The following is a 72,089-nucleotide window of genomic DNA, read 5'->3' as shown; positions in this document are numbered from 1 at the left end:
TTTCGGCAGACATTTGATTACTGTTTTAATTTCATCAATGGTGATGGGGGTGTTTAGATATGCTACATCCTCTTCCTTCAACCGTGGAAGATTATAAGAGTCCAAGAATTTATCCATTTCTTCCAGGTTCTCATTTTTAGTGGCGTAGAGTTTTTCAAAGTAGTTTCTGATTACCCTTTGAATCTCTGTCATATCAGTAGTGATCTCTCCTTTTTCATTCCTGATACGAGTTATCAAGTTTCTCTCTCTCTCTTTCTTTGTTAGGTTTGCCAGTGGTCTATCAATCTTGTTTATTTTTTCAAAGAACCAACTTCTGCTTTCGTTGATCTTTCGGATTGTTTTTTGAGTTTCCACTTCGTTGATTTCTGCTCTCAGCTTTGTTATTTCCTTCTGTCTTCCTATTCTTGGGTCCTTTTGTTGAGCATTTTCAAGTTCTATTAGCTGTGTCATTAAGCTACTCAGGTAAGCTCCTTCTTCCTTCCTGATGTGTGCTTGCAAAGCTATAAATTTTCCTCTCAGTACTGCTTTTGCTGTGTCCCATAAGTTCTGAGAGTTTGTGTCTTTATTGTCATTTGTTTCCAGGAACCTTTTTATTTCCTCCTTGATTTCATCTCGGACCCACTGGTTATTGAGCATGAGGCTGTTTAACTTCCAGGTGTTAAAGTGTTTCTTCTGAGTCCCATTGGAGTTCACAAATAATTTCAGAGCCTTGTGGTCAGCGAAGGTAGTCTGCAAAATTTCTATCCTCTTGATCTTATGGAGGTATGTTTTATGTGCCAGCATGTAGTCTATCCTGGAGAATGTCCCATGTACATTGGAGAAGAATGTGTATCCAGGTTTCTGGGGATGGAGTGTCCTATATATATCCACTAGGCCTCTTTCTTCCATTTCTCTCCTCAGGTCTAGTATATTCTTGTTGGGTTTCAGTCTGGTTGACCTGTCCAGTGTTGACAAAGCCGTGTTAAGGTCCCCCACAATTATTGTGTTGTTGTTGATGTTATTTTTCAGATTTGTCAACAGTTGTATTAAATATTTTGCTGGCCCCTCATTCGGTGCATATATGTTTAGGAGAGTGAATTCTTCCTGCTCTACGTACCCCTTGATTAATATAAAATGTCCGTCTTTGTCCCTTACAACCTTCCTGAGTATAAAGTTTGCATTATCTGATATTAGTATGGCCACTCCAGCTTTTTTATGGGTGTTGTTTGCTTGGATAACTTTTCTCCAGCCTTTTATTTTGAGTCTATGTTTGTTCTGACTATTCAGGTGCGTTTCTTGTAGGCAGCAGAAGGTTGGATTGAGTTTTTTGATCCATTTAGCCACTCTGTGTCTCTTAACTGGTGCATTTAGTCCATTGACGTTGAGAGAAAGAATTGTCCTGGGATTTAACACCATCTTTATTTCAAAATTTGGTGTGTCTTTTGGGTAGTCTTGTCTTAGATTAGGTCTTTCAGTTTTTCTCTTAAGACTGGTTTTGTGTCTGTGAAGTTTCTGAGCTGTTTTTTGTCTGTGAAACCATGTATTCTTCCATCAAACCGGAAAGTGAGTTTTGCTGGGTATAGTATTCTGGGTGAAGCATTCATTTCATTCAGTCTTGTCACAATATCCCACCACTGCTTTCTGGCATTGAGTGTTTCTGGTGACAGGTCTGCTGTAAATCTCAGGGAAGCTTGCTTGAACATGATTTCCCCTTTTGATCTTGCTGTTTTCAGAATTCTGTCTCTATCTGTGGGATTTGTCATTGTGACTAGGATGTGTCTTGGGGTGGTTTTTCTGGGGTCTCTTTTGGTTGGTACTCTTCGGGCATGCAGGATTTGATCACATATATTCTTTAGCTCTGGAAGTTTCTCTTTAATGATATTCTTGACCATTGATTCTTCCTGGAAATTTTCTTCCTGGGTCTCTGGGACTCCAATGATTCTTAAGTTGTTTCTGTTGATCTTATCATAGACTTCTATTTTCGTCTGTTCCCATTCTTTGACTAATTTTTCCATTGTCTGCTCATTTGCTTTAAGTTTTTTGTCCAATCTCTCCTGCTGTATGGAATTGTTATGTATCTCATCTTCCACAGCACCAAGTCTATTCTAAAAATATGGAACGCTTCACGAATTTGCGTGTCATCCTTGCGCAGGGGCCATGCTAATCTTCTCTGTATCGTTCCAATTTTTTAGTATATGTGCTGCCGAAGCGAGCACAGCTTAAAATTATTGTACCTCCAATAAAGTTAACATATTAACACAACTCATTAACTCATTAACACAACAGCAGAAGGGTTAGTAAGCTCTTTTTTTTTAAGATAAGAGATTAAAAAAAGGCAATAAAATGGTGTTTGTGGGCAGTTGTTTGCATAGGCACAGCTAAATATGGGAGAAATAGAAAGAAAAAAAATCTTTGGCCTAAAAATAGGAAGATTTTACCCATGAAGTATTCTAACATAAGACTAAATCCAAGAGGCACGGCTGGGCTCAGAACACTCCGCATGCCAGGATTTCTGGGGTGTTTGACTGGTATGTTGGGTGCTCTGAGCTGGACAGCTAGCCATAGGCCCCCTGGGCTGACCACTTCTTCCAGGGGAACAAGATTCCCCCCACATCAGGAGGGTCTTCAGGGCCACGCCTGGTTAATCGGGCCCTGGGGGGAGGGTGTGAGAAATTCCTCCCTAGGCATCTAAAAACTACAGAACCGTGCGTGGGTTCACGCCCCCACGCGTACTTCATGTATTAAGAGTATTTCTTATTCTTATGTTATGTTTTGCATATACAGAATGTTTATTTTGTATTCTGCCCTTTCCCACACCCCTACGAAGCTCCTTTTTACTCCTTAACTCTCTAACCCCCTCCCAAATGTCACTAACCTACATTACTCTTTTTAACTTCAGTAGTGTACAATCCTAATCACAGTCCAAAGCTGTGCATTGTGTATGACAACCCCAAACTGTTTCAAGATACATATAATGGACACGTATTTCTTTAGAATATTTTGTTTCTTCTCCGACAGCTATAATTCTTACTAAATGTTGTCTTATACAGTGACGATTCTAACCACTTTATATCTTCTCTTTTTGAGCTGTTTAACGAGGAATTTTAGTGAAAGAGTCCCTCAGTTTAATGCTTATGATTGAACCCTATCATGGGAATCATAGGAATTGTTCTTATGGCCCCCATATGTGACAATAACACCACGTGGCATTGCTTCTTATTTTCATAGGCACATTAAAATGGGGAAAATACTATACATACATATAAGATCCTATCTAATAGAGATTGGAACACACAAATCTTGTAGTGCAAAAGGACCTTACACCCTGAACATTGACATAACAACCTGGCACAGACCTCAGAAGAAAGGGCATTTTCCATTCTCCCCTGAACCGGGGAAGCCATCCACAAAACATCCAGGCTGGTCTATAACATCACCTGGAAGCAATCCTCTACCACGGAAGACCCTACACTGCTCAGACATCGACCTGCTCAAAAGAGACTTCCCTTAACACTGAGAAGACTTAACAACAACAACGACCTGCTTACAGGACAGGGCTCCCTGCATTGCCCTTTGATTGTGAGGTGAAAGGAGAGGACGCTCCACATCCTGACTTCAATGTAGGATATGCAGATTCCAGGATCTTTAATACAGAAACATGATACCAACAACAGAGACTGTGTGAAAAGTAAAAGTGTGTTGGCACTACAGACAATGTCTTGGATTGGACGATCTAGCTTGCCTGGAGCCTAGAGTTGGTCTTGTGCCGGGAAACTTCAGGGGTCAGGTCTCTTTGTATTTAGGCCAAGGTTATTTCTTTCCATGTCCCTCATATTTTGGTGGGCCTATGCAAACAACAATTGCCACTCTAACACCATTTTTACTGTGCTCCTTTGACTCTAATCCTTAAAAAGAACTCACTTAAAATTTGAGGTTAACATAAGCTAATATGCATGTATATGGAAATGTAAGAAAATATTATGCCTGTAATGTTTAAGGAGTTACGTAAGTTTTATGGCTTTAGATTGCCTTGTGTGATGTTAAGAAATATTATAATGTGTTACAATCTGGGGACTTGAGGGACAAAGTAATTGTACATGGATTCTGTCTTATTTATCTTAATGTTCTTTGGCTGAAATTTCAAAGTTAAGATATCAGCAAGGGGACTTCTGAGAATTATGTTATGGGTGATAGTCCTTCCACTGTAAGTTTACCTTGTCCTCTTTCTTTGCATCTATGTTCTCATAATTAAAAATAAAAATTTATAAAAAAACAAAAAACCCAAAAAAACAAAACAAAAAAAAAGAATAAATCCAGGCTCCAGGCATAGTAGATTGTCCAACCCCAAGGTCTTTCTCAGAGGTCCCAGTAAAAGGTTTTCACAATCACAGTTGTTGTTGTCAGGATTCTGTAGCTAGATATCCTGGTTTTGTTACAGTAACCATGTCAAAAATAGAATAACTTGAAGTATCTTCTGGTTTCATCTCACCATTAAGTGGCAATGCAGAAAACCCTTTCCTGTAAGAAGGTTGTTGCTGTTAGTAAGTCGTCAGAGTCTCATAAGAACCCTCTTTGGAGTAAGTCGATGTCAGGGCAGCAGTAGGTCCTTCCCTGAAAGAAGTTCGATTCCTGGTGATGGTGTAGAAAACCGTGATTGTTTCCATAGATGTTATCCATTATTCAGGGGTGAATGGTCAATGTCCAGTCTTCTGAAGTCTAAGCCAATTACTATGACAAGTGTTCAGGCTGTAAGGCCCCACTGCATTATAAAATTCATGTTTTCCTATCTCTATTAGTTAAGAACTTGTTTGCACATGTGAGATTTTCCCATTTTAATGTGCCTATTCAAAAAGGTAGATCCCAGAAAGTATTACTGGTGCGTATGGGTGGCAGACGTAACCATCCCAACAATCCCCACTACCTGTTTTTAACATGAGCTCTAAACACTAGAGAAACTTACCAACTAGAATTCCCTACTAAACAGATCCCCCAAAATAGGGAGAATTGACACTACATAGGTATGCAATAAACATTAAAGCTATTAAGAAAATACATCTAAAGAAATATGCAAAGGAGATATACATGTACCATTTAAGCCTTTTGAAATAGCCTGGGGGCAGTAAAAGCAGAGCACAGCTTCAATCTGTGCTTGAAAATCTGTGATTTTTGTTTTGTGGAGTCTAAAATGTGGCTCCTAGCAGTCATATATCAGGAAATGTCTTCCAGCTGGGGGCTTCTCAGAATCAGACTCTAGTAGTAAGGAAAAGTCTACAGTGAAGGGAGGTGGGAGAAAAGGGGACTCGGAGAGCAAAACAGTAGCAGTAGAGTATCACCTTCTTTTTAGGGTGAGAATCTATGTTTTCTCTTTTGGAGCCGGTTGGCAGCTGGTTGGAGTGGGGGGACTGTTCTGCTTCATGAAGTGTTAAGAACTGAGAGTACAAATGGTTACATGGAGGGAAATAGCAGATGGGGTGTGAGAAAGTAAAGGGCTAGAAAAGAATTTGTAAGGTGGTAAGCAAAGAGGGGGAAGAAGGGGTTATATATGGCAGGTGAAGCACAATATATAATATAGACACTATATATATTACAGATGGACGTTAGACAGACATTGAGATGGCCAACACATACACTCATGTGTACACAGAGACAGACACTGAGGTTGATCCCTGGGTTATAGTTAAAAGGCTGACCCAGTGAAATGGGACTGAATGCTAACAAAATATAAAGGTGGCAAATCAGGTGTAAAGGTTTTTTATTTTCTAGGCCAATCCTGATTGGTGATTGTAAACCTTCTTGAAGAAAGGCTTCTTGGTTAGATTGTGTACAGAGCATTCTTAATACAATCAATTTTCAAGTCTATAAAAGTAAGTGGTATGGTGATGAGTACTATAAGAGGAATCTATTGCATGAAATATTGTGTAGCTCATCTTGAGCATCCAGTTTTGTTTTCAAAATGTAATCTAAAATTACAAGCTTTATGGTACAATGGTAAACTACCTACAATTGAAAACGGACAGATTACAATAACATTCAATGAATGATATTTCTAATAGGAGTTCATGGCATGCTGTTGCATATTCCATTGGTATCTGTGGACATAAACATTAGATGATATTAATAGCTTAATAAAGTATAAAAATAGATTAGAATTTTTGTCATGACACTATTCTAATGAGCCCTGTCTTCTGAGTCTAATCTAGTATAGCACTGTGATTTGGAACTTAAGTGACCAACCTATATCTCCATGTATCATTGTGGACAAAAAGATCAAGGAGTTAGAAATATAGTAAAATTAAGACATTAAAACTACCATAGTGAGCACTTCAGTGGGAGTTCATGGCTTCCAAACGCATTTTGCAGGGTTTTCTGTGGATGAAAGCATTAGAACAATATTATAGTTATCTATAAAGATTAGGTGATTGCACACCTGTTCAACCAAAGAGCATATCTATTCTTGATTAGAGAGTTTAATCCATTGACATTAAGGAAACTATCGAGAGAAAGGGCTGTTGTGCATTATATTGTGTAAGGTTGTGCTGTTCCAATTAGTTATTTGGTTTGTGTAATTGCTCTTTGAGTAGCTCATTTAGGGTTGGTTTGGTTAGCACAAATATTGCGACTTCTTTTTTGTCTGAGAATGTTTTAACCCACCCTCTCATATAAATGAGAGTTTCTCTGGGTAGTGGATTCTAGGTTCAAAGTTTCTTTCATTCAGCAGTTTAAATATGCCATTACACTCTTTTCTTGCTTGGATTGTTTCAAATGGATGATTTGGTTTCATTCTTGTGTTGTTTCCTATATAGGAAAAAACTTGAGGTTTTTTTTTCCCTTCTGCTTTAAAGAGTCAATCTCTCTCTCTCCCTCTTTTTCTTTTTTTTGCCTTTTGGATTATTAAATGTCTTGGTGTTTTTCTGTTAGGATCTATTTGTTTGGCACTCTTTTGCCTCTTGGATTTGTAGAGAAAATTCTTTCCACAGGTGGGAAAATGCTGTATTATCTCCCTCACTATTTGTTTTTCCCCTTTACCATTTTTTTTCCCCTTTGGGAATTCTTATTATTTGGAGATTATTTCTCATGTTTTTGTTTATTAAGTACCTTACATTTTCTGCCAGTGGTTTGCCTCTCCTTATTTTTTGACTTCTTTATCCCGGCTGGCTTGTCATGTCTTCAAGTTTGTCTCTGTGATTTTCCACCTGTGTAATTCTACTATTATGGCTTGCTAATATGCTTTTTAGTTCCTTCAGTTCCATGTGTATAGATTATTTCATCTTCTGAAAGAGTTCTTCTTTGAGCTGGTTGAATAGCTTATCTATAGATTATTTTTTTGTTTTTCGGGCCACACCCGTTTGATGCTCAGGGGTTACTCCTGGCTAAGCGCTCAGAAATTGCCCCTGGCTTTGGGGGAACATATGGGACGCTAGGGGATTGAATCATGGTCCTGATCCTTGGCTAGTGCTTGCAAGGCAGACACCTTACCTCTAGCGCCATCTCGCGGGCCCCTCTATAGATTTTTTTTATTTCTCAAGTTAGTGACTCCTTGATTTCCATTGCTAAACTATTAAATGTTGATTTTAGGTCCACATGTATAGGGTTATGCGTTTAGGTAGACTTGGGTATTTGCCAGAATTTTCTCCATATCCCGTATAGTATAGTAGATATCTTCTTTAGCTTCTGCACTGAACTTTGCATTTAGCGTTTTGGAGTGCTGGATTTCTTAGGCTGCTGAAAGCATTGCTAGATCCAATCTGCCAGGGAGTTTCTGATATAAATTGAAATGAATTTGTATGTTTTTTTTATCCAAAATCTTTTCTTTTTTTATAAATATTTTTTGTTTTTGGATTACACTTGGTGATGCTCAGGGGTTACTCCTAGCTATGCACTATGAAATCTCCCCTGGCCTGGCGGAACATCTCAGACACCAGGGGATTGAACGTCAATCTGTCGTAGGCCAGCACTGGCAAGACAGATGCCTTACCACTTGCGCCACTATTCCAGCCACCCCCCATTTTTGTAATTTTTATTGTGACCAATGTGAATTCCAAGTCTTTCACATTATTTTTAAGGTACATAGTAACAATAAATCAGGGCTATTTCCTCCACCAGTGTTGTTCTCCCTTCATGCTGTTACCAGCATGCATCTGATACCTCCTCCCTTTGCCCCCTGAACTGCTAGGGCAATTGGTTCTCTTTGTGTACAGCTTGTTGTAGATTGGGGATTGATTCTGTTGTCATTTACTCTGGGTTGGTTTCTAATTCTGATGATTTATTTTATTTCCACTCAAATTTTAAGTGACTGTGGTATGATCCACCTCCCCCCCCCCTTTTTTAAATCTGTATTCTTGAGATTGGAGTCTTCCACAACAATGGAGGTGGAGAAAAATCACACTTTGCAAGGTGTCCATGTTCACATAGTCACTTGTTTTTCTTGATGTACAGACCAGATACCTAGGGATAAAATCATAAACTAGAGGAGTATCACTTCATAAATTTGTTACCAGCATATGTAGAGGAGGACATTATGGTTTCTTTGTGTCTTTGATCGAGAGATGTTGAAATTCAAAGTGGGATTTGTGTCTATAAAATAATTTATGTATCAGACACTCCATAAGCATTGCCAATAACTGTACATTAATTAAATTAGAACAATCATATACAACAATATTTTTGATTTAAATAATATTGAAGGTATGAAGCAGAAGGCATGGAAATGTTCTAGCTCATAAACTTGATTCAAAATTCCAAGCATAGAAGAAAAAATTATATCATGTAGTTCATGGCAAAATAGATATTTTCATTGGATAACGAGTTTCTTTTGTTTGTTTTGCTATAAACTTGGTACTGCTCATGCTTTCTACTTTGTATATGCTCCGGGGAGTATGCTCTCCTGGATATATCCTGTTAGGGTTCAGTGTAACCATATCAGGTGCCAAGATTTGAAGTTACCTTGACTGTGTGCTTTTTTCAGCCTACTCACTGTATTATATTTTTAATATGTTTAGATTATCATGTCATGTTAGGCAAATGAGTCTGAAAAATTCCACTATGTAAGATTTCACTCAAGTGTAATAAGAAGAGTTTTAAAAACAACACAGGGAAAGACCTTACTACATGATAACATGTCATTGAATATCGACTACGAAAGTGATTATTACCTAGTAGTGAAAATGATTACAAAACAGATATTCCCTAGTAGTGAAGATGAAGAGCAGAATTCTGTGTTGGATTACAGGCTGCAGAAGGAAGTAGTGGAATATCCATGGTCCCATTTGGTGGGAGATGCATGTATTCAGGACCATAATTTGACACTTTCAGAAAAATGTCACTTGTGAAATCATATGATGAGTGTTCCACATACCCCAGCAAGGGAGAGAGATTCCCACCTTCCAGTCTTGGTAGGCCTAGAGAGGCAAGTGCGGCAGCTCTTCCAACGCAGGAAATAATCCACACAGAATTGGGAACGAATAGCAGACCAGGAATCCACACAAGAAGCTGTTCAGTCAGAATTCAGTTGCTTCACAAGGTGAAATGGTGAGCCAAGATGTCAGCTTCCTGGGCTTCTTTGGCTGACTTAATTGGGACAACAAAGCCCACCTCCAAAAGAAGGGACTAGGTCAAGTGAAAATAGGCGAATGTCAAAAGTCACTTTAGTTATAGTTCACGGGAAGTGTGGGTGTGAAGCAACATTCTGAATTTAGGTCATTATGCTTCTCAGGGCTCAGACTCACAGCAGGTCATTGCTAAGGAGCTGTGGATGGCAGCTCTAGAAATCCAAACAGGATTGTCACTGCAGGTCATATCTGGTCAGTAGGGGGCGCTGAGAACCCATCTACCCTACTCATACAAGTTCAGAGACCTGGGAGGTTTTGAGTAAGTTCTGGGGTTTCCTGTTTACAAAGAATAATGTCTGATAAAAGCACCCAGGAGAGGATTTCTTTGTTGGTCTGCTAAGTTGTTTGCCAATATTTTATTCTACTGGTGAGTTTACTCAACAAAATAGGTAATGAAAATCATTAAGATATTGTTTCTAGAATTTCTGGTAATCCTAAAAGTAAGGAAAATTATGACAAATTTGACAGATTCATTGGAATAATCGAAAACCTGTAGATATTTAATTCAACAAGTTTCACATGAAACTTTTAAATTTTATTGTATTACTTTTATGTTTGAGACATACCCAGGGTTGCTTAAAAGTTACTCCTGACTGCACTCGGAAATCATTTCTGGAAGGCTCAATGGACCACTTGGGATCCAGGGGGTCAAACCCAGGTTATTCCCTTGTTGGCTGCATGAAAGGCAAATGCACTTTTGCTGTGCTCTCACTCAGGCCCTTACATCAAACTTCTGATATCAAATTCCTGATGTAAAACTTCATATCATGGCTTCTGACATCAGACCCTGTCAGAGCATTCTCTGAGAGTAGCATGTCTTGTCATCCTAGTCTTCCAGTGGGAGATTTTCTACCCCAGAGTCCAAGAACAATGTATGGGCTCATGAAACTTGAGAATTGAGTTCTAAGCACTTGTGAGTTATTCTTGAGCGTTCTATGTGGTTCTTCTTGAGTTGATGAACTCCATTTATAAATTTTTCTCCCTCATGAATATGCAAATAAGGTGAGGTCTACTTAATAAAGTATGGAAACATTTGTATCTGAGGACATCACAAGTGTACTGATCTCTTCACTCAAGTGGCCCTCAGCATGAACTGGACATGGAAAATCCTCTTCCTGCTCTCAGTGGCCACAGGTAAGTGCACAGTCCCTTGACTGAGATGAGAACTAGGTCCAATCAGGAAAGTCCTTTGACTCCTGTCTCTGTCCACAGGTGTGCACTCCCAGGCGCAGCTGGTACAGTCTGGGGCCGAGGTGAGGAAACCTGGGACATCAGTGAAGATTTCCTGCAAGGCATCTGGATATACCTTCACAGATTACTGGATACACTGGGTGCAGCAGCGTCCTGGACAAGGGCTTGAGTGGATAGGATATGTAAGCCCCAGCAGTGGTAGTACAGGATATGCACCAAATTTCCGGGGCAGAGTCTCCCTCACAGCAGACAAGTCCACCAGCACAGCCCACATGGAACTGAGCAATCTGAGGTCTGAGGACACTGCCACTTACTACTGTACGAGACACACAATGTGACAATTCATATCCTGAGCATGTCAGAAACCCAAGGGAGATGCAGCTGTTCTGGGCGAGGAGATGACGGGGAAGCTAATACTGCTGACTTCCTCCTGCAGAGTCAGGGTCTGAGACATAGGCAGGGCTTCTCTAGCTGAAGGATTTTAATGAACTTTCATTTATTTATTTTTGTTTTTTATTAGGCCACACTAGGTGATCTCAGGTTTACTCCCGACTCTTCATTCAGGAATAACTCCTAGCTGACTTGGGAATCTATATAGGTTCTGGGGATTGATCCTGTGCTGGCAATGTTCAAGGCAAGTGTTTTACCCATACTCTGAAATATGCTCATCCTCTTTTCGATAAAAAATGATAGTATATCTCTCAATATTTCAGCAATAGCCAAGATAACAATAGCCTTTACCTAGATCACATGTTTTCTTTCATACTTTCTTGTACTGTGCACTGGAACTTCCTATATTTTAGCAAAGTAACCACTCAGAAGCATGTGCTGTTTTTATAGCAGGTTCATTGTCTTGTAGATATTTCTTTAGAGGAGAGATGGGGGCATTGGTGGTGGGAAGGTTGCACTGGTGAAGAAGGGGTATTCTTTATTTTAAAACTGAAACCGAATAGAAACATGTATGTAATCATAGTGTTTATATAAGGATATTGTTTTTTAGATTATTTATTTAAATAAAATATACCACATAGTTGTCATAACTGATCATAATACATTTGTTTCAGGATGACAGAAGGTGAAGTTATTAAAAATAGAGAAAATAGGGCCCGGAGAGTTTGCACAGTGGCGTTTGCCTTGCAAGTAGCCGATCCAGGACCAAAAGTGTTTGGTTCGAATTCCGTTGTCCCATATGGTCCCCTGTGCCTGCCAGGAGCTATTTCTGAGCATACAGCCAGGAGTAACCCCTGAGCACCTCCGGATGTGGCCCAAAAAACAAAAAACAAAAGAAAAGAGAGAGAAAATAGAAAAAATTAAGCATATAATAAAATATGAAGAAAAGAAAGAAAAATTTATTAACCTGAAGCATTAACCTGACACAGTGGTAGTGCTTTTGTCTTGCATGGAGCCAATCTGAGATGGATCCAGGTTCCATCCCTGAAATCCATATTGTCGCCTAAGCCTTCCAGGAGTGATTTATGAGCAAAGAAATAGGAGTAACACTTGGCGACTTCTGGATGTGGTCCCAACATGAAAAAGTTAGAAAGAAAACCTACAAATATTACACAGTTTTCAAAATTTACCTTGTATTACATAAAAGTAAATAAATTAAGATCAATTTTGAATTTTATTTCCCCTAAAGGCAATGTAAGAACATACAGAAATGACTATGGGATATTAGTGTGCAGCGAGTAATGGAATACAAGTCAAGGCCTCTTTGGTTTAATCTTCTCTTTTGCGCTGTGTTCCAGAAGGGTCACTTCAAAAAGTCAATCTCCTCTGAGCATCCCTATCATGCAATAGATCTGTCCTCATGTTCCAGTGCTCAGCATTGTCCAAGTCTGTATTATTAGTTCTCAAATCTATGCTTAGTGACACCCTTGTGATCATCAATATTTACACATATTTGAATTCAAGTGTGAATCTATACATTTAAAAATATGTATATTAGTAAGAAAGCATTTACTCAGGTATGATATCCATGTATTGATAAGATAAACCCCCAGATTTTCTGTGCGACATGATGCCACATGAATATATACATCCCCATATTCTTAATTCCTACCACTAGACAATGGAGTTGGAGACGATGTGACTTTTTTCAAGGTGGTCATGGCCACATTTCCAGTCTATGTGTTTAGGAATTGGATCAGTGCCTTTGATCTGTGAGACACAGAGGAGATCTGACCCATGCTGAGTTAATTACCCAGATACAGGTACAGAAGTTGGAACATAATGTGGAATGTACACAAGTGTGGTGGCACCAGCCTGGATTAATATGAACTTTGGAAAGATTCTGCCTGATAAAAGTGATTGTCTTTCAGACAATTAGGTTAATTGGTCCCTTTGATAAGATGGAACATTGGAATCTGATTCAGTGGCTTCACTCTGAAGTAATTAATTCCATGATCAGAAACAATTTTAAATGTAAAGTGCTAAAATAATATGAGGACAAAGTAAGAGATAGAGATAAAAAGAAATTGATATATATATATATGTATATATATATATATAACAGAAACATTGTACCCTAGATGTAGTCTGGTGTGGGAGAAATTGGGATGAGATGAAGGAAACTGAGATATTTCATTGTATGGAAGATAAGATGAGAAATTTTTACTGATGAATGGATGTTATGTTTGAACACTATATGACTGAAAATCACCAACAAGTAATTATCTCATAGTATTTCAATTAAAAATTGAAATATAAAATATCTTCCCTAGGAAAAAATAATTTTAAAATAAAGATCATGTGTAGTGTCTATAATATACCATTTATATATAACATACTTTATATGTGTTTTCTTGCTACTAAACACAGATGATAAAACTTGTATTAAATTGTTCATATATTGGAATTGCAGCAAATCGGTGGCAGGCTTCCTTTCATGTCACTATATGTGTTTAGCCCCTGTACAAGGGCATAATCCATCAAAAACATATGAAATTGTATTCTTGGAAATAAATCTAATGGACCAGAACAATAGCACAGTAGTACGGCAATGCCTGGCCAATCTGGGTTTGAACCTGGCATTCCATATGGTCCCACGAGACTGAAGTATTTTTTGAGTGTAAAACCAGGAGTAACTCATAAGTGCTGACAACTGTTGTCTAAAAACAAAAGCAAAAAACAAATAAGAAATAAATCTTCTGTGCCTGATGTACTCAATTACTATCTAACTGACTTTTAATCAATGCCCACAAATATTAGCTACTATAATAATTCCCTAGGACAATACTTATCAGGGCTAGGAGGACTCATCCATAGTAGGAAGCTTGCCAAAAAAGAACAGGGAAGTGCAGAGGTGGCAGATAAGATGTTATCATGAGGGTGATAGTTGAAATTGATTCCACTGAACTGGATGCCTGAAGGTGCTAAATTGATCCCACTGAACTGGGTGCTGGAAGGTACTTCTTCATAACAATAATGTAAACCACAGAGATTAAAAGGAAATGAGGAAGAGAAAGGGCTAGAAATGAAAACACATACCCTTCTCATAAATTGGCAGGATTAACATAATTAAAATGACAATACTCCCCAAAGCATTGTACAGATTTAATGTGATTCCTCTAAAGATACCCATGACATTCTTCAAAGAAATGGATCAAACACTTCTGAAATTTATTTGGAACAATAAACACCCTTGAATAGCTAAAGCACTCGTTGGGAAAAGAAATATGGGAGACATTAATTTACCCAACTTTAAACTATTACAAAGCAGTAGTTATCATAACAGCATGGTATGAAATAAAGACAGACCCCCTCAGATCAGTGGAATAGGCTTGAATACTCAGAAAATGCTCCCCACACATACAGTCACCTAATTTTTGACAAAGGAGCAAGAAATCCTAAACGGACCAATGAAAGCCTCTTCAACACGTGATGTTGGCACAACTGGTTAGCCACTTGCATAAAAGCACACTCAAACCTCCAGCTAACACCATGTATGAAGGTAAAATCCAAGTAGATTAAAGATCTCGATATCAGACCTGGAACAAGGTATATGGAACATCATGCAGGTAAGACACTCCATGACATTGAGACTAAAGGCATCTTAAAGGAGGAAACAGCATTCTCCTAAGAAGTGGAAGCAGAGATATACAGATGGGAATATATTAAGCGGAGAAGCTTCTGTACCTCAATGGAAATAGTGCCCTGGATAGAAGAGCCACCCACTGAGTGGGAGAAACTACTCACTCAATACCCATCAAATAAGGGGCTAATATTCAAAATATACAAGGCACTGACAAAACTTTAAAAAAAAAATCTAATTCCATCAAGAAATGGGCAGAGGAAAGGAAAAGACACTTTGATAAAGAAGAAATACAAACGGCCAAAAGGCACATGAAAAAATGCTCCACGTCTCTATTCATCAGGGTGATGCAAATCAAAACAACTATGAGGTACCATCTCACACCGCAGAGATTGGCGCACATCACAAAGAATAAGGACAGGCATGTTGGCGGGGATGTGGAGTGAAAGGAACTCTTATTTGCTGCTGGTGGGAATGCTTTCTAGTCCAACCTTTATAAAAAGCCATATGGAGTTTCCTCCAATTCCTAGAAATTGAGCTCCCATACGATCCAGCTATACCACTCGTAGAAATATACCCTAAGAACACAAAAATACAATAAAAATCTCTTCTTCACACCTATATTCATTGCAGTGGTATTTACAATAGCCAGACTCTAGAAACAACCAAGATGCCATTCAACAGATGAATGGCTAAAGAACTGTGGTACATATACACAATGGAATATTATGCAGCCGTCATGAGAGGTAAAGTCATGAAATTTTCCTATGCATGGATATCCATGCAATCTATTATGCTGAATGAAATAAGTCAGAGGGAAAGAGATAGATACGGAATAGTCTCATCTATCTATGGGTTTTAAGAATAATAAAAGACATTTTTTGCAATAATTTTCAGAGACAAAGAGAGAAGGGCTGAAAGGTCCAGCTCATGACATGAAGCTCACCACAAAGATTGTTGAGTGCAGTTATAGAAATAACTACACTGAGTACTATCATAAGAATGTGAATGAAAGTGGAAAGCCTGTCTAGAATACAGGGAGTGGGGTTGGGAGGAGGAATATTTGGGACATTGATGGTGGGAATGGTGCATTGGTGAAGGGGGGTGCTCTTTACATGATTGATACCCAAGTACAATCATAATTGTAATAAAGGTGTTTAAATACATATACCAATAAAATGAAATTAGAAAAAAATGGGAGGAGAAGGCAATTTTTTGCCATAGGGGCAGATGGGAGGAACTCAACTTGGTTGGCAGGAAATGTGTATTGGTAAATACATGGATGTTGACATAGTATGACTGATACTCAATCATGAATAACCTGGTAGCTGTGTATCTAATGGTCATTTAGCTAAAGAATTTATTTCATATTTTAATCAGAAAGAAATATTTCCTATTCGTGCTCTCCCAAATTTCAGAATTTGAAATTTTATTTAAAATTTCAGAATATGAACAAATCATAATGTTTCAACTAATGCAATGACCCTCATTAATGCCCATAGCTTCACAAAAAAGAAGAGTCTAGAAGGTTAAGTCACAACGAATTACATAAAAATTCCCTGGGTTACTCAGCTGTGTCTACTCAATGATCAGGACAAAATTCAGCCCACTCATTTTGAAGCCTATGCTTGTCTGGATTCTTCTTGTTGCTGTTGAAGAAGTAATTCATGGAGAAGAGGAGTCACTGAGTATGGGATTGGAGGTGAGTAAAAAAACAGCTTAAAGTTATTGTACCTCCAATAAAGTTAACATATTAACACAACTCATTAAGTCATTAACACAATAGCAGAAGGGTTAGTAAGCTCTTTTTTTAAGATAAGAGATTTGAAAAAGACAATAAACTGGTGTTTGTGGGCAGTTGTTTGCATAGGCACAGCTAAATATGGGGAAATAGAAAGAAAAAATCTTTGGCTTAAAAATAGGAAGATTTTATCCATGAAGTATTCTGGCATAAGACCAAATCCAGGCTCCAGGCATAGTAGATTGTCCAACCCCAAGGTCTTTCTCAGATGTCCCAGTAAAAGCTTTTCACAATCACAGTTGTTGTTGTCAGGATTCTGTAGCTAGATATCCTGGTTTCGTTACAGTAACCATGTCAAAAATAGAATAAGTTGAAGTATCTTCTGGTTTCATCTCACCATTAGGTGGCAATGCAGAAAACCCTTTCCTGTAAGAAGGTTGTTGCTGTTAGTAAGTCGTCAGGGTCTCATAAGAACCCTCTTTGGAGTAAGTCGATATCAGGGCAGCAGTAGGTCCTTCCCTGAAAGAAGTTCGATTCCTGCTGATGGTGTAGAAAACCGTGATTGTTTTCAAGCACCATGAAAGCACCACCGGTAGAGTAAATGAACCTGAACGGAGTCTATACCCCAAGGGTGGAGAAACCCCATAGCGCTAAGGCCAAGTGAATTCCTTTTCGAATGACCCCAATATTTACAGTGCCAGTGCAGGAGGGAAAAAAAAAGGCAAAAAGCACAAAACATTTTTATTTTTATGAATTATTTTTTCTTCATTTATTATTATTATTATTATTATTATTTACCTATCTACTTTTTGTTGATTTCTTTGTTTTGGTGTGGTTATGAAGTCGTTGTCCCCATTTATATTTATATTGTTTTTTCTTTTTCTTCTTTTCTTTTCTTTCTTTAGGTGCTCAGCCATGTTTTTTAACTCAAGACCATGGCTTTTTTTTGTGGTGCCTATCGTTATCACTGGAGTGCTCACTGGATATTTGACTCTTCTTTTTGTACTTTTAGGGTGTTTCACCTTCTTTTTCTCCTTCATCTCTCAAACCGACGATGAGAGCCTCTAGAAGGATTCCCCCCATTTTCGGCATATTAGACTTTTACCCCAGTTTATTACTTTTCTCTTCTTCAAATAAAACCACATAACTTGAAAAAAAATGATCAGACTTAAACAGCAAATCCAAAGCCAATGACAACAGAATCAATACCCAATCTACAACAAGCTAGACACAGAGGGGACCACTTATACTAGCAGTTTGGGGTGGGTGGTAAGGAGGATATGGGATGCATACTTCGAACGGGGGTAGAGGGAGGACAACTTTGGTGGTGGGAATTCCTGGATTTAATGTCAATATGTAACTAAAATATTATTGTGAAAGGTATGTAATACACTTTGGTCAAAATAAAAATTATTATTATATTTTAAAAAAAGAAAACCGTGATTTTTCCATAGATGTTATCCATTGTTCAGGGGTGAATGGTCAATGTCCAGTCTTCTGAAGTCTAAGCCCATTACTATGGCAAGTGTTCAGGCTGTAAGGCCCCACTGCAGTATAAAATTCATGTGTTCCTATCTCTATTAGATAAGAACTTGTTTGCACATGTGAGATTTTCCCATTTTAATGTGCCTATGCAAAAAGGTAGATCCCAGAAAGTATTACTGGTGCATATGCGGGGCAGATGTAACCATCCCAACAATCCCCAGTACCTGTTTTTAACATGAGCTCTAAACCCTAGAGAAACTTACCAGCTAGAATTCCCTACTAAACAGATCCCCCAAAATAGGCACAAAATAGAATTGACACTACATAGATATTCTTTTTTTTTTTTGTGGTTTTTGGGTCACACCCGGCAGTGCTCAGGGGTTATTCCAGGCTCCATGCTCAGAAATTGCTCCTGGCAGGCACGGGGGACCATATGGGATGCCGGGATTCGAACTGATGACCTCCTGCATGAAAGGCAAACGCCTTACCTCCATGCTATCTCTCCGGCCCCAAGATATTCAATAAAGATTAAAGTTATTAAGAAAATACATCTAAAGAAATATGCAAAGGAGATATACATGTACTATTTAAGGCTTTTGAAATAGCCCAGGGCAGTAAAAGCAGAGCACAGCTTCAATCTGTGCTTGAAAATCTGTGATTTTTTTCTTGTGGAGTCCAAAAAGTGGCTCCCAGCAGTCATATATCAGGAAATGTCTTCCAGCTGGGGCTTCTCAGAATCAGACTCTAGTAGTAAGGAAAAGTCTACAGTGAAGGGAAGGGACTCGGAGAGCAAAACAGTAGCAGTAGAGTATCACCTTCTTTTTAGGCTGAGAATCTATGTTTTCTCTTTTGGAGCTGGTTGGCAGCTGGTTGGAGTGGGGGGACTGTTCTGCTTAATGAATTGTTAAGAACTGAGAGTACAAATGGTTACATGGAGGGAAATAGCAGATGGGGGGTTAGAAAGTAAATGGCTAAAAAGAATTTGTAAGGTGGTTAGCAAAGAGGGGGAAGGAGGTGTTATATATGGCAGGGGAAGGACAATATATAATATAGACATTATATATATTACAGATGGTCATTGGACAGACATTGAGATGGCCAACACATACACTCATGTGCACACAGAGACAGACACTGAGGTTGATCCTGGGCTATAGTTAAAAGGCTGACCCAGTGAAATGGGACTGAATGCTAACAAAATATAAAGGTGGCAAATCAGATTTAAAGGTTTTTTATTTTCTAGGCCAATCCTGATTGGTGATTGTAAACCTTATTGAAGAAAGGCTTCATGGGTTAGATTGTGTACAGAGCATTCTTAAAACAATCAATTTTCAAGTCTATAAAACTAAGTGGTATGGTGATGAGTACTATGAGAGGAATCTATAGCATGAAATATTGTGTAGCCCGTCTTGAGCATCCAGTTTTCTTTTCGAAAAGTAATCTAGAATGATATCTGCAATAGGAGTTCATGGCATGCTGTTGCATATTCCATTGGTATCTGTGGACATAAACATTAGATGATATTAACAGCTTAATAAATATAAAAATAGATAAGAATTTTTGTCATGACATTATTTTAATGAGCCATGTCTTCTGAGTCTAATCTACTATAGCACTGCGATTTGGAACTTGGGTGACCAACCTATATCTCCATGTATCACTGTGGACAAAAAGATCAAGGAGTTAGAAATATAGTAAAATTAAGACATTAAAACTTCTTACAGTGAGCACTTTAGTGGGAGTTCATGGCTTCCAAACGCATTTTGCAGGGTTTTCTGTGGATGAAAGCATTAGAACAATATTATAGTTATCTATAAAGATTAGGTGATTGCACACCTGTTCAACCAAAGAGACATATCTATTCTTGATTAGAGAGTTTAATCCATTGACATTAAGGAAACTATTGACAGAAAGGGCTGTTGTGCATTATATTGTGTAACGTTGTGCCGTTCCAATTAGTTATTTGGTTTGTGTAATTGCTCTTAGAGTAGCTCATTTAGGGTTGGTTTGGTTAGCACAAATATTGCGACTTCTTTTTCGTCTGAGAATGTTTTAATCCACCCTCTCATATAAATGATAGTTTCTCTGGGTAGTGGATTCTAGGTTCAAAGTTTCTTTCATTCAGTAGTTTAAATATGCCATAAGATTCTTTTCTTGCCTGGAATGTTTCAAATGGATGATCTGGTTTCATTCTTACCTTGTTTCCTATATAGGAAAAAACTTGAGGTTTTTTTTCTCCCTTCTGCTTTAAAGAGTCAATCTCTCTCTCTCCCTCTTTTATTTTTGCCATTTGGATTATTAAATGTCTTGGTGTTTTTCTGTTAGGATCTATTTTGTTTGGCACTATTTTTTGCCTCTTGGATTTGTAGAGAAACTTCTTTCCCACAGGTGGGAAATATTTTCTTCCCCTTTGGGAATTCTTATAATTTGGAGATTATTTCTCTTGTCTTTGTTCATTAAGTACCTTACATTTTCTGCCAGTGTTTTGCCTCTCCTTATTTTTTGACTTCTTTATCCCGGCTGGCTTGTCATGTCTTCAAGTTTGTCTCTGTGATTTTCCACCTGTGTAATTCTACTATTATGGCTTGCTAATATGCTTTTTAGTTCCTTCAGTTCCATTTGTATAGATTATTTTATCTTCTGAATGTGTTCTTCTTTGAGCTGGTTGAATAGCTCATCTATAGATATATTTTTTTTCGGGCCACACCCGTTTGATGATCAGGGGTTACTCCTGCTAAGCGGTCAGAAATTGCCCCTGGCTTGGGGGACCATATGGGATGCTGGGGGATCGAACCATGGTCATGATCCTAGGCTAGTGTTTGCAAGGCAGACACCTTACCTCTATAGCCATCTCGCAGGCTCCTCTATAGATTTTTTTATTTCTCAAGTTAGTGACTCCTTGATTTCCATTGCTAAACTATTAAATGTTGATTTTAGGTCCACATGTATAAGGGTTAGGCATTTAGGTAGACATGGATATTTGCCAGAATTTCTCTCCATATCCCCTATAGTAGATATCTTCTTTAGCTTCTGCACTGAACTTTATATTTAGGGGTTTGGAGTGCTGGATTTCTTAGGCTGCTGAAAGCATTGCTAGATCCAATCTGCCAGGAAGTTTTTGATATAAATTGAAACGACTTTGTATGGTTTTTTATCCATATTCTTTTCTTTTTTTATAAATATTTTTTGTTTTTGGACTATACCTGGTGATGCTCAGGGGTTACTCTTAGCTATGCACTATGAAATCTCCCCTGGCCTGGCAGAACATCTGAGACACCAGGGGATTGAACGTCAATCTGTCATAGGCCGGCACTGGCAAGACAGATGCCTTACCACTTGTGCCACCATTCCAGCCACTCCCCCATTTTTGTAATTTTTATTGTGAGTAATGTTATTTACAAGTCTTTCACATTATTTTTAAGGTACATAGTGACAATAAATCAGGGCTATTTCCTCCACCAGTTTTGTCCTCCCTCCATTCTGTTACCAGCATGCATCTGATAGCTCCTCCCTTTGCCCCCTGAACTGCTAGGGTAATTGGTTCTCTTTGTGTACAGCTTGTTGTAGATTGGGCATTGATTCTGTTGTCATTGACTCTGGGTTTGGTTTTTAATTCTGATGATTTATTTTATTTCCACTCAAATTTTAAGTGACTATGGTATGATCCACCACCCCCCCCTTTTTTAAATCTGTATTCTTGAGATTGGATCCTTCCACAACAATGGAGGTGGAGAAAAATCACACTTTGCAAGGTGTCCATGTTCACATAGTCACTTGTTTTTCTTGATGTAAAGTACAGATACATAGGGATAAAATCATAAACTAGAGAAGTATCACTTCATAAATTTGTTACCAGCATATGTAGAGGAGGACATCATGGGATCTTTGTGTCTTTGATCGAGAGAAGTTGAAATTCAAAATGGGATGTGTGTCTATAGCATACTTTACGTATCAAACACTCCACAAGTATTGCCAATAGTTGTACATTAATAAAATTAGAACAATCATATACAACTATATTTTTGATTTAAATAATATTGAAGGTATAAAGGGGACGGCATTGAAATGTTCTAGCACATAAACCTGATTCAAAATTCCAAGCATAGAAGAAAAAATTATATCATGTAGTTCATGGCAAAATAGAAATTTTCATTGGATAACGAGTTTGTTTTGTTTGTTTTGCTACAAACTTGGTACTGCTCCTGGCTTTCTCCTTTGCATATGCTAAGGGGAGTATGCTCTCCTGGATATATCCTGTTGGGGCTCAGTGTAACCATATTAGGTGCCAAGATTTGAAGTTACCTTGACTGTGTGCTTTTTAATCAGCTTACTCACTGTATTATATTTTTAATATTTTTAGATTATCATGTCATGTTAGGCAAATGAGTCTGAAAAATTCCACGATGTAATATTTCACTCAAGTGTAATAAGAAGAGTTTTAGAAACAACACAGGGAAAGGCCTTATTACATGATAACATGTCATTGAGTATGGACTACAAAAGTGATTATTACCTAGTAGTGAAAATGATTACAAAACAGATATTCCCTAGTAGTGAAGATGAAGAGCAGAATTCTGTGTTGGATTACAGGCTGCAGAAGGAAGTAGTGGAATATCCATGGTCCCATTTGGTGGGAGATGCATGTATTCAGGACCATATTTGACACTTTCAGAAAAATGTCACTTGTGAAATCATATGATGAGTGTTCCACATACCCCAGCAAGGGAGAGAGATTCCCACTTTCCAGTCTTGGTAGGCCGAGAAAGGCAAGTGCGGCAGCTCTTCCAACGCAGGAAATAATCCACACACAATTGGGAACGAATAGCAGACCAGGAATCCACACAAAAAGCTGTTCAGTCAGAATCCAGTTGCTTCACCAGGTGAAATGGTGAGCCAAGATGTCAGCTTCCAGGGCTTTTTTGGCAAACTTAATTGGGACAACAAAGCCCACCTCCAAAAGCAGGAACTAGGCCAAGTGAAAACAGGCGAATACCAAAAGTCACTTTAGCTATAATTCACGGGAAGTGCTGGTGTGAAGCAACATTCTGAATTTAGGTCATTATGCTTCTCAGGGCTCAGACTCACAGCAGGTCATTGCTAAGGAGCTGTGGATGGCAGCTCTGGAATTCCAAACAGGATTCTCACTGCAGGTCAGATCTGGTCAGTAGAGGGCGCTGAGAACCCATCTACCCACTCATACCAGATCAGACACTGGGAGGGTTTGAGTAAGTTCTGGGGTTTCCTTTTTACAAAGAATAACGTCTGATAAAAGCACCCAGGAGAGGACTTCTTTGTTGGTCTGCTAAGTCGTTTGCCAATATTTTATTCTACTGGTGAGTTTACTCAACAAAATAGGTAATGAAAATCATTAAGATACTCTTTCTAGAATTTCTGGTAATCTCAAAAGTAAGGAAAATTATGACAAATGATAGATTCATTGGAATAATCGAAAACATGTAGATATTTAATTCAACAAGTTTCACATGAAACTTTTAAATTTTATTGTATTATTTTTGTGTTTGAGACATACCCAGGGTTGATTAAAAGTTAGTCCTGACTGCACTCGGAAATCATTTCTGGCAGGCTCAAGAGACCACGTAGGATCTAGAGGGTCAAACCCTGGTTCTTCCCTTTTTGGCTGCATGCAAGGCAAATGAACTAAAGGCACCTTAAAGGAGGAAACAGAATTCTCCAAAGAAGTGGAAGCAGAGATAAACAGATGGGAATATATTAAGCAGAGAAGCTTCTGCACCTCAATGGAAATAGTGCCCAGGATACAAGAGCCACCGACTGAGTGGGAGAAACGACTCACTCAATACCCATCAGATAAGGGGCTAATATCCAAAATATACAAGGCACTGACAGAACTTTACAAAAAAAATCTAATCCCATGAAGAAATGGGCAGAAATGAAAAGACACTTTGATAAAGAAGAAATACAAACAGCCAAATGGCACATGAAAAAATGCTCCACATCTCTTCATCAGGGTGATGCAAATCAAAACAACTATGAGGTGCCATCTCACACCGCAGAGATTGGTGCACATCACAAAGAATAAGAACAGGCAGTGTTGGTGAGGTTGTGGAGAGAAAGGAACTCTTATTTGCTGCTGCTAGGAATGCCGTCTCGTTCAACCTTTACGGAAAGCCATATGGAGATTCCTCCAATTCCTAGAAATTTAGCTCTCATATAATCCAGCTATATCACTCCTAGGAATATACCCTAAGAACACAAAACTACAATAAAAAAAACCCTTCTTCACACCTATATTCATTGCAGTGGTATTTACAATAGCCAGACTCTAGAAACAACCAAGATGCCCTTCAACAGATGAATGGCTAAAGAACTGTGGTACATATACACAATGGAATATTATGCAGCCATCATGAGAGGTAAAGTCATAAAATTTTCCTATACATGGATATCCATGAAATCTATTATGCTGAGTGAAATAATCCAGAGGGAAAGAGATAGATACGGAATAGTTTCATCCATCTATGTGCTTTAAGAAAAATAAAAGACATTTTTGCAATAATTTTCAGAGACAAAGAGAGAAGGGCTGAAAGGTCCAGCTCATGACATGAAGCTCACCACAAAGATAGGTAAGTGCAGTTATAGAAATAACTACACTGAGAAGTATGATAAGAATGTGAATGAAAGTGGAAAGCCTGTATAGAATACAGGTGGGAGTGGGGTTGGGAGGAGGAATATTTGGGACATTGATGGTGGGAATGGTGCATTGGTGAAGGGGGGTGCTCTTTACATGATTGATACCCAAGTACAGTCATAATTGTAATAAAGGTGTTTAAATAAATATACTAATAAAATAAATTGAAAAAAAAATAGGAGGAGAAGGCAAATTTTTGCCATAGGGGCAGATGGGAGGAACTCAGAACTTGGTTGGCAGGAAATGTGTATTGGTAAATACATGGATGTTGACATTGTATGACTGAAACTCAATCATGAACAACTTGGTAGCTGTGTATCTAATGGTCATTTAGCTAAAGAATTTATTTTATATCTTAATCAGAAAGAAATATTTCCTATTAGTGCTGTCCCAAATTTCAGAATTTGAAATTTTACTTAAAATTTCAGAATATAAACAAATCATAATATTTCAACTAATGCAATGACCCTTATTAATGCCCATTGCTTCACAAAAAAGAAGAGTCTAGAAGGTTAAGTCACAACGAATTACACAAAAATTCCCTGGGTTACTCAGCTGTGTCTACTCAATGATCAGGACAAAATTTGGCCCACTCAATTTGAAGCCTATGGTTGTCTGGATTCTTCTTGCTGCTGTTGAAGAAGTAATTCATGGAGAAGAGGAGTCACTGAGTATGGGATTGAAGGTGAGTAAAAGAACAGCTTAAAATTATTGTACCTCCAATAAAGTTAACATATTAACACAACTCATTAACTCATTAACACAATAGCAGAAGGGTTAGTAAGCTCTTTTTTTTTTTTTCAAGATAAGAGATTAAAAAAAGAGAATAAAATGGTGTTTGTGGGCAGTTGTTTGCATAGGCACAGCTAAATATGGGAGAAATAGAAAGAAAAAATCTTTGGCCTAAAATTAGGAAGATTTTACCCATGAAGTATTCTGGCATAAGACCAAATCCAGGCTCCAGGCATAATAGATTGTCCATCCCCAAGGTCTTTCTCAGAGGTCCCAGTAAAAGCTATTCACAATCACAGTTGTTGTTGTCAGGATTCTGTAGCTAGATATCCTGATTTTGTTACAGTAACTATGTCAAAAATAGAATAACTTGAAATATCTTTTGGTTTCATCTCATTATTAGGTGGCAATGCAGAAAACCCTTTCCTGTAAGAAGGTTGTTGCTGTCAGTAAGTTGTCAGGGTCTCATAAGAACCCTCTTTGGAGTAAGTCGATGTCAGGGCAGCAGTAGGTCCTTCCCTGAAAGAAGTTCGATTCCTGTTGATGGTGTAAAAACTGTGATTGTCTCCATAGATGCTATCCATTGTTCAGGGGTGAATGGTCAATATCCAGTCTTCTGAAGCTAAGCCAATTAGTATGGGAAGTGTTCAGGCTGTAAGGCCCCACTGCAGTATAAAATTCATGTGTTCCTGTCTCTATTAGATAAGAAATTGTTTTCACATGTAAGATTTTCCCATTTTAATGAGCCTATGTAAAAAGGTGGATCCCAGAAAGTATTACTGGTGCATATGGGGGGCTGATATAACCATCCCAACAACTGCCAGTACCAGTTTTTAACATGAGTTCTAAACCTTAGAGAAACTTACCAGCTAGAATTCCCTACTAAACAGATCCCCGAAAATCGGGAGAATTGACACTACATAGATATTCAATAAACATTAAAGCTATTAAGAAAATACATCTAAAGAAACATGCAAAGGAGATATACATGTACCATTTAAGCCTTTCGAAATAGCCCAGGGGCAGTAAAAACAGAGCACAGCTTCAATCTGTGCTTGAAAATCTGTGACTTTTGTGTTGTGGAGTCCAAAAAGTGGCTCCCAGCAGTCATATATCAGGAAATGTCTTCCAGCTGGGGCTTCTCAGAATCAGACTCTAGTAGTAAGGAAAAGTCTACAGTGAAGGGAAGGGACTCGGAGAGCAAAACAGTAGCAGTAGAGTATCACCTTCCTTTTAGTCTGAGAATCTATGTTTTCTTTTTTGGAGCTGGTTGGCAGCTGGTCGGAATGGGGGGACTGTTCTGCTTCATGAAGTGTTAATAACTGAGAGTACAAATGGTTACATAGAGGGAAATAGCAGATGGGGTGTGAGAAAGTAAAGGGCTAGAAAAGAATTTGTAAGGTGGTAAGCAAAGAGGGGGAAGGAGGGGTTATATATGGCAGGGGAAGGACAATATATAATATAGACATTATATATATATTACTGATGGACATTAGACAGATATTGAGATGCCAACACATACACTCATGTGCACACAGAGACAGCCACTGAGGTTGATCCCTGGGTTATAGTTAAAAGGCTGACCCAGTGAAATGGGACTGAATGCTAACAAACTATAAAGGTGGCAAATCAGATGTAAAGGTTTTTTTATTTTCTAGGCCAATCCTGATTGGTGATTGTAAACCTCATTGAAGAAAGACTTCATGGGTTAGATTGTGTACAGAGCATTCTTAAAGCAATCAATTTTCAAGTCTATAAAACTAAGTGGTATGGTGATGAGTACCATAAGAGGAATCTATAGCATGAAATATTGTGTAGCTCGTCTTGAGCATCCAGTTTTCTTTTCGAAATATAATCTAAAGTTACAAGCATTATGGTATAATGGTAAACTACCTACAATTGAAAATGGACAGATTACAATAACATTCAATGAATGATATCTGTAATAGGAGTTCATGGCATGCTGTTGCATATTCCATTGGTATCTGTGGACATAAACATTAGATGATATTAACAGCTTAATAAAGTATAAAAATAGATTAGACATTATTCTAATGAGCCCTGGCTTCCGAGTCTAATCTTGTATAGCACTGCGATTTGGAACTTGGGTTACCAACCTATATCTCCATGTATCACTGTGGACAAAAAGATCAAGGAGTTAGAAATATAGTAAAATTAAGACATTAAAACTACTTATAGTGAGCACTTTAGTGGGAGTTCCAAACGCATTTTGCAGGGTTTTCTGTGGATGAAAGCATTAGAACAATATCATAGTTATCTATAAAGATTAGGTGATTGCACACCTGTTCAACCAAAGAGCCAAATCTATTCTTGATTAGAGAGTTTAATCCATTGACATTAAGGAAACTATTGACAGAAAGAGCTGTTGTGTATTATATTGTGTAACGTTGTGCTGCTCCAATTAGTTATTTGGTTTGTGTAATTGCTCTTTGAGTAGCTCATTTAGGGTTGGTTTGGTTAGCACAAACATTGCCACTTCTTTTTTGTCTGAGAATGTTTTTAACCCACCCTCTCATATAAATGAGATTTTCTCTGGATAGTGGATTCTAGGTTCAAAGTTTCTTTCATTCAGTAGTTTAAATATGCCATTACACTCTTTTCTTGCCTGGATTGTTTCAAATGTATTCTTATGTTGTTTCCTATATAGGAAAAAACTTGAGGTTTTCTTTCCCTTCTGCTTTAAAGACTCAATCTCACTCTCCCCCCCCTTTTTTTTTCCCATTTGTATTATTAAATGTCTTGGTGTTTTTCTGTTAGGATCTATTTTGTTTGGCACTCTGTTTGCCTCTTGGATTTGTAGAGAAACTTCTTTCCCACCGGTGGAAAATTGCTGTATTATCTCCCTCACTATTTGTTTTTCCCCTTTACCATTTTCTTCCCCTTTGGGAATTCTTATAATTTGGAGATTATTTCTCATGTCTTTGTTCATTAAGTACCTTACATTTTCTGCCAGTGTTTTGCCTCTCCTTATTTTTTGACTTCTTTATCCTGGCTGGCTAGTCATGTCTTCAAGTTTGTCTCTGTGATTTTCCACCTGTGTAATTCTACTATTATGGCTTGTTAATATGCTTTTTAGTTCCTTCAGTTCCATATGTATAGTTTATTTCATCTTCTGAAAGAGTTCTTCTTTGAGCTGGTTGAATTGCTCACCTATAGATTTTTTTTGTTTGTTTGGTTTTTCGGGCCACAATCGTTTGATGGTCAGGGGTTACTCTGGCTAAGTGCTCAGAAATTGCCCCTGGCTTGTGGGGACCATATGGGATGCTGGGGGATCGAACCATGGTCCTGATCCTTGGATAGTGCTTGCAAGGCCTTAACCTCTAGCGCCACCTCGCGGGCCCCTCATAGATTTTTTTTTTTTTTTTTTTTTTTTTTTTTTAGATATTGGGTCACACCCAGCAGTGCTCAGGGGTTACTCCTGGCTGTCTGCTGAGAAATAGCTCCTGGCAGCACGGGGGCCCATATGGGACACCGGGATTCGAACCAACCACCTTTGGTCCTGGATCGGCTGCTTGCAAGGCAAACGCCGCTGTGCTATCTCTCCGGCCCTAGATTTTTTTTTATTTCTCAAGCTAGTGACTCCTTGATTTCCATTGCTATACTCTTAAATGTTGATTTATGTCCACATGTATAAAGCTTAGGCATTTAGGTAGACTTGGATATTTGCCAGAATTTTTCTCCATATCACCTATAGTAGATATCTTCTTCAGCTTCTGCACTGAACTTTGCCTTTAGGGGTTTGGAGTGCTGGATTTCTTAGGCTGTTGAAAGCATTGCTAGATCCAATTGCCAGGAAGTTACTGATATAAATTGAAATGACTTCGTATGGTTTTTTTTTTATCCATATTCTTTTCTTTTTTTATAAATATTTTTTGTTTTTGGAGTACACCTGGTGATGCACAGGGGTTACTCCTAGCTATGCACTATGAAATCTCCCCTGACCTGGCGGAACATATGAGACACCAGGGGATTGAATGTCAATCTGTCGTAGGCCAGCACTGTCAAGACAGATGCCTTACCACTTGCGCCACCATTCCAGACACCACCCCATTTTTGTAATTTTTTTTTTTCAGACTAAAATATTCTTTATTCGAGAACATATCAGTTAAAATATATACTAGGTCATATATATGAATCTTTTTTTTTTTGCATATTTTTTTTTATTTAAACACCTTGATTACATACATGATTGTGTTTGGGTTTCAGTCATAAAAGGAACACCACCCATCACCAGTGCAACATTCCCATCACCAATATCCCAAGTCTCCCTCCTCCCCACCCAACCCCTGCCTGTACCCTAAACAGGCTCTACATTTCCCTCGTACATTCTCAATATTAGGACAGTTCAAAATGTAGTTATTTCTCTAACTAAACTCATCACTCTTTGTGGTGAGCTTCCTGAGGTGAGCTGGAACTTCCAGCTCTTTTCTCTTTTGTGTCTGAAAATTATTATTACAAGGGTGTCTTTCATTTTTCTTAAAACCCATAGATGAGTGAGACCATTCTGCGTTTTTCTCTCTCTCTCTGACTTATTTCACTCAGCATAATAGATTCCATGTACATCCATGTATAGGAAAATTTCATGACTTCATCTCTCCTGACAGCTGCATAATATTCCATTGTGTATATGTACCACAGTTTCTTTAGCCATTCGTCTGTTGAAGGGCATCTTGGTTGTTTCCAGAGTCTTGCTATGGTAAATAGAGCTGCAATGAATATAGGTGTAAGGAAGGGGTTTTTGTATTGTATTTTTGTGTTCCTAGGGTATATTCCTAGGAGTGGTATAGCTGGATCGTATGGGAGCTCGATTTCCAGTTTTTGGAGGAATCTCCATATCGCTTTCCATAAAGGTTGAACTAGACAGCATTCCCACCAGCAGTGGATAAGAGTTCCTTTCTCTCCACATCCCCGCCAACACTGTTTATTCTCATTCTTTGTGATGTGTGCCATTCTCTGGGGTGTGAGGTGGTATCTCATCGTTGTTTTGATTTGCATCTCCCTGATGATTAGTGATGTGGAACATTTTTTCATGTGTCTTTTGGCCATGTGTATTTCTTCTTTGTCAAAGTGTCTGTTCATTTCTTCTCCCCATTTTTTGATGGGGTTAGATGTTTTTTTCTTGTAGAGTTCTGTCAGTGCCTTGTATATTTTGGAGATTAGCCCCTTATCTGATGGGTATTGGGTGAATAGTTTCTCCCATTCAGTGGGTGGCTCTTGTATCCTGGGCACTATTTCCTTTGAGGTGCAGAAGCTTCTCAGCTTAATATATTCCCATCTGTTAATCTCTGCTTTCACTTGCTTGGAGAGTGCAGTTTCCTCCTTGAAGATGCCTGTAATGTCCTGGAGTGTTTTGCCTATGTGCTGTTCTATATATCTTATGGTTTTGGGGCTGATATCGAGGTCTTTAATCCATTTGGATTTTACCTTTGTACATGATGTTAGCTGGGGGTCTAAGTTTAATTTTTTGCAAGTGGCTATCCAATTGTGCCAACACCACTTGTTGAAGAGGCTTTCCCTGCTCCATTTAGGATTTCCTGCTCCTTTATCAAAAATTAGATGGTTGTATCTCTGGGGAACATTTTCTGAGTATTCAAGCCTATTCCACTGATCTGAGGACCTATCCTTATTCCAATACCATGCTGTTTTGATAACTGTTGCTTTGTAGTACTGTTTAAAGTTGGGAAAAGTAATTCCTCCCATATTCTTTTTCCCAATGATTGCTTTAGCTATTCGAGGGTGTTTATTGTTCCAAATGAATTTCAAAAGTGTCTGATCCACTTCTTTGAAGAATGTCATGGGTATCTTTAGAGGGATGGCATTAAATCTGTATAATGCCTTGGGGAGTATTGACATTTTGATGATGTTAATCCTGCCAATCCATGAGCAGGGTATGCGTTTCCATTTCCGTGTGTCCTCTCTTATTTCTTGGAGCAGAGTTTTATAGTTTTTTTTGTATAGGTCCTTCACATATTTAGTCAAGTTGATTCCAAGATATTTGAGTTTGTGTGGCACTATTGTGAATGGGGTTGTTTTCTTAATGTCCATTTCATCCTTATTACTATTGGTATATAGAAAGGCCATTGATTTTTGTGTGTTAATTTTGTAGCCTGCCACCTTGCTATATGAGTCTATTGTTTCTAGAAGCTTTTTGATAGAGTCTTTAGGGTTTTCTAAGTAGAGTATCATGTCATCTGCAAACAGTGAGAGCTTGACTTCTTCCTTTCCTATCTGGATTCCCTTGATATCCTTTTCTTGCCTAATCGCTATAGCAAGTACTTCCAGTGCTATGTTGAATAGGAGTGGTGAGAGAGGACAGCCTTGTCTTGTGCCAGAATTTAGAGGGAAGGCTTTCAGTTTTTCTCCATTGAGGATAATATTTGCCACTGGCTTGTGGTAGATGGCCTTCACTATATTGAGAAAGGTTCCCTCCATTCCCATCTTGCTGAGAGTTTTGATCAAGAATGGGTGTTGGACCTTATCAAATGCTTTCTCTGCATCTATTGATATGATCATGTGGTTTTTATTTTTCTTGTTATTGATGTTGTGTATTATGTTGATAGATTTACGGATGTTAAACCAGCCTTGCATTCCTGGGATGAAACCTACTTGATCGTAGTGGATGATCTTCTTAACGAGGCATTGAATCCTATTTGCCAGGATTTTGTTGAGGATCTTTGCATCTGCATTCATCAGTGATATTGGTCTGTAATTTTCTTTTTTGGTAGCGTCTCTGTCTGGTTTAGGTATCAAGGTGATGTTGGCTTCATAAAAGCTATTTGGAAGTGTTTCTGTTTGTTCAATTTCATGAAAGAGTCTTGCCAAGATTGGCAGTAGTTCCTCTTGGAAAGTTTGATAGAATTCATTAGTGAATCCATCTGGGCCTGGGCTTTTGTTTTTCGGCAGACATTTGATTACTGTTTTAATTTCATCAATGGTGATGGGGGTGTTTAGATATGCTACATCCTCTTCCTTCAACCGTGGAAGATTATAAGAGTCCAAGAATTTATCCATTTCTTCCAGGTTCTCATTTTTAGTGGCGTAGAGTTTTTCAAAGTAGTTTCTGATTACCCTTTGAATCTCTGTCATATCAGTAGTGATCTCTCCTTTTTCATTCCTGATACGAGTTATCAAGTTTCTCTCTCTCTCTTTCTTTGTTAGGTTTGCCAGTGGTCTATCAATCTTGTTTATTTTTTCAAAGAACCAACTTCTGCTTTCGTTGATCTTTCGGATTGTTTTTTGAGTTTCCACTTCGTTGATTTCTGCTCTCAGCTTTGTTATTTCCTTCTGTCTTCCTATTCTTGGGTCCTTTTGTTGAGCATTTTCTAGTTCTATTAGCTGTGTCATTAAGCTACTCAGGTAAGCTCCTTCTTCCTTCCTGATGTGTGCTTGCAAAGCTATAAATTTTCCTCTCAGTACTGCTTTTGCTGTGTCCCATAAGTTCTGAGAGTTTGTGTCTTTATTGTCATTTGTTTCCAGGAACCTTTTTATTTCCTCCTTGATTTCATCTCGGACCCACTGGTTATTGAGCATGAGGCTGTTTAACTTCCAGGTGTTAAAGTGTTTCTTCTGAGTCCCTTTGGAGTTCACAAATAATTTCAGAGCCTTGTGGTCAGCGAAGGTAGTCTGCAAAATTTCTATCCTCTTGATCTTATGGAGGTATGTTTTATGTGCCAGCATGTAGTCTATCCTGGAGAATGTCCCATGTACATTGGAGAAGAATGTGTATCCAGGTTTCTGGGGATGGAGTGTCCTATATCTATCCACTAGGCCTCTTTCTTCCATTTCTCTCCTCAGGTCTAGTATATTCTTGTTGGGTTTCAGTCTGGTTGACCTGTTCAGTGTTGACAAAGCCGTGTTAAGGTCCCCCACAATTATTGTGTTGTTGTTGATATTATTTTTCAGATTTGTCAACAGTTGTATTAAATATTTTGCTGGCCCCTCATTCGGTGCATATATGTTTTGGAGAGTGAATTCTTCCTGCTCTACGTACCCCTTGATTAATATAAAATGTCCGTCTTTGTCCCTTACAACCTTCTTGAGTATAAAGTTTGCATTATCTGATATTAGTATGGCCACTCCAGCTTTTTTATGGGTGTTGTTTGCTTGGATAATTTTTCTCCAGCCTTTTATTTTGAGTCTATGTTTGTTCTGACTATTCAGGTGCGTTTCTTGTAGGCAGCAGAAGGTTGGATTGAGTTTTTTGATCCATTTAGCCACTCTGTGTCTCTTAACTGGTGCATTTAGTCCATTGACGTTGAGAGAAAGAATTGTCCTGGGATTTAACACCATCTTTATTTCAAAATTTGGTGTGTCTTTTGGGTAGTCTTGTCTTAGATTAGGTCTTTCAGTTTTTCTCTTAAGACTGGTTTTGTGTCTGTGAAGTTTCTGAGCTGTTTTTTGTCTGTGAAACCATGTATTCTTCCATCAAACCGGAAAGTGAGTTTTGCTGGGTATAGTATTCTGGGTGAAGCATTCATTTCATTCAGTCTTGTCACAATATCCCACCACTGCTTTCTGGCATTGAGTGTTTCTGGTGACAGGTCTGCTGTAAATCTCAGGGAAGCTTGCTTGAACATGATTTCCCCTTTTGATCTTGCTGTTTTCAGAATTCTGTCTCTATCTGTGGGATTTGTCATTGTGACTAGGATGTGTCTTGGGGTGGTTTTTCTGGGGTCTCTTTTGGTTGGTACTCTTCGGGCATGCAGGATTTGATCACATATATTCTTTAGCTCTGGAAGTTTCTCTTTAATGATGTTCTTGACCATTGATTCTTCCTGGAAATTTTCTTCCTGGGTCTCTGGGACTCCAATGATTCTTAAGTTGTTTCTGTTGATCTTATCATAGACTTCTATTTTCGTCTGTTCCCATTCTTTGACTAATTTTTCCATTGTCTGCTCATTTGCTTTAAGTTTTTTGTCCAATCTCTCCTGCTGTATGGAATTGTTATGTATCTCATCTTCCACAGCACCAAGTCTATTCTCAGCTTCTGATACCCTGTCCCAGAGCTTATCCATTTTGTCATTCACTTCGTTTACTGACTTTTTCAGTCCTGTTAGTTGACATGTTATTTCAGTTTGGAGTTTTGTCATTTCTGCCTTCATATTTTCTTGGTTCTTATTAGTGTTCTGTTCAACTCGATCCATGGTTTCTTGGAGTCTGTTGAGCACCTTCCATATTGCTAGTCTAAAGTCCTTATCTGAGAGGTTGATTAGTTGTTCAGTCATTATCTGGTCCTCAGAATTGTCATCTTCATTCTCTATGTCTGATGCTGGCCTGCGTTGTTTCCCCATTGTCACACTTGTATTGTGGGTTTTTCTACATGTTGTGGTGGTATTCATTGTCTATATGATGTAGGCAGCACACTCCTCTGGCTCCTCCCTTTCTGGATGGGCTGACTTGCCTCTAAGGGAGGGGAGTCCTCCGTGGATGAAGCCTCACACTGGGTCAAATCTTAGGCCCGAGCATGCAACAGAGAAGACAGTCCAGAGAGAAATGTTTGCTTCTGTGATATAGCGCCGTTCTTAGTGTGATTTTTCCTTCTTGTTGCAATGGAGTTCTTTCCTTAGAAAGAGTGCACGGCCGCGTAGCGAAGCGGAGCGGCCGTGCTCCTCTGAGCCTCTTTTTGCCCCACTCGCAAGAGTTTCACGCAAGATGAAAGTAGACAGACATAGACAGGTCACACTCACAGTCTTTCACAGTTGAGCCCCACTGGGCCGGTGTACTTTCGCGGATTTTCCCCGCCTGGTGTCACACACAGGGAGCCGGCTTTTGCCCAGATAGCATTGTTATCTCTTCCCGAATGTAGTTTCTTTGGAGTTAGCTTCCCAGGGCTCTGAGGAGAGCTTCCAGAGTTCAGGAAAGACAGAGAAGGGTAGGACAGGGCTCCCTTCCGGTGCTCAGTTCCTCAGAAGAAGCACAGCCCGGTGGAGATTCTGCAGGTAGAGCAGTCAGCACTCTGCCTGGAAACCCCCACCTGCAGCCATTTCTCACTCACTCACTGGCTCGCTGGGTAGCTTCCGAATGTAGTTTCTTTGGGGTTCGCTTCCCAGGGCTCTGAGGAGAGCTTCCAGAGTTCAGGAAAGACAGAGAAGGGTAGGACAGGGCTCCCTTCCGGTGCTCAGTTCCTCAGAAGAAGCACAGCCCGGTGGAGATTCTGCAGGTAGAGCAGTCAGCACTCTGCCTGGAAACCCCCACCTGCAGCCATTTCTCACTCACTCACTGGCTCGCTGGGTAGCTCCCGAATCCATTTTTGTAATTTTTATTGTGAGTAATGTGAATTACAAGTCTTTCACATTATTTTTAAGGAACATAGTGACAATATCAGGGTTATTTCCACCACCAGTTTTGTCCTCCCTCCACGCTGTTACCAGCATGCATCTGATACCTCCTCCCTTTGCCCCCTGGACTGCTAGGGTAATTGGTTCTCTTTGTGTACAGCTTGTTGTAGATTGGGCATTGATTCTGTTGTCATTGACTCTGGGTTTGGTTTTTAATTCTGATGATTTATTTTATTTCCACTCAAATTTTAAGTGACTGTGGTGTGATTCACATTCCCCCTAATCCTGTATTCTTGAGATTGGATCTTTCCAAAACAATGGAGGTGGAGAAAAATCATACTTTGTAAGGTGTCTATGTTCACATAGTCACTTGTTTTTCTTGATGTACAGTACAGATACCGAGGGATAAAATCATAAACTAGAGAAGTATCACTTCATAAATTTGTTACCAGCATATGTAGAGGAGGACAGCATGGGATCTTTGTGTCTTGATTGAGAGAAGTTGAAATTCAAATTGGGATGTGTGTCTATAGCATACTTTATGTATCAAACACTCCACAAGCATTGCCAATAGCTGTACATTAATAAAAGTAGAACAATCAAATACAACTATATTTTTGATTTAAATAATATTGAAGTTATGAAGTGGACGGCATGGAAATGTTCTAGCACATAAACCTGATTCAAAATTCCAAGCATAGAAGAAAAAATTATATCATGTATTTCATGGCAAAATAGAAATTTTCATTGGATAACGAGTTTGTTTTGGTTGTTTTGCTACAAACTTGGTACTGCTCATGGCTTTCTCCTTTGCATATGCTCCGGGGAGTATGCTCTCCTGGATATATCCTGTTGGGGCTCAGTGTAACCATATTAGGTGCCAAGATTTGAAGTTTCCTTGACTGTGTGCTTCTTAATCAGCCTACTCACTGTATTATATTTTCAATATTTTTAGATTATCATGTCTTATTAGGCAAATAGTCTGAAAAATTCCACTATGTAATATTTCACTCAAGTGTAATAAGAAGAGTTTTAGAAACAACACATGAAAGGTCTTATTACATGACAACATGTCATTGAATATCGACTACAAAAGTGATTATTACCTAGTAGTGAAAATGATTATAAAACTAATATTCCCTAGTAGTGAAGATGAAGAGCAGAATTCTGTGTTGGATTACAGGCTGCATAAGGAAGTGGTGGAATATCCATGGTCCCATTTGGTGGGAGATGCATGTATTCAGGACCGTAATTTGACATTTTCAGAAAAATGTCACTTGTGAAATCATATGAGTGTTCCACATACCCCAGCAAGGGAGAGAGATTCCCATCTTCCAGTCTTGGTAGGCCAAGAGAGGCAAGTGCGGCAGCTCTTCCAACGCAGGAAATAATCCACACATAATTGGGAACGAATAGCAGACCAGGAAACCACACAAAAAGCTGTTCAGTCAGAATTCAGTTGCTTCACTAGGTGAAATGGTGAGCCAAGATGTCTGCTTCCTGGGCTTTTTTGGCAGACTTAATTGGGACAACAAAGCCCACCTCCAAAAGCAGGGACTAAGCCAAGTGAAAACAGGCGAATACCAAAAGTCACTTTAGGTATAATTCACGGGAAGTGCGGGTGTGAAGCAACATCCTGAATTTAGGTCATTATGCTACTTAGGGTTCAGAATCACAGCAGGACACTGCTAAGGAGCTGTGGATGGCAGCTCTAGAAATCCAAACAGGATTCTCACTGCAGGTCAGATCTGGTCAGTAGGGGGCGCTGAGAACCCATCTACCCCACTCATACAAGTTCAGACACCTGGGAGGGTTTGAGTAAGTTCTGGGGTTTCCTGTTTACAAAGAATAATGTCTGATAAAAGCACCCAGGAGAGGATTTCTTTGTTGGTCTGCTAAGTTGTTTGCCAATATTTTATTCTACTTGTGAGTTTACTCAACAAAATAGGTAATGAAAATCATTAAGATATTGTTTCTAGAATTTCTGGTAATCTCAAAAGTAAGAAAAATTATGACAATTTTTACAGATTCATTGGAATAATCGAAAATATGTAGGTAATTAATTCAACAAGTTTCACATGAAACTTTTAAATTTTATTGTATTATTTTTGTGTTAGAGACATACCCGGGGTTGCTTAAAAGTTACTCCTGACTGCACTCAGAAATCATTTCTGGCAGGCTCAAGGGACCACGTGGGATCCAGGGGGTCAAACCCAGGTTCTTCCCTTGTTGGCTCCATGCAAGGCAAATGCACTTTTGCTGTTCTCTCACTCAAGCCCTTACATCAAACTTCTGACATCAAATTCCTGATGTAAAACTTCATATCATAGCCTCTGACATCAGACCTTGTCAGAGCATTCTCTGAGAGTAGCATGTCTTGTCAACCTAGTCTTCCAGTTTGAGATTTTCTACCAGAGTCCAAGAACAATGTATGGGCTCAGGAAATTTGACAATTGAGTTCTAAGCACTTGAGAGTTATTCCTGAGCGTTTTATGTGATTCTTGTGTTGATGAACTCCATTTATAAATTCTTCTCCCTCATGAATATGCAAATAAGCTGAAGTCTACTTAATAAAGTATGGAAACATTTGTATCTGAGGACATCACAAGTGTACTGGTCTCTTCACTCAAGTGGCCCTCAGCATGAACTGGACATGGAAAATCGTCTTCCTGCTCTCAGTGGCCACAGGTAATGCACAGTCCCTGGACTGAGATGAGAACTAGGTCCAATCAGGAAAGTCCTTTGACTCCTGTCTCTGTCCACAGGTGTTTACTCCCAGGGGCAGCTGGTGCAGTCTGGGGCCGAGGTGAGGAAACCTGGGACATCATTGAAGATTTCCTGCAAGGCATCTGGATACACTTTCACCAGTTATGCGATGCACTGGGTGCAGCAGCGTCCTGGACAAGGGCTTGAGTGGATAGGATATGTAAGCCCCAGCAGTGGTGGTACAGGCTATGCACCAAATTTCCGGGGCAGAGTCTCCCTCACCGCAGACAAGTCCACCAGCACAGCCCACATGGAACTGAGCAATCTGAGGTCTGAGGACACTGCCACTTACTACTGTACGAGACACACAATGTGAAAATCCACATCCTGAGCATGTCAGTAACCCAAGGGAGATGCAGCTGTTCTGGGCGAGGAGATGACGGGGAAGCTAATACTGCTGACTTCCTCCTGCAGAGTCAGGGTCTGAGACATAGGCAGGGATTCTCTAGCTGAAGGATTTTAATGAACTTTCATTTATTCATTTTTGTTTGTTATTAGGCCACACCAGTGATCTCAGGTTTACTCCTGACTCTTCACTCAGGTATAACTCCTATCTGACTTGGGAATCTATATAGGTTCTGGGGATTGATCCTGTGCTGGCAATGTTCAAGGCAAGTGTTTTACCCATACTCTGAAATATGCTCATCCTCTTTTCGATGAAAAACGATAGTATATCTCTCAATATTTCATCAATAGCCAAGATAACAATAGCCTTTACCTAGATCACATGTTTTCAATCATACTTTCTTGTACTGCGCACTGGAACTTCCTATATTTTAGCAAAGTGACCACTCATAAGCATGTGCTGTTTTTTATTGCAGGTTCATTGTTCTGTAGATATTTCTTTAGAGGAGAGATGGGGGCATTGGTGGTGGAAAGGTTGCACTGGTGAAGGAGGGGTATTCTTTTTTTTTTATAACTGAAACTGAATGGCAAACATGTATGTAATCATAGTGTTTAAATAAGGATATTGTTTTTTAGATTAATTTATTTAAAGAAAATGTATCACATTGTTGTCATAACTGATCATAATACGTTTGTTTCAGTATGACAGAAAGTGAAGTTATTAAAAATAGAGAAAATAGAAAAAATAAAACATAATAAAATATGAATAAAGGAAAGAAAAATTTATTTATTTATTTAATATTTTATTTAAACACCTTGATTACATACACGATTGTGTTTGGGGTTCAGTCATGTAAAGAACACCACCCATCACCAGTGCAACATTCCCATAACCAATGTCCCAAATCTCCCTCCTCCCCACCTGACCCTTCCTCATACTCTAGACAGGCTTTCCATTTCCCTCATACTTTTTCATTATTAGGACAGTTCAAAATGTAGATATTTCTCTAACTAAACTCTTCACTCTTTGTGGTGAGCTTGCTGAGGTTAGCTGGAACTTCCAGCTCTTTTCTCTTGTGTCTGAAAGTTATTATTGCAAGAAAGTCTTTCATTTTTCTTAAAAACCATAGATGAGTGAGACCATTCTGCGTTTCTCTCTCTCTCTCTCTCTCTCTCTCTCTCTCTCTCACTGACTTATTTCACTCAGCATAATAGATTTCGTGTTCATCCATGTATAGAAAAATTTCATTATACCATCTCTCCTGACAGCTTCATAATATTCCATTTTGTATATGTATCACAGTTTCTTTAGCCACTCGTGTGTTGAAGGGCATCTTGGTTGTTTCTAGAGTCTTGCTATGGTAAATAGTGCTGCAATGAATATAGGTGTAAGGAAGGGGTTTTTGTATTGTATTTTTGTGTTCCTAGGGTATATTCCTAGGAGTGGTATAGCTGGATCGTATGGGAGCTCGTTTTCCTGTTTTCGGAGGAATCTCCATATCGCTTTCCATAAAGGTTGAACTAGACGGCATTCCCACCAGAAGAAGAGTTCCTTTCTCTGCACATCCCTGCCAACACTGTTTATTCTCATTCTTTGTGATGTTTGCCATTCTCTGTGGTGTGAGGTGGTACCTCATAGTTGTTTTGATTTGCATCTCCCTGATGATTAGTGATGTGGAACATTTTTTCATGTGTCTTTGGCCATTTGTATTTCTTCTTTGTCAAAGTGTCTGTCCATTTCTTCTTCCCATTTTTTGATGGGATTAGATGGTTTTTTTTTTTTTTGTAAATTTCTGTTAGTGCCTTGTATATTTTGGAAATTAGCCCTTATCTGATGGGTATTGGGTGAATAGTTTCTCCCACTCAGTGGGTGGCTCTTGTATCCTGGGCGCTATTTCCTTTGAGGTGCAGAAGCTTCTCAGTTTAATATATTCCAATCTGTTAATCTCTGCTTTCACATGCTTGGAGAGTGCTGTTTCCTCCTTGAATATGCCTGTAGTCTCAATGTCCTGGAGTGTTTTGCCTATGTGTTGTTCTATATATCTTATGGTTTTGGGTCAGATATCGAGGTCTTTAATCCATTTGGATTTTACCTTCGTACATGATGTTAGCTGGGGTCTAAGTTCAATTTTTTGCAAGTGGCTAGCCACTTGTGCGAACACCACTTGTTGAAGAGGCTTTCCCTGCTTCATTTAGGATTTCCTGCTCCTTTATCGAAAATTAGGTGATTGTATGTCTGGGGAACTTTTCTGAGTATTCAAGCCTATTCCACTGATCTAAAGGTTTGTCCTTATTCCAATACCATGCTGTTTTGATAACTATTTCTTTGTAGTAAAGTTTAAAGTTGGGGAAAGTAATTCCTCCCATACTCTTTTTCTCAATGATTGCTTTAGCTATTCTAGGGTGTTTATTGTTCCAAACGAATTTCAAAAGTGCCTGATCCACTTCTTTGAAGAATTTCATGGGTATCTTTAGAGGGATAGCATTAAATCTGTATAATGCCTTGGGGAGTATTACTATTTTGATTATGCTAATCCATCCAATCTATGAGCAGGGTATGTATTTCCATTTCTTTGTGTCCTCTCTTATTTCTTGGAGCGGAGTTTTATAGTTTCCTTTGTATAGGTCCTTCACATTTTTAGTCAAGTTGATTCCAAGATATTGAGTTTGTGTGGCACTATTGTGAATGGGGTTGTTTTCTTAATGTCCATTTCTTCCTTACTACTATTGGTGTATAGAAAGGCCATTGATTTTTGTGTGTTAATTTTGTAGCCTGCCACCTTGCTATATTTGTTTATTGTTTCTAGAAGCTTTTTGGTTGAGACTTTAAGGTTTTCTAAGTAGAGTATCATGCCATCTGCAAACAGTGAAAGCTTGACTCCTTTCTTTCCTATCTGGATTCCCTTGATATCTTTTTCTTGCCTAATTGCTATAACGAGTACTTCCAGTGCTATATTGAATAGGAGTGGTGAGAGAGGACAGCCTTGTCTTGTGCCAGAATGTAGAGGGAAGGCTTTTAGTTTTTCTCCATTGAGGATCATGGTTGCCACTGGCTTGTAGTAGATGGCCTTAACTATATTGAGAAAGGTTCCTTCCATTCCCATCTTGCTGAGCGTTTTGATCAAGTATTGGTGTTGAACCTTATCAAATGTTTTCTTCGCTTCTATTGATATGATCATGTGGTTTTCATTTTTCTTGTTGTTGATGTTGTGTATTATGTTGATAGATTTACGGATGTTAAACCATTCTTACATTCCTGGGATGAAACCTACTTGATCATAGTGGATGATCTTCTTAATGAGGCATTGAATCCTATTTGCCAGGATTTTGTTGAGGATCTTTGCGTCTGTATTCATCAGTGATATTGTCTATAATTTTCTTTTTTTGTAGCATCTCTGTCTGGTTTAGGTATCAAGGTGATGTTGGCTTCATATAAGCTATTTGGAAGTGTTTCCTTTTGTTCAATTTCATGAAAGAGTCTTGCCAGGATTGGTAGTAGTTCCTCTTGGAAAGTTTGAAAGGATTCATTAGTGAATCCATCTGGGCCTGGGCTTTTGTTTTTGGGCAGACATTTGATTACCGTTTTAATTTCATCAATAGTGATGGGGGTGTTTAGATATGCTACATCCTCTTCCTTCAACCGTGGAAGATTATGAGTCCAAGAATTTATCCATTTCTTCCAGGTTCTCACTTTTAGTGGCATAGAGTTTCTCAAAGTAGTTTCTGATTACCCTTTGAATCTCTGTCATATCAGTGGTGATATCTCCTTTTTCATTCCTAATACGAGTTATCAAGTTTCTCTCTCTCGCTTTGTTAGTTTTGCCAGTGGTCTATCAATCTTGTTCATTTTTTCAAAGAACCAACTTCTGCTTTCGTTGATCTTTCGGATTGTTTTTTGGGTTTCCACTTCGTTGATTTCTGCTCTCAGTTTTGTTATTTCTTTCTGTCTCCCTATTTTTGGGTCCTTTAGTTGATCACTTTCTAGTTCTATTAGCTGTTTCATTAAGCTACTCAGGTAAGCCCCTTCTTCCTTCCTGATGTTAGCTTGGAAAGCTATAAATTTTCCTCTCAGTACTGCTTTTGCTGAGTCACATATGTTCTGATAGTTTGTGTCTTTATTGTCATTTGTTTCCAGGAACCTTTTGATTTCCTCCTTGATTTCAACTCAGACCCACTGGTTATTCAGTATGAGGCTGTTTAACTTCCAGTTGTTAAAATTTTACTTCTGTGTCCCTTTGGAATTCACAAATAATTTCAGAGCCTTGTGGTCAGCGAAGGTAGCTGCAAAATTTCTATTTTCTTGATATTATGGAGGTATGTTTTATGTGCCAGCACGTAGTCTATCCTGGGGAATGTCCCATGTACATTGGAGAAGAATGTGTATCCAGGTTTCTGGGCCTCTTTCTTCCATTTCTCTCCTCAGGTCTAGTATATTCTTGTTGGGTTTCAGTCTGGTTGACCTATCCAGTGTTGACAAAGCTGTGTTGAGGTCCCCACAATTATTGTGCTGTTATTGATATTATTTTTAAGATTTGTCAACAATTGTATTAAATATTTTGCTGGCCCCTCATTCGGTGCATATGTGTTTAGGAGGGTTATTTCTTCCTGTTCTACATATATCTTGATTAATATAAAATATCCATCTTTGTCCCTTACAACGTTCCTGAGTATAACGTTTGCATTATCTGATATTAGTATGGGCACTCCAGCTTTTTTGTGGGTATTGTTTGCTTGGATAATTTTACTCCAGCCTTTTGAGTCTATGTATGTTCTGACTATTCCGGTGCGTTTCATGTAGGCGGCAGAAGGTTGGATTGAGTTTTTTGATCCATTTAGCCACTCTTTGTCTCTTAACTGGTGCATTTAATCCATTGACATTGAGAAAAAGAATTGTCCTGAGATTTAATGCCATCTTTATATCGAAATTTGGTGTGTTTTTTTGGTTAGTCTTGTCTTAAATTAGGTCTTTCTGTATTATTAGTTCTAAAATCTATGCTTAGTGACACCCTTGTGATCATCAATATTTACACATATTTAAATTCAAGTGTGAATCTATGCATTTAAAAATATGTATATTAGTAAGAAAGCATTTTCTCAGATATGATATCCATGTATTGATAAGATAAACTCCCAGATTTTCTGTGTAACATGATCTCATATGAATATATACATCCCCATATTCTTAATTCCTACCACTAGACAATGGAGTTGGAGAAGATGTGACTTTTTTCAAAGTGGTCATGGCCACATTTCCAGTCTACGTGTTTAGGAATTGGTCAGTGTCTTTGGTCTGTGAGACACAGAGGAGATATGACCCATGCTCAGTTAATTACCCAGATTCAGGCACAGAAGTTGGAACATAATATAGAATGTACACAAGTGTGGTGGCACCAGCCTGGATCAATATGAACTTTGGAAAGTTTCTGCCTAATAAAAGTGATTGTCTTTCAGACAATTACGTTAATTGTTCCCTTTGATAAGATGGAACATTGGAATCTGATTCAGTGGCTTCACTCTGAAGTAATTAGTTCCATGATCAGAAACAATTTTAAAAGTAAAGTGCTAAAATAATATGAGGACAAGTAAGAGATAGAGATCAAAAGAAATTGGGAGAGATCAAGAGAGAGAGAGAGAGATAACAGAAACATTTGTACCCTAGATGTAGTCTGGTGTGGGAGAAATTTGGGATGAGATGAAGGAAACTGAGATATTTCATTGTATGGAACATAAAATGAGAAATGTTTACTGATGAATGGATGTATGTTTGAACACTATATGACTGAAAATCACCAACACATAATTATCTCATTGTAATTCAATTAAAATTTAAATATAAAATATCTTTCCTAGGAAAAAATAATTTTAAAGTAAAGATCATGTGTAGTGTCTATAATATACCACTTATATATAACATACTTTATATGTGTTTTTATTGCTACTAAACACAGATGATAAACCTTGTATTAACTGTTCAAATATTGGAATTGCAGCAAATCGGTGGCAGGCTTCCTTTCATGTCACTCATATGGGTTTAGCCCCTGTACAAGGGCATAATCCATCAAAAACATATCAAAGTTGTATTCTTGGAAATAAATCTAATGGACCAGAGCAATAGCACAGTAGTACGGCAATGCCTTGCCAATCTGGGTTTGAACCTGGCATTCCATATGGTCCCACGAGACTGATGTATTTTTGAGTGTAAAACCAGGAGTAAATCATAAGTGCTGACAACTGTTGTCCAAAAAGAAAAGCAAAAAACAACTAAGAAATAAATCTTCTGTGCCTGATGTACTCGATTACTATTTAACTGCACTTTTAATCAATGCCCACAAATATTAGCTCCTATAATAATTCCCAAGGACAATACTTATCAGGGCTAGGAGGACTTATCCATAGTAGGAAGCTTGCAAAAAAAATCAGGGAAGAGCAGAGGTGGCAGATAAGATGTTATTATGAGGGTGATAGTTGAAATTGATTCCACTGAACTGGATGCTGAAAGGTGCTACATTGATCCCACTGAACTGGGTTCTGGAAGGTATTTCTTCATAACAATAATGTAAACCACAGAGATTAAAAGGAAATAAGGAAGAGAAAGGGCTAGAAATGGAAACACATACCCTGCTCATGAATTGGCAGAATTAACATAATTAAAATGACAATACGCCCCAAAGCATTGTACAGATTTAATGTGATTCTTCTAAAGATACTCATGACATTCTTCAAAGAAATAGATCAAAGACTTCTGAAATTTATTTGGAACAATAAACACCCTTGAATAGCTAAAGCACTCCTTGGGAAAAGAAATATGGGAGACATTACTTTCCCCAACTTTAAACTGTATTACAGAGCAATAGTTATCAAAACAGCATGACATGAAATAAAGACAGACCCCTCAGATCAGTGGAATAGGCTTGAATACTCAGAAAATGCTCCCCACACATACAGTCACCTAATTTTTGACAAAGTAGCAAGAAATCCTAAATGGAGCAAGGAAAGCCTCTTCAACAGGTGGTGTTGGCACAACTGGTTAGCCACTTGCATAAAAGCAAACTCAGACCCCCAGCTAACACCATGTATGAAGGTAAAATCCAAGTAGATTAAAGATCTCGATATAAGACTTGGAACAAGATATATAGAACATCATGCAGGTAAAACACTCCATGACATTGAGACTAAAGGCATCTTAAAGGAGGAAACAGCATTCTCCAAAGAAGTGGAAGCAGAGATAAACAGATGGTAATATATTAAGCAGAGAAGCTTCTGTACCTCAATGGAAATAGTGCCCAGGATACAAGAGCCACCGACTGAGTGGGAGAAACTACTCACTCAATACCCATCAGATAAGGGGCTAATATCCAAAATATACAAGGCACTGACAGAACTTTACAAAAAAAAACATCTAATCCGATCAAGAATTGGGCAGAATATATGAAAAGACACTTTGATAAAGAAGAAATACAAACGACCAAAAGGCACGTGAAAAAATGTTCAATATCTCTATTCATCAGGGTGATGCAAATCAAAACAACTATGAGGTGCCATCTCACACCACAGAGATTGGTGCACATCACAAAGAATAAGAACAGGCAGTGTTAACGGGGATGTGGAGAGAAAGGAACTCTTATTTGCTGCTGGTGGGAATGCTTTCTAGTCCAACCTTTATGGAAAGCCATATGGAGATTCCTCCAATTCCTAGAAATTGAGCTACCATTCGATTCAGCTATACCACTCCTAGTAATATACCCTAAGAACACAAAAATACAATAAAAATCCCTTCTTCACACCTATATTCATTGCAGTGGTATTTACAATAGCCAGACTCTAGAAACAACCAAGATGCCATTCAACAGATGAATGGCTAAAGAACTGTGGTACATATACACAATGGAATATTATGCAGCCGCCATGAGAGGTAAAGTCATGAAATTTTCCTATACATGGATATCCATGAAATCTATTATGCTGAGTGAAATAATCCAGAGGGAAAGAGATAGATACGGAATAGTTTCATCCATCTATGGGCTTTAAGAAAAATAAAAGACATTTTTGCAATAATTTTCAGAGACAAAGGTCCAGCTCATGACATGAAGCTCACCACAAAGTTTGGTGAGTGCAGTTATAGAAATAATTACACTGAGAAGTATGATAAGAATGTGAACGAAAGTGGAAAGCCTGTCAAGAATACAGGTGGGAGTGGGGTTGGGAGGAGCAATATTTGGGACATTGATGTTGGAATGTTGCATTGGTGAAGGGGGGTGCTCTTTACATGATTGATACCCAAGTACAATCATAATTGTAATAAAGGTGTTTAAATAAATATGTTAATAAAATAAATTGAAAAAAAAATAGGAGGAGAACACAAATTTTTTGCCATAGGGGCAGATGGGAGGAACTCAGAACTTGGTTGGCAGGAAATGTGTATTGGTAAATACATGGATGTTGACATTGTATGACTGAAACTCAATCATGAACAACTTGGTAGCTGTGTATCTAATGGTCATTTAGCTAAAGAATTTATTTTGTATCTTAATCAGAAAGAAATATTTCCTATTAGTGCTCTCCCAAATTTCAGAATTTGAAATTTTACTTAAAATTTCAGAATATAAACAAATCATAATATTTCAACTAATGCAATGACCCTTATTAATGCCCATTGCTTCACAAAAAAGAAGAGTCTAGAAGAAGAAGTCACAACGAATTACATAAATATTCCCTGGGTTACTCAGCTGTGTCTACTCAATGATCAGGACAAAATTTGGCCCACTCAATTTGAAGCCTATGGTTGTCTGGATTCTTCTTGCTGCTGTTGAAGATGTAATTCATGGAGAAGAGGAGTCACTGAGTATGGGATTGAAGGTGAGTAAAAGAACAGCTTAAAATTATTATACCTCCAATAAAGTTAACATATTAACACAACTCATTAACTCATTAACACAATAGCAGAAGGGTTAGTAAGCTCTTTTTTAAGATAAGAGATTTAAAAAAGACAATAAACTGGTGTTTGTGGGCAGTTGTTTGCATAGGCACAGCTAAATATGGGAGAAATAGAAAGAAAAAAAAATCTTTGTCCTAAAAATAGGAAGATTTTACCCATGAAGTATTCTGGCAAAAGACCAAATCCAGGCTCCATGCATAGCAGATTGTCCAACCCCAAGGTCTTTCTCAGAGGTCCCAGTAAAAGCTTTTCACAATCACAGTTGTTGTTGTCAGGATTCTGTAGCTAGATATCCTGGTTTTGTTACAGTAACCATGTCAAAAATAGAATAACTTGAAGTATCTTCTGGTTTCATCTCACCATTAGGTGGCAATGCAGAAAACCCTTTCCTGTAAGAAGGTTGTTGCTGTTAGTAAGTCGTCAGGTTCTCATAAGAACCCTCGTTGGAGTAAGTCGATGTCAGGGTAGCAGTAGGTCCTTCCCTGAAAGAAGTTCGATTCCTGCTGATGGTGTAGAAAACCGTGATTGTTTCCATAGATGTTATCCATTGTTCAGGGGTGAATGGTCAATGTCCAGTCTTCTGAAGTCTAAGCCCATTACTATGGCAAGTGTTCAGGCTGTAAGGTCCCACTGCAGTATAAAATTCATGTGTTCCTATCTCTATTAGTTAAGAACTTGTTTGCACATGTAAGATTTTCCCAATTTAATGGGCCTATGCAAAAAGGTAGATCCCAGAAAGTATTACTGGTGCATATGGGGGGCAGACGTAACCATCCCAACAATCCCCAGTACCTGTTTTTAACATGAGCTCTAAACACTAGAGAAACTTACCAACTAGAAATCCTTACTAAACAGATCCCCCAAAATAGGGAGAATTGACACTACATAGATATTCAATAAACATTAAAGCTATTAAGAAAATACATTTAAAGAAATATGCAAAGGAGATATACATGTACCATTTAAGCCGTTTGAAATAGCCTGGGGGCAGTAAAACCAGAGCACAGCTTCAATCTGTGCTTGAAAATCTGTGATTTTTGTTTCATGGAGTCTAAAATGTAGCTCCCAGCAGTCGTATGTCAGGAAATTTCTTCCAGCTGGGGGCTCCTCAGAATCAGACTCTAGTAGTAAGGAAAAGTCTACAGTGAAGGGAGGTGGGAGAAAAGGGGACTCGGAGAGCAAAACAGTAGCAGTAGAGTATCACCTTCTTTTTAGGCTGAGAATCTATGTTTTCTCTTTTGGAGCTGGTTGGCAGCTGGTTGGAGTGGGGGGACTGTTCTGCTTCATGAAGTGTTAAGAACTGAGAGTACATATGGTTATATAGAGGGAAATAGCAGATGGAGGGGGTGAGAAAATGAAAGGCTAGAAAAGAATTTTAAGGTGGTAAGCAAAGAGGGGGAAGGAGGGGTTATATATGGCAGGGGAAGGACAATATATACTATAGACATTATATATATTACAGACGGATGTTGGACAGACATTGAGATGGCCAACACATACACTCATGTGCACACAGAAACAGACACTGAGGTTGATCCCTGGGCTATAGTTAAAAGGCTGACCCAGTGAAATGGGACTGAATGCTAACAAAATATATAGGCGGAAAATCAGATGTAAAGGTTTTTTATTTTCTAGGCCAATCCTGATTGGTGATTGTAAACCTTATTGAAGAAAGGCTTCATGGGTTAGATTGTGTACAGAGCATTCTTAAAAACAATCAATTTTCAAGTCTATAAAACTAAGTGGTATGGTGATGAGTACTATAAGAGGAATCTATAGCATGAAATATTGTGTAGCTCATCTTTTTTTTTTTTGGTTTTTGGGCCACACCCTGTGACACTCAGGGGTTACTCCTGGCTATGCACTCAGAAGTTGCTCCTGGCTTCTTGGGGGACCATATGGGATGCTGGGGGATCGAACCGAGGTCCGTCCTAGGCTAGCACAGGCAAGGCAGGCACTTACTTCCAGCGCCACCGCCCGGCCCCTGTGTAGCTCATCTTGAGCATCCAGTTTTCTTTCAGAAAAGTAATCTAAAATTACAAGCATTACGGTATAATGGTAAACTACCTACAATTGAAAATGGACAAATTACAATAACATTCAATGAATGATATCTGTAATAGGAGTTCATGGCATTCTGTTGCATATTCCATTGGTATCTGTGGACATAAACATTAGATGATATTAACAGGTTAATAAAGTATAAAATAGATTAGAATTTTTGTCATGATATTATTCTAATGAGCCCTGTCCTTTGAGTCTAATCTGTATAGCACTACGATTTGGAACTTGGGTGACCAACCTATATCTCCATGTATCACTGTGGACAAAAAGATCAAGGAGTTAGAAATATAGTAAAATTAAGACATTAAAACTACTTATAGTGAGCACGTTAGTGGGAGTTCATAGCTTCCAAACACATTTTGCAGGGTTTTCTGTGGATGAAAGCATTAGAACAATATCATAGTTATCTATAAAGATTAGGTGATTGCACACCTGTTTAACCAAAGAGCCAAATCTATTCTTGATTAGAGAGTTTAATCCATTGACATTAAGGAAACTATCGACAGAAAGGGCTATTGTGCATTATATTGTGTAAGGTTGTGCTTTTACAATTAGTTATTTGGTTTGTGTAATTGCTCTTTGAGTAGCTCACTTAGGGTTGGTTTGGTTAGCACAAATATTGTGACTTCTTTTTTGTCTGAGAATGTTTTAATCTACCCTCTCATATAAATGAGAGTTTCTCTGGGTAGTGGATTCTAGGTTCAAAGTTTCTTTCATTCAGTAGTTTAAATATGCCATTACACTCTTTTCTTGCCTGGATTGTTTCAAATGGATGATCTGGTTTCATTTTTATGTTGTTTCCTATATAGGAAAAAAAAATTGAGGTTTTTTTTTCTCCCTTCTGCTTTAAAGAGTTAATCTCTCTCTCTCCCTTTTTTTTTTTTTTGCCATTTGAATTATTAAATGTATTGGTGTTTTTCTGTTACGATCTATTTTGTTTGGCACTCTTTTTGCCTCTTGGATTTCCCACAGGTGGGAAAATGCTATATTATTTCCCTCACTATTTGTTCTTCCTCTTTACCATTTTCTTCCCCTTTGGGAATTCTTATAATATAGAGATTATTTCTCTTCTCTCTGTTCATTAAGTACCTTACATTTTCTGCCAGTTTTCTGCCTCTCCTTATTTTTTGACTTCTTTATCCCGGCTGGCTTGTCATGTCTTCAAGTTGGTCTCTGTGATTTTCCACCTGTGTAATTCTACTATTATGGCTTGCTAATATGCTTTTTAGTTCCTTCAGTTCCATTTGTATAGATTATTTCATCTTCTGAAAGAGTTCTTCTTTGAGCTGGTTGAATAGCTCATCTATAGATTTTTTTTTGTTTTTCGGGCCACACCCGTTTGATGCTCAGGGGTTACTCCTGGCTAAGTGCTCAGAAATTGCCCCTGGCTTGGGGGGACCATATGGGACGGTGGGGGATCGAACCATGGTCCTGATCCTTGGCTAGTGCTTGCAAGGCAGACACCTTACCTCTGGCGCCATCTCGCGGGCCCCTCTCTCTATATTTTTTATTTCTCAAGTTAGTGACTCCTTGATTTCCATTGCTAAACTATTAAATGTTGATTTTAGGTCCACATGTATAAGGGTTAGGCATTTAGGTAGACTTGGGTACTTGCCAGAATTTCTCTCCATATCCCCTATAGTAGATATCTTCTTTAGCTTCTGCACTGAACTTTGCCTTTAGGGGTTTGGAGTGCTGGATTTCTTAGGCTGCTGAAAGCATTGCTAGATCCAATCTGCCAGGGAGTTTCTGAATAAATTGAAATGACTTCTTATGGATTTTTATCCATATTCTTTTCATTTTTTATAGATATTTTTTGTTTTTGGACTATACCTGGTGATGCTCAGCGGTTACTCATAGTTATGCACTACGAAATCTCCCCTGGCCTGGCGTAATATCTGAGACACCAGGGGATTGAACGTCAATCTGTCGTAGGCCAGCACTTACCACTTGCGCCAACATTCCAGTCAACCCCCCTCATTTTTGTAATTTTTATTGTGACCAATGTGAATTACAAGTCTTTCATATTATTTTTAAGGTACATAGTGACAATAAATCAGGGCTATTTCCACCACCAGTTTTGTCCTCCCTCCATGCTGTTACCAGCATGCATCTGATACCTCCTCCCTGAAATGTTAGGGTAATTGGTTCTTTTTGTGTACAGCTTGTTGTAGATTGGGTATTGATTCTGTTGTCATTGACTTTGGGTTTGGTTTTTAATTCTGATGATTAATTTTATTTCCACTCAAATTTTAAGTGACTGTGGTATGATCCACACCCCCCCCTTTTAAATCTGTATTCTTGAGATTGGATCCTTCCACAACAATGGAGGTGGAGAAAAATCACACTTTGCAAGGTGTCCATGTTCACATAGTCACTTGTTTTTTTGATGTACAGTACAGATACATAGGGATAAAATCATAAACTAGAGAAATATCACTTCATAAATTTGTTACCAGCATATGTAGAGGAGGACATCATGGGATCTTTGTGTCTTTGATTGAGAGAAGTTGAAATTCAAAGTGGGATGTGTGTCTATAGCATACTTTATGTATCAAACACTCCACAAGCATTGCCAATAGCTGTACATTAATAAAATTAGAACAATCATATACAACTATATTTTTGATTTAACTAATATTGAAGTTACGAAGCGGACGGCATGGAAATGTTCTAGCACATGAACCTGATTCAAAATTCCAAGCATAGAAGAAAAAATTATATCATGTAGTTCATGGCAAAATAGAAATTTTCATTGGATAACGAGTTTGTTTTGTTTGTTTTGCTACAAACTTGGTACTGCTCATGGCTTTCTCCTTTGCATATGCTCCTGGGAGTATGCTCTCCTGGATATATCCTGTTGGGGCTCAGTGTAACCATCTTAGGTGCCAAGATTTGAAGTTACCTTGACTGTGTGCTTTTAATCAGCCTACTCACTGTATTATATTTTTAATAAGTTTAGATTATCATGTCATGTTAGGCAAATGAGTCTGAAAAATTCCATTCTTGAAGATTTCACTCAAGTGTAATAAGAAGAGTTTTAAAAACAACACAGGGAAAGGCCTTATTACATGATAACATGTCATTGAATATCGGCTACAGAAGTGATTATTACCTAGTAGGGAAAATGATTATAAAACAGATATTCCCTAGTAGTGAAGATGAAGAGCAGAATTTTGTGTTGGATTACAGGCTGCATAAGGAAGTAGTGGAATATCCATGGTCCCATTTGGTGGGAGATGCAACTGTTGTCCAAAAACAAAAGCAAAAAACAAATAAGAAATAAATCTTCTGTGCCTGATGTACTCGATTACTATTTAACTGCACTTTTAATCAATGCCCACAAATATTAGCTACTATAATAATTCCCTAGGACAATACTTCTCAGGGCTTGGAGGACTCATCCATAGTAGGAAGCTTGCCAAAAAAGAACAGGGAAGTGCAGAGGTGGCAGATAGCCTCTGACATCAGACCTTGTTACTCTGAGAGTAACATGTCTTGTCAACCTAGTCTTCCAGTTTGAGATTTTCTACCAGAGTCCAAGAACAATGTATGGGCTCATGAAATTTGACAATTGAGTTCTAAGCACTTGAGTGTTATTCCTGAGCGTTCTTTGTGGTTCTTGTTGTGTTGATGAACTCCATTTATAAATTCTTCTCCCTCATGAATATGCAAAGAAGCTGAAGTCTACTTAATAAAGTATGGAAACATTTGTATTTGAGGACATCATAAGTGTACTGGTCTCTTCACTCAAGTGGCCCTCAGCATGAACTGGACATGGAAAATCCTCTTCCTGCTCTCAGTGGCCACAGGTAAGTGCACAGTCCCTGGACTGAGATGAGAACTAGGTCCAATCAGGAAAGTCCTTTGACTCCTGTTTCTGTCCACAGGTGTGCACTCCCAGGTGCAGCTGGTACAGTCTGGGGCCGAGGTGAGGAAACCTGGGACATCAGTGAAAATTTCCTGCAAGGCATCTGGATACACTTTCACCAGTTATGCGATGCACTGGGTGCAGCAGTGTCCTGGACAAGGGCTTGAGTGGATAGGATATGTAAACACCAACAGTGGTGGTACAAGCTATGCACCGAAGTTCCAGGGCAGAGTCACCCTCACTGCAGACAAGTCCACCAGCACAGCCCACATGGAACTGAGCAATCTGAAGTCTGAGGACACTGCCACTTACTACTGTACGAGACACACAATGTGACAATTCATATCCTGAGCATGTCAGAAACCCAAGGGAGATGCAGCTGTTCTGGGCGAGGAGATGACGGGGAAGCTAATACTGCTGACTTCCTCCTGCAGAGTCAGGGTCTGAGACATAGGCAGGGATTCTCTAGCTGAAGGATTTTAATGAACTTTCATTTATTTATTTTTGTTTTTTATTAGGCCACACCAGGTGATCTCAGATTTACTCCTGACTCTTTACTCAGGTATAACTCCTAGCTGAATTGGGAATCTATATAGGTTCTGGGGATTGATCCTGTGCTGGCAATGTTCAAGGCAAGTGTTTTACCCATACTCTGAAATATGGTCATCCTCTTTTCGATGAAAAATGATAGTATATCTCTCAATATTTCAGCAATAGCCAAGATTACTATAGCCTTTACCTAGATCACATGTTTTCTTTCATACTTTCTTGTACTGTGCACTGGAACTTCCTATATTTTAGCAAAATAACCACTCATAAGCATGTGCTATTTTTATTGTCCTGTAGATATTTCTTTAGAGGAGAGATGGTGGCATTTGTGGTGGGAAGGTTGCACTGGTGAAGAAGGGATATTCTTTTTTTTTTATAACTGAAACCGAATGGCAACATGTATGTAATCATAGTGTTTAAATAAGGATATTGTTTTTTAGATTATTTATTTAAAGAAAATATATCATATAGTTGTCATAACTGATCATAATACATTTGTTTCAGGATGACAGAATGTGAAGTTATTAAAAATAAAGAAAATAGGGCCCGGAGAGTTAGCACAGTGACGTTTGCCTTGCAAGCAGCCGATCCAGGACCAAAAGTGGTTGGTTGGAATCCCGGTGTCCCATATGGTCCCCTGTGCCTGCCAGGAGGTATTTCTGAGCAGACAGCCAGGAGTAACCCCTGACACCGCAAGATGTGGCCTAAAACCAAACAAATAAAAAAATGAGAGAGAAAATAGAAAAAATGTAACATATAATAAAATATGAATAGAAGAAAGAAAAATTTATTAACCTGAAGCATTATCCTGACACAGCGGTAGTGCTTTTGTCTTGCATGGAGCCATTCCGGGATGGATCCACGTTCCATCCCTGAAATCCATATCGTCGCCTAAGCCTTCCAGGAGTGATTTATGAGCAAAGAAATAGGAGTAACCCTTGACGACTTCTGGATGTGGTCCCAACATGAAAAAGTTAGAAAGAAAGCCTACAAATATTACACAGTTTTCAAAATTTACCTTGTATTACATAAAAGTAAATAAAGTAAGATCAGTTTTGAATTTAATTTCCCCTAAAGGCAATGTAACAACACACAGAAATGACTATGGGATATTAGTGTGCAGCGAGTAATGGAATACAAGTCAAGGCCTCTTTGGTTTAGCCTTCTCTTTTGTGCTGAGTACCAGATGGGTCACTTCAAAAAGTCAGTCTCCTCTGAGCATGCCTATCATACAATAGAACTGTCCTCATGTTCCAGTGCTCAGCATTGTAGAGGAGGACATCATGGGATCTTTGTGTCTTTGATCAAGAGAAGTTGAAATTCAAAGTGGGATGTGTGTCTATAGCATACTTTATGTTTCAAAGACTCCACAAGCATTGCCAATAGCTGTACATTAATAAAATTAGAACAATCATATACAACTATATTTTTGATTTAAATAATATTGAAGGTATGAAGCGGACGGCATGGAAATGTTCTAGCACATAAACCTGATTCAAAATTCCAAGCATAGAAGAAAAAATTATATCATGTAGTTCATGGCAAAATAGAAATTTTCATTGGATAACGAGTTTGTTTTGTTTGTTTTGCTACAACTTGGTACTGCTCATGGCTTTCTCCTTTGCATATGCTCCGGGAAGTATGCTCTCCTGGATATATCCTGTTGGGGCTCAGTGTAACCATCTTAGGTGCCAAGATTTGAAGTTACCTTGACTGTGTGCTTTTAATCAGCCTACTCACTGTATTATATTTTTAATATTTTTAGATTATCATGTCATGTTAGGCAAATGAGTCTGAAAAATTCCACGATGTAAGATTTCACTCAAGTGTAATAAGAAGAGTTTTAGAAACAACACAGGGAAAGGCCTTATTACATGATAACATGTCATTGAGTATCAACTACAAAAGTGATTATTACCTAGTAGTGAAAATGATTATAAAACAGATATTCCCTAGTAGTGAAGATGAAGAGCAGAATTCTGTGTTGGATTACAGGCTGCATAAGGAAGTAGTGGAATATCCATGGTCCCATTTGGTGAGAGATGTATGTATTCAGGACCGTAATTTGACACTTTCAGAAAAATGTCACTTGTGAAGTCATATGATGAGTGTTCCACATACCCCAGTAAGGGAGAGAGATTCCCACTTTCCAGTCTTGGTAGGCCAAGAAAGGCAAGTGCGGCAGCTCTTCCAACGCAGGAAATAATCCACACACAATTGGGAACGAATAGCAGACCAGGAATCCACACAAAAAGCTGTTCAGTCAGAATCCAGTTGCTTCAACAGGTGAAATGGTGATCCAAGATATCAGCTTCCTGGGCTTTTTTGGCAAACTTAATTGGGACAACAAAGCCCACCTCCAAAAGCAGGGACTAGGCCAAGTGAAAACAGGCGAATACCAAAAGTCACTTTAGGTATAATTCACGGGAAGTGCGGGTGTGAAGCAACATTCTGAATTTAGGTCATTATGCTTCTCAGGGCTCAGACTCACAGCAGGTCATTGCTAAGGAGCTTTGGATGGCAGCTCTGGAAATCTAAACAGGATTCTCACTGCAGGTCAGATCTGGTCAGTAGGGGGCACTGAGAACCCATCTACCCCACTCATACAAGTTCAGACACCTGGGAGGTTTGAGTAAGTTCTGGGGTTTCCTGTTTACAAAGAATAATGTCTGATAAAAGCACCCAGGAGAGGACTTCTTTGTTGGTCTGCTAAGTAGTTTGCCAATATTTTATTCTACTAGTGAGTTTACTCAACAAAATAGGTAATGAAAATCATTAAGATATTGTTTCTAGAATTTCTGGTAATCTCAAAAGAAAGGAAAATTATGACAATTTTGACAGATTCATTGGAATCATCGAAAACATGTAGATATTTAATTCAACAAGTTTCACATGAAACTTTTAAATTTTATTGTATTATTTTTGTGTTCGAGACATACCCGGGGTTGCTTAAAAGTTAGTCCTGACTGCACTCGGAAATCATTTCTGGGAGGCTCAAGGGACCACGTGGGATCCAGGGGGTCAAACCTAGGTTCTTCCCTTTTTGGCTGCATGCAAGGCAAATGAACTTTTGCTGTACTCTCACTCAAGCCCTTACATCAAACTTCTGATATCAAATTCCTGATGTAAAACTTCATATCATGGCCTGTGACATCAGACCCTGTCAGAGCATTCTCTGAGAGTAGCATGTCTTGTCAACCTAGTCTTCCAGTGTGAGATTTTCTACCAGAGTCCAAGAACAATGTATGGGCTCATGAAATTTGACAATTGAGTTCTAAGCACTTGAGAGTTATTCATGAGCGTTCTATGTGGTTCTTGTTGTGTTGATGAACTCCATTTATAAATTTTTCTCCCTCATGAATATGCAAACAAGCTGAAGTCTACTTAATAAAATATGGAAACATTTGTATCTGAGGACATCACAAGTGTACCGGTCTCTTCACTCAAGTGGCCCTCAAGCATGAACTGGACATGGAAAATCCTCTTCCTGCTCTCAGTGGCCACAGGTAAGTGCACAGTCCCTGAACTAAGAAGGGAACTAAGCCCAGTCAAGGAAGTCCTTTGACTCCTGTCTCTGTCCACAGGTGTGCACTCCCAGGCGCAGCTGGTACAGTCTGGGGCTGAGGTGAGGAAACCTGGGACATCAGTGAAGATCTCCTGCAAGGCATCTGGATACAGCTTCACAAGTTACTGGATACACTGGGTGCAGCAGCGTCCTGGACAAGGGCTTGAGTGGATAGGATTTGTAAACACCAACAGTGGTGGTACAATCTATGCACCAAAGTTCCAGGGAAAAGTCACCCTCACCGCAGACAAGTCCACCAGCACAGCCCACATGGAACTGAGCAATCTGAGGTCTGAGGACACTGCCACTTACTACTGTGCGAGAGACACAATGTGACAATTCATATCCTGAGCATGACAGAAACCCAAGGGAGATGCAGCTGTTCTGTGCGAAGAGATGACGGGGAAGCTAATACTGCTGACTTCCTCCAGCAGAGTCAGGGTCTGAACATCGGCAGGGTTTCTCTAGCTGAAGGATTTTAATGAACTTTCATTTATTTATTTTTGTTTTTTATTAGGCCACACCAGGTGATCTCAGATTTACTCCCGACTCTTCACTCAGTTATAACTCCTATCTGACTTGGGAATCTATATAGGTTCTGGGGATTGATCCTGTGCTGGCAATGTTCAAGGAAGTGTTTTACCCATACTCTGAAATATGGTCATCCTCTTTTCGATGAAAAATGATAGTATATCTCTCAATATTTCAGCAATAGCCAAGATTACTATAGCCTTTACCTAGATCACATGTTTTCTTTCATACTTTCTTGTACTGTGCACTGGAACTTCCTATATTTTAGCAAAGTAACCACTCATAAGCATGTGCTGTTTTTATAGCAGGTTCATTGTCCTGTAGATATTTCTTTAGAGGAGAGATGGTGGCATTGGTGGTGGGAAGGTTGCATGGTGAAGAAGGGGTATTCTTTCTTTTACAACTGAAACCGAATAGAAACATGTATGTAATCATAGTGTTTAAATAAGGATATTGTTTTTTAGATTATTTATTTAAATAATACCACATAGTTGTCATAAATGATCATAATACATTTGTTTCAGGATGACAGAAGGTGAAGTTATTAAAAATAGAGAAAATAGGGCCCGGAGAGATTGCACAGTGGCGTTCGCCTTGCAAGCAGCCGATCCAGGACCAAAAGTGTTTGGTTCGAATTCTGGTGTCCCATATGGTCCCCCATGCGTGCCAGGAGCTATTTCTGAGCAGACAGCCAGGAGTAACCCCTGAGCACCTCTGGGTGTGGCCCAAAAAACAAAAAACAAAAGAGAAGAGAGAGAAAATAGAAAAAATAAAACATACAATAAAATATGAATAAAAGAAAGAAAAAATTCTTAACCTGAAGCATTAACCTGACACAGCGGTAGTGCTTTTGTCTTGCATGGAGCCAATCTGAGATGCATCCAGGTTCCATCCCTGAAATCCATATTGTCGCCTAAGCCTTCCAGAATGATTTATGAGCAAAGAAACAGGAGTAACCCTTGGCGACTTCTGGATGTGGTCCCAACATGAAAAAGTTAGAAAGAAAACCTACAAATATTACACAGTTTTCAAAATTTACCTTGTATTACATAAAAGTAAATAAAGTAAGATCCGTTTTGAATTTAATTTCCCCTAAAGGCAATGTAACAACACACAGAAATGACTATGGGATATTAGTGTGCAGCGAGTAATGGAATACAAGTCAAGGCCTCTGGTTTAATCTTCTCTTTTGCGCTGAGTTCCAGAAGGGTCACTTCAAAAAGTCAATCTCCTCTTTGCATCCCTATCATGCAACAGATCTCTCCTCATGTTCCAGTGCTCAGCATTGTCCAAGTCTGTATTATTAGTTCTGAAATCTATGCTTAGTGACACCCTTGTGATCATCAATATTTACACATATTTGAATTCAAGTGTGAATCTATACATTTAAAAATATGTATATTAGTAAGAAAGCATTTTCTCAGATATGATATCCATGTATTGATAAGATAAACTCCCAGATTTTCTGTGCGACATGATTCCACATGAATATATACATCCCCATATTCTTAATTCCTACCAGTGGACAATGGAGTTGGAGATGTGACTTATTTCAAGGTGGTCATGGCCACATTTCCAGTCCATGTGTTTAGGAATTGGTCAGTGCCTTTGGTCTGTGAGACACAGAGGAGATCTGACCCATGCTCAGTTAATTACCCAGATTCAGGCACAGAAGTTGGAACATGATGTGGAATGTACACAAGTGTGGTGGCACCAGCCTGGATCAATATGAACTTTGGAAAGATTCTGCCTGATAAAAGTGATTGTCTTTCAGACAATTAGGTTAATTGGTCCCTTTGATAAGATGGAACATTGGAATCTGATTCAGTGGCTTCACTCTGAAGTAATTAATTCCATGATTAGAAACAACTTTCAATGTAAAGTGCTAAAATAATATGAGGACAAGTAAGAGATAGAGATAAAAAGAAATTGAGAGAGATTGAGAGAGATATAACAGAAACATTTGTACCCTAGATGTAGTCTGATGTGGGAGAAATTGGGATGAGATGAAGGAAACTGAGATATTTCATTCTATGGAAGATAAAATGAGAAATGTTTACTGATGAATGGATGTATGTTTGAACACTATATGACTGAAAATCACCAACACATAATTATCTCATAGTAATTCAATTAAAAATCTTAATATAAAATATCTTCCCTAGGAAAAAATAATTTTAAAATAAAGATCATGTGTAGTGTCTATAATATACCACTTATATATAACATACTTTTTATGTGTTTTCTTGCTACTAAACACAGATGATAAACCTTGTATTAAACGGTTCAAATATTGGAATTGCAGCAAATCGGTGGCAGGCTTCCTTTCATGTCACTATATGGGTTTAGCCCCTGTACGAGGGCATAATCCATCAAAAACATATGAAAATTGTATTCTTGGAAATAAATCTAATGGACCAGAGCTATAGCACAGTAGTACGGCAATGCCTTGCCAATCTGGGTTTGAACCTGGCATTCCATATGGTCCCACGAGACTGAAGTATTTTTTGAGTGTAAAACCAGGAGTAACTCATAAGTGCTGACAACTGTTGTCCAAAAAGAAAAGCAAAAAACAAATAAGAAATAAATCTTCTGTGCCTGATGTATTCAATTACTATCTAACTGACTTTTAATCAATGCCCACAAATATTAGCTCCTATAATAATTCCCAAGGACAATACTTATCAGGGCTAGGAGGACTCATCCATAGTAGGACGCTTGCCAAAAAAGAACAGGGAAGTGCAGAGGTGGCAGATAAGATGTTATCATGAGGGTGATAGTTGAAATTGATTCCACTGAACTGGATGCTGGAAGGTGCTAAATTGATCCCACTGAACTGGGTGCTCAAGGTACTTCTTCATAACAATAATGTAAACCACAGAGATTAAAAGGAAATGAGGAAGAGAAAGGGCTAGAAATGGAAACACATACCCTGCTCATGAATTGGCAGGATTAACATAATTAAAATGACAATACTCCCCAAAGCATTGTACAGATTTAATGTGATTCCTCTAAAGATACCCATGACTTCTTCAAAGAAATGGATCAAACACTTCTGAAATTTATTTGGAACAATAAACACCCTTGAATAGCTAAAGCACTCCTTGGGAAAAGAAATATGGAAGGCATTACTTTCCCCAACTTTAAACTGTATTACAAAGCAATAGTTATCAAAACAGCATGGTATGAAATAAAGACAGACCCCTCAGATCAGTGGAATAGGCTTGAATACTCAGAAAATGCTCCCCACAAATACAATCACCTAATTTTTGACAAAGGAGCAAGAAATCGTAAATGGACCAAGGAAAGCCTCTTCAACAGGTGATGTTGGCACAACTGGTTAGCCACTTGCATAAAAGCAAACTCAAACCTCCAGCTAACACCATGTATGAAGGTAAAATCCAAGTAGATTAAATATCTCAATATCAGACCTGGAACAAGGTATATAGCACATCATGCAGGTAAAACACTCCATGCAATTGAGACTAAAGGCATCTTAATGGAGAAAACAGCATCCTCCGAACAAGTGTAGGCAGAGATTAACACATGGGAATATATTAAGCGGAGAAGCTTCTACACATCAATGGAAATAGTGCCCAAGATAGAAGAGCCACCCACTGAGTGGGAGAAACTACTCACTCAATACCCATCAGATAAGGGGCTAATATTCAAAATATACAAGGCACTGACAGAACTTTACAAAAAAAATCTAATCCCATCAAGAAATGGGCAGAAGACATGAAAAGCCACTTTGATAAAGAAGAAATACAAATGGCCAAAAGGCACATGAAAAAATGCTCTACATCTGTATTCATCATGGTGATGCAAATCAAAACAACTCTGAGGTGCCATCTCACACCACAGAGATTGGTGCACATCACAAAGAATAGGAACAGGCAGTGTTGGCAGGGATGTGGAGAGAAAGGAACTCTTATTTGCTGCTGGTGGGAATGCTGTCAGGTTCAACCTTTATGGAAAGCCATATGGAGATTCCTCCAATTCCTAGAAATTGAGCTCCCATATGATCCAGCTATACCACTCCTAGGTATATACCCTAAGAACAGAAAAATACAATTAAAAAATCCCTTCTTCACACCTAAATTCATTGCAGTGGTATTTACAGATTCTAGAAACAATCAAGATGCCCTTCAACTTATGAATGGCTAAAGATCTGTGGTACATATACACAATGGAATATCATGCAGCCGTCATGAGAGGTAAAGTCATGAAATTTTCCTATACATAGATATCCATGGAATCTATTATGCTGAGTGAAATAAGTCAGAGGGAAAGAGATAGATACGGAATAGTCTCATCCATCTATGGGATTTAAGAAAAATAAAAGACAATTTTGCAATAATTTTCAGAGACAAAGAGAGAAGGGCTGAAAGGTCCAGCTCATGACATGAAGCTCACCACAAAGATTGGTGAGTGCAGTTATAGAAATAACTACACTGAGAACTATCATAAGAATGTGAATGAAAGTGGAAAGCCTGTCTAGCATACAGGTGGGAGTGGGGTTGGTAGGAGGAATATTTGGGATATTGATGGTGGGAATGTTGCATTGATGAAGGGGGGTGCTCTTTACATGATTGATATCCAAGTACAATCATAATTGTAATAAAAGGTGTTTAAATAAATATACTAATAAAATAAATTGAAAAACAATAGGAAGAGAAGGCAAATTTTTGACATAGGGGCAGATGGGAGGAACTCTGAACTTGGTTGGCAGGAAATGTGTATTAGTAAATACATGGATGTTGACATTGTATGACTGAAACTCAATCATGAACAACCTGGTAGCTGTGTATCTAATGGTCATTTAGCTAAAGAATTTATTTTATATTTTAATCAGAAAGAGATATTTCCTATTAGTGCTCTCCCAAATTTCAGAATTTGAAATTTTATTTAAAATTTCAAAATATGAACAAATCATAATGTTTCAACTAATGCAATGACCCTCATTAATGACTATAAGCTTCACTAAAAAGAAGAGTCTAGAAGGTTAAGTCACAAAAAATTACATAAATATTCCCTGGGTTACTCAGCTGTGTCTACTCAATGATAAGGACAAAATTCAGCCCACTCAATTTGAAGCCTATGCTTGTCTAGATTCTTCTTGTTGCTGTTGAAGAAGTAATTCATGGAGAAGAGGAGTCACTGAGTATGGGATTGGAGGTGAGTAAAAGAACAGCTTAAAATTATTGTGCCTCCAATAAATTTAACATATTAACACAACTCATTAACTCATTAACACAATAGCAGAAGGGTTAGTAAGCTCTTTTTTTAAGATAAAAGATTAAAAAAAGACAATAAAATGGTATTTGTGGGCAGTTGTTTGCATAGGCACAGCTAAGTATGGGAGAAATAGAAAAAATCTTTGGCCTAAAAATAGGAAGATTTTACCTATGAAGTATTCTGGCATAAGACCAAATCCAGGCTCCAGGCATAGTAGATTGTCCAACCCCAAGGTCTTTCTCAGAGGTCCCAGTAAAAGCTTTTCAGAATCACAGTTGTTGTTGTCTGGATTCTGTAGCTAGATATCCTGGTTTCGTTACAGTAACCATGTCAAAAATAGAATAACTTGAAGTATCTTCTGGTTTCATCTCACCATTAGGTGGCAATGCAGAAAACCCTTTCCTGTAAGAAGGTTGTTGCTGTTAGTAAGTCGTCAGGGTCTCATAAGAACCCTCTTTGGAGTAAGTCGATGTCAGGGCAGCAGTAGATCCTTCCCTGAAAGAAGTTCGATTCCTGCTGATGGTGTAGAAAACCGTGATTGTTTCCAAACACCACGAAAGCACCACCAGTAGAGTAAATGAACCCGAACGGAGTCTATGTTTAATCCCGTGACAATATACCCCAAGTGTGGAGAAACCCCATAGTGCTAAGGCCAAGTGAATTCCTTTTCGAATGATCCCAATATTTACTGTGCTAGTGCAGGAGTGAAAAAAAAAGTGCAAAAAGCACCAAACATTTTTATCTTTTATATATTATTTTTTCTTCATTTATTATTATTATTATTTTTATTATTTACCTATCTACTTTTTGTCAATTTCTTTGTTTTGGTGTGGTTATTGAAGTTGTTGTCCCCATTTATATTTATATTGTTTTTTTTTCTTTTTTTCTTTTCTTTCTTTAGGTGATCAGCCATGTTTTTTAACTCAAGACCATGGCTTTATTTTTTGTGGTGCCTATTGTTATCACTGGAGTGCTCACTGGATATTTGACTCTTCTTTTTGTACTGTTGGGGTGTTTCACCTTCTTTTTCTCCTTCATCACTCAAACCGACGATGAGAGCCTCTAGAAGGATTCCTCCCATTTTCAGCGTATTAGACTTTTACCCCAGTTTATTACTTTTCTCTTCTTCAAATAAAACCACATAACTTGGAAAAAAAATGATCAGACTTAAACAGCAAATCCAAAGCCAATGACAACAGAATCAATACCCAATCTACAACAAGCTAGACACAGAGGGGACCACTTATACTAGCAGCTTGGGGTGGGTGGTAAGGGGGATATGGGATGCATACTGGGAACAGGGGTGAAGGGAGGACAACTTTAGTGGTGGGAATTGCTGGATTCAATGTCAATATATACCTAAAATATTACTGTGAAAGATATGTGTTGTGTATGTAAATATTTTGGGGGATTACTATGTTACTCACCCTAAACTGATTGGTGATTGTGCCCTACCCTAGGGTGTGACCTGGCATTCTGCCCCCACCCTAGGGTAGGACCTGATTCTGCTTCCACCATTGGTTGGTATCTGATCCCACCATTGGGTGGTACCTGACTCTGGAAATAAAAACGAGGGTCTGTGGAAGGCCGGGGCTTTTTGGCTGGAACAGAAGCTGAGTTTTTGGATTTCAGTTTTGTCCTCCGAATAAAGCAAATATTTCCACGAGCCTGACTGTCTCCGAGCTGTTTACCCGCCGTTTCACCTCAGAACCGTGGGCTAGACAGGGTGGCAGACGCGTGCTCCGAGCTGGAAGAAAAAGGCCTCATACTCCATCCCACCATCAGTCAACCTCTTCAGGGGCTGACTTGCTACAATATGTAATCCACTTTGGTCAAAATAAAAATTATTATTATATTTAAAAAAAAAGAAAACCTGAATAGTCAGAACAAACATAGAATAAAAATCAAAGGATGGAAGAAAATAATCCAAGAAAACAACACACTTAAAAAAGATGGAGTGGCCATATTAATATGAGATGACACAAACGTTAGACTCAGAAAAGTTGGAAGGGCCAAAGATGAACACTCATATTAATCAAGGGATATGTGCAACAGGAAGAAATCATACTATTAAACATATACACATCCAATGAGAGACCAGCAAATTATCTAATACAATTATTGACAAATTTGAAAGAAGACATCAACAGTAACACAATCATTGTGAGAGACCTCAACACGACCCTGTCACCACTTGATAGGTCAACCAAACTGAAACCCAACAAAAATATACTAGACCTGAAAAGAGAAATGGAAAAAAGAGGCCTAGTAGATATATAGGACAATCCATCCCCCAAAACTTGGATACACATTCTTCTCCAATGTACATGGTCATTCTCCAGGATAGACCACATTCTAGCACATAAAACATACCTTCATAATATCAAGAGGATAGAAATTTTGCAGGCTACCTTTGCTGATCACAAGGCCCTGAAATTAGATGTGAACTACAAAGAGACACAGAAGAAGAAATGTTAACAACTGAAAATTAAACAGCTTGCTACTGAACAACCAGTGGGTCCGAGATGAAATCAAAACTCTCCTGGAAACAAATGACAATGAAAACACAAATGATCAGAATCTGTGGTACACAGCAAAAGTGGTCTTCAGAGGGAATTTCATAGCTTTTCAAGCACGCATCAGGAAGGAAGAAGGGGCATATCTGAACAGCTTAATGACACAAATTATAGAATTAGAAAATGATCAACAAAATGAACAAAAAATAGGGAGATAGAAGAAATAACAAAGCTGAGAGCAGAAATCAATGAAGAGCAAACCCCAAAAATAATCCAAAAGATCAATGAAAGTAGTTGTTTTTTTTTTTTTAAATAAACAAGATTGATAGACCATTGGCAAAACTAACAAAGAGAGAGAGAGAAACTTGATGACCCGTATTAGAAATGAAAAGGGGGAGATCACTACAGATATGCAGAGATTCAAAGGGTATTCAAAGACTACTACGAGAAACTCTATGCCACTTAATATGAGATCCTGGAAAAAATGGATAAATTATTGAACTCATATAACCTTCCATGGTTGAATAAAGAGGATGTAGCATATATAAACACCCCCATCACTATTGAGGAAATTAAAACCATAATCAAATGTCTGCCCAAAAGGAAAAGCCCAGGCCCAGATGGATTTAATAATGAATTATTTCAAACCTTTCAGGAGGAACTACTACCAATTCTAGCCAGGCTCTTTCATGAAATTGAAAAAATGGGAAGACTCCCAAACAGCTTTTATGAAGCCAATATCACCTTGATACAAAACCAGACAGAGATGCTGCCAAAAAAGAAAATTACAGACCAATATCCCTAATGAACACATGTGCAAAGATCCTCAACAAAATCCTGGCAAACCGGATCCAATGCCTCATTAAGAAAATCATTCACTATTATCAAGTAGGTTTCATCCCAGGAAATCAAGCATGGTTTATCATTTGTAAATTTTTTTTTTTGGGTTTTTGGGTCATACCCGGTGATGCTCAGGGGCTACTCCTGGCTGCCTGCTCAGAAATAGCTCCTGGCAGGCACGGGAGACCATATGGGACACCAGGATTCGAACCAACCACCTTAGGTTCTGGATCGGCTGCTTGCAAGGCAAGCACCACTGTGCTATCTCTCCAGGCCGAATCTTTCAACATAATACACAACATCAACAACAAGAAAAATAAAAATGACATGATCATATCAGTAGATGCAGAGAAAGCATTTGATAAGGTCAAACACCCATTCTGCATCAAAATTCTCAGCAAGATGGAATCAATGGAATCTTTCTCAATATAGTTAAGGCCATCTACCAGAAGCCAATGGCAAATATTATCTTCAATGGAGAAAAACTAAAAGCCTTCCCTCTAAATTCTGGTACATGACAAGGCTGTCCTCTCTCACCACTCCTCTCCAACATAGTACTGGAAGTATTTGCTATAGTGATTAGGCAAGAAAAACATATTAAGGGCATCCAGATAGGAAAAAAAGAAGTCAAGCTCTCACTGTTTGCAGATACATGACACTACTTTGAAAACCCTAAAGACTCTACCAGAAAGCTTATAGAAACAATAGATTGATATAGCAATGTGTCAGGCTACAAAATTAACACAAAAAATCAATGGCTTTTTTATACATCAATAATGATAGGGAAGAAATGGACATTAAGAAAACAACTTCAGGGCCCGGAGAGATAGCACAGCGGTGTTTGCCTTGCAAGCAGCCGATCCAGGACCAAAGGTGGTTGGTTCGAATCCCGGTGTCCCATATGGTCCCCCGTGCCTGCCAGGAGCTATTTCTGAGCAGACAGCCAGGAGTAACCCCTGAGCACCACCGGGTGTGGCCCAAAAACAAAAACAAAAAAAAAAAAAAAAAAAAAAAAAGAAAACAACTTCAGGGGCCGGAGAGATAGTATGCCGGTAAGACATTTGCCATGCATGCAGAAGGATGGTGGTTCGAATCCCGGCACCCCATGTGGTCCCTTGAGCCTGCTAGGAGCGATTTCTGAGCGTAGAGCCAGGAGTAACCCCTGAGCATTGCTGGGGGTGACCCAAAAACAAACAAAAACAAAAAAAGAGAAAGAAATAAAGAAAGAAAAAGAAAACAACTCCATTCACATTAGAACCACACAAACTCAAATATCTTGGATTCAGTATGACTAAAGATGTGAAGGACCTATACAAAGACAACTATAAAACCCTGCTCCAAGAAATAAGAGAAAATAAGCTGAAATGGAAACACATACCCTGCTCATGGATTGTGAGGATTAACATTATTAAAATGACAATACTTCCTAAAGCATTGTACAAATTTAATGCGATTACTCTAAAGATACTCATGAAATTTCTCAAAGAAGTGGATCAAACACTTCTGAAATTCATTTGGAACAACAAACACCCTTGAATAGCTAAACCACTTTTCCCCTTTTCCTTAGAAAAATGAAAATGGGAGGCATTACTTTCCCCAATTTTAAGATGTAATACAAAACAATAGTTATCAAAACAGCATGGTATTGGAAGAACGACAGACCTTTAGATCAGTGGAATAGGCTTGTGTACTCAGAGAATGTTTCCCAGAAATATAACCACCTAGTTTTTGATAAAGGAGCAAGAAATCCTAAATGGAGCAAGGAAAGCCACTTTAACAGGTCCACAACTGGTTAGCCCCTTGCAAAAAAGCCAATTTAGACCCCCCCAGCTAATATCATGTATGAAGGTAAAATTCAAACGGATTAAAGACCTTGATATCAGACCTGATACCATATGGTATAGAGAGCAACAACTAGGTAAAACTCTCCATGACATTGAGACTAAAGGCATCTTCAAAGAGAAAACTGTACTCTCCAAACAAGTGGAAATAGATGGGAATATATTAAGTTGAGAAGCTTCTGCACCTCAAAGGAGATAGTGCCCAGGATACCAGAGCCACCCATAGAGTGGGAGAAACTGTTCACCCAATACCCATCAGATAAGGGACTGATCTCCAAAATATACAAGGCACTGACAGAACTTTACAAGAAAAAAACACCTAATCTCATCAAAAAATTGGGAGAAGAAATGGACAGACACTTTGACAAGAAAAAATGTTCCACATCACTAATCATCAGGGATATGCAAATCAAAACAACTATGAGGTACCCTCTCACACCACAGATATTGGCACACATCACAAAGACTAAGAACAAGCAATGCTGGCTGTAATGTGGAGAGAAAGGAAGTCTTATCCTGCTGGTGGGAATGCCTTCTTGTTTAACCTTTGTGGAAAGCGATATGGACATTCCTCCAAACAGTGGAAGTTGACCTCCCATACAATCCAGTTATATCACTCCTAAGGCTATAACCTGGGAACACAAAAATACAATACAAAAATTCCTTCCTCACACCTATATTCATTGCAGCACTATTTATAATAGCCAAACTCTGGAAATAACCTAGATGCCCTTCAACAGATGAATGGCTACAGAAACTGTGGTACATATACACAATGGAATATTATGCAGCTGTCAGGAGAGATGAAGTCATGAAATTTTCCTAGACATGGATGTACATGGAATCTACTATGCTGAGTGAAATAAGTCAGAGGGCGTGCGATAGGCACAGAATAGTCTCACTCATCTATGGGCTTTAAGAAAAATAAAATATGGAGCCAGAGAGATAGCATGGAGATAAGGCATTTGCCTTTCATGCAGAAGGTCATCGGTTCAAATTCCGGAGTCCCATATGGTCCCCTGTGCCTGCCAGGAGCAATTTCTGAGCATGGAGCCAGGAGTAACCCCTGAGCACTGCTGGGTGTGACCCAAAAACCACAAAAAAAAGAAAGAAAAATAAAATACATTTATTCTTGTAATAATTTTCAGAGACAAGAAATAGAGGAGGGCTGGAAGTTCCAGCTCACTACATGAAGCTCACCACAAAGAGTGATGAGTGCAGTTAGAGAAATAACTACATTGAGAACTATCATGAGGGAATGAGGGAAGTAGAAAGCCTGTCTAGAGTACAGGCAGGGGTGGGGTAGGGAGGACGGAGATTTGGAACATTGGTGATGGGAATGTTGCACTGGTGAAGGGGGTTGTTTGTTACATGACTGAATCCCAGCCACAATTATGTTTGTAATCAAAATGTTTAAATAAAAATATTAATAAAAAAAGAAAATATGCATGCAAAAAAGAAAATAATAAATTTGAAGCATTTGAAAACTATAATAAAATTTTTATTAAATTAAAATTAAAAATTGAAATAAATTGTAACAAATAAAAATTTGAAAATTTTTAAATAAAAGCTAGTAAATAATTATTCAAACTAATGTCTATTACCTATTACAATATCCAGGATATGAAGCAAACCAAATATTAAACAATATATTAGTGGAAGAGAAAGTTGTATCACACGTGCATTACATACAAATATACAGGGATATAAAAAAGGCAGTAAGTAAAGTTTTATCTCAAAATCAACAATGAAGGGGCCAGAGCTGTAGCGCAAGGGATAAGGCATCTGTCTTGCCCTCGCTAGACTAGGTCGGACTGCAGTTTGATCTTCCGGCGTCCCATATCCTAGCCTGGCGTGATTTCTGAGCTCAGAGCCAGAAGTAACCCCTGAGCGTCACTGGTTGTGGCCCCAAAACCAAAAGAAAAAAAGTCAACAATGAATAGCTTTGTAATCACAATGCTATAAATAAATAGTTAAGTAAATTGAAAATAGAATAATAAAAAAAACCTGATATTATCAAGTAATAGAGAGAAAGCAGCAGAATTGATTGTTGTATTAATAGTGTATAAGGAAAGTGGTGGATTATGTTAGGTGCATTGGGATAGAGGTGTATTGTAAAATAAAATCCCGGAGTTGTGAATTCACCCTAAGAACTGCATTTCTAATCCCTATATAAATGGTCTGAAGAAACATGATATTGGTAAAGGATTAATAAACCAAGTAATTCAGGAAAGAACCACGTAGTCAGTGGCTTCTCTTGTGGTGTTTCTGAAAGGTCCTAAGTCAGAACTGCTTTTTTTTTTTTTTTTTTGTTGTTGTTGTTGTTTTGGCCACACCCGGCAGTGCTCAGGGGTTACTCTTGGCTATCTGCTCAGAAATAGCTCCTGGCAGGCACGGGGGACCATCTGGGACACCGGGATTCGAACCAACCACCTTTGGTCCAGGATTGGCTGCTTGCAAGGCAAACACTGCTGTGCTATCTCTCTGGGCCCAGAACTGCTATTTTTTTTTATTAAACTAGCACAAAATTCACCAGGAGTCAGAAGGTGGAGAGAGAGAAAAATATCTATCCAGGTGGGCTTTCACATATCAAAAGAGATTTATGGGAAAGAGAAAGATCAGAGAACACCTTTATTTAGGGGGGGGGGTTATAAGCTGGGTGTCATTTGACAGTGCATGTATATAAACCCAATAATGTTAACACCATGGGAACCTGTTAGTTAAATATAATTTAAAAGCAGAGCAGTGTGTGAAGGAGCATTCTGAATTCAGGTCCTTATGGTACTCAGCTTATGGACTGACAGCAGGTTAAGACCTAAGAGGAGGTGTGAGTGTGGCAGTGCTAGGAACCCAAACATGAGCCTCATTTCTAGCATAACTGGACAGCAGAGGGCTCTGTGGCCTTACCAATCCAGGCTATATTAGGAGAGCTTTTCTTAAATTCTGGTGTTTCCTGTTTTCAAAGGAAAAGAGCTGATATAACCACGAGTGAAGGGATTATTGATGGTCAGCAGAGTTGTTTCAAAATATTTTATTTTGTTTGAGAATTTAACAACAAAATAAGTTCATGAATACCCTGAAAAATGTTTATAGGGTATTTGCATATCTGAAAAGTAAGAAACAGGAAACAAGTTTAATGAATTAAAAGGATAAAATAAAAAATTCAAAACTCGCTTCTACTGCTGGTGGGAATATCGAACGAACCAATCATTTTGGAAACAGACACAATGAACTATGCTCAAATATCTAGAAATTAACTTCTATTCAATCCAGAAATATTGGCTAAGGATCACA

General features: G+C 38.5%; 1 non-coding gene and 4 gene segments (V, D, J or C); 4 read left to right on the top strand and 1 right to left on the bottom strand.

Moving 5' to 3' along the window:
- Positions 1-2,086: 2,086 nt before the first annotated feature.
- LOC126016920 (U6 spliceosomal RNA) lies at positions 2,087-2,195 on the bottom strand. The gene has a single exon (XR_007498604.1). It is a non-coding gene; the product is annotated as a U6 spliceosomal RNA (small nuclear RNA).
- An 8,462-nt stretch (positions 2,196-10,657) lies between these two features.
- LOC126015721 (immunoglobulin heavy variable 1-46-like) lies at positions 10,658-11,116 on the top strand. The segment is given in 2 exon segments: positions 10,658-10,721; positions 10,800-11,116. Coding segments are annotated over 2 exon segments (363 nt in total).
- Positions 11,117-38,376: 27,260 nt separating this feature from the next.
- On the top strand, positions 38,377-38,816 carry LOC126015732 (immunoglobulin heavy variable 1-46-like). The segment is given in 2 exon segments: positions 38,377-38,422; positions 38,500-38,816. Coding segments are annotated over 2 exon segments (363 nt in total).
- Positions 38,817-53,594: 14,778 nt separating this feature from the next.
- Positions 53,595-54,051, top strand: LOC126015720 (immunoglobulin heavy variable 1-3-like). The segment is given in 2 exon segments: positions 53,595-53,656; positions 53,735-54,051. Coding segments are annotated over 2 exon segments (363 nt in total).
- Positions 54,052-57,724: 3,673 nt separating this feature from the next.
- Positions 57,725-58,165, top strand: LOC126015727 (immunoglobulin heavy variable 1-2-like). The segment is given in 2 exon segments: positions 57,725-57,770; positions 57,849-58,165. Coding segments are annotated over 2 exon segments (363 nt in total).
- The last annotated feature ends 13,924 nt before the right edge of the window (positions 58,166-72,089 follow it).

The sequence above is a fragment of the Suncus etruscus genome, chromosome 8 (genome assembly GCF_024139225.1).
Source record: "Suncus etruscus isolate mSunEtr1 chromosome 8, mSunEtr1.pri.cur, whole genome shotgun sequence".
Classification (NCBI taxonomy): Eukaryota; Metazoa; Chordata; class Mammalia; order Eulipotyphla; family Soricidae; genus Suncus; species Suncus etruscus.
This window is presented reverse-complemented; position numbering and strand designations above follow the sequence as displayed.